Genomic DNA, 69,976 nt, shown 5'->3' with positions numbered 1-69,976 from the left:
ATACCGCCTCTCGGGCCCTCCGTCTGCACTTCTCGACCCTCAAGTGGCCTTCGTGTAGTTGGTCGCGAACCAGATTGCGCATGCTGTGCGGAATCACAATCCGGTCCAGCTTCAGAAGGACACCATCAATGACGGCCAGGTCGCCTCGGACATTGTAGAACTGCGGGCACTGCCCTTGGAGCCACCCTCCCGTCATGTGGCGCATCACACACTGTAGAAGGGGTTGGCCGCAGTTTCTCGGCGCATACGGGCCAGACTGGAGTCGTCAGCCGGCAGATTTGCCGATGTGAAAGCCACCTGCGCCTCGACCTGACATACGAACCCCTCCACATCTGGTGGCATGCTCACTGCTCTGGATAGGGCATCCACAACGATGGGTTCCTTCCCTGGAGTGTAGACCAGTTGGAAGTCGTACCTACTGAGTTTAAGTCAGATGCGCTGGAGGCGAGGGGTCATCTCGTTCAGGTCCTTGTTTATTATGCTGACCAGGGGGCGGTGGTCAGTTTCGACAGTGAACCGGGGAAGACCATAAACATAATCATGGAACTTGTCTAAACTGGTTAGCAAGCACAGGCACTCCTTTTCGATCTGCGCGTAGCGCTGCTCTCTGGGGGTCATGGCTCGCGATGCATAGGCAACTGGGGCCCATGATGCCGCGTCATCCCGTTGCAGGAGCACTGCTCCAATGCCGGATTGACTGGCATCAGTTGAGATTTTGGTGGCACGAGACGTGTCAAAAAACGCCAATACTGGTGAGTTTGCGTTTGAGCTCCTCCCATTCCAGCTGGTGTGTGTGTTGCCACTGGAACTCTGTGGACTTTTTGCCGAGGTGGCGCAGAGTCGTCGTGTGGGAGGCAAGGTTGGGAATTAACTTCCCCAGGACGTTGACCATGCCAAGGAAGCGTAGCACTGCTTTCTTGTCGGCCGGCTGCGGCATGGCTGTGATGGCGCTCACCTTGTCTGCATCCGGATGGACCCCTGACCGGGAGATATGGTCCCCCAGGAACTTCAACTCGGTCTGGCCAAAGGAACACTTGGCCCGGTTGAGGCGCAGGCCGTTTTCCCGTTTGCGGGCAAAAACGCGTTGGAGACGATGTATGTGCTCCTGTGGTGTGGTGGACCAGATGATGACGTCGTCCACATATACGCGCACCCCTTCGATGCCTTCCATCATCTGCTCCATGATCCTATGAAAGACCTCGGATGCCGAGATGATGCCAAATGGCATCCGGTTGTAGCAGAACCTGCCAAAAGGAGTGTTGAAGGTGCATAGCTTTCGGCTGGAGGGATCGAGTTGGATCTGCCAAAACCCCTTAGAAGCATCCAGTTTTGTAAATATTTTTGCCTGGGCCATTTCACTGGTGATCTCCTCCTGTTTGGGTATGGGACAGTGTTCCCTCATGATATTATTATTGAGGTCTTTGGGGTCAATACAGATACGGAGCTCACCGGAGGGCCTCTTGACACACACCATGGAGCTGACCCACGGGTTGGGCTCCGTGACCCTGGACAGGACCCCTTGGTCCTGGAGGTCCTGGAGCTGCTGCTTGAGGCGGTCTTTAAGTGGCGTAGGAACCCTGCGAGGTGCGCGAATGACCGGGATGGCGTCCGGTTTGAGGCGAATGTGGTAGGTGTATGGCAGTGTTCCCATGCCCTCGAATGCCTCCTGGTTGTGGGCGAGGAGCGATTGGAGCTGTGCGTTGAACTCTGCATCCGGGAAGTCAGATGTGCCGTCTGGAGAGAGAGAGTGGACTCGTTGCATGAGGTGGAGAGCCTTGCATGCCTGTGCGCACAGCAGGGAGTCCTTCGATGAGCCGACTATCTCGAACGAGAGTGTGGCCGTGTGTGTGTTGTGTGTCACCTGGAGCTGGCAGGATCCCATAGCCGGGATAACGTTCCCGTTGTAGTCGACCATTCTGCACCGGGACGGCTGGATTGGTAGTCTGACCTTCATGGTGTAGAAGGCTGACCATGCTATGAGGTTGGAGGAGGCGCCAGTGTCCAGGCGGAAAGTGATCGGCGATCGGTTGACTGTCAGGGTGGCACTCCATTCATCGCCCAGATTGATTGTGTTGACCCGGTTCCCATCAATGACCACAACCCGGAAGGCGTCTTGGTCATCGGTGTCATTGGTTTGGATGTCGTAATGTGGAGGCTGAATGGTCCGCACGTTCCTGCGAGATTGTCGGAGATGCGGAGATCAACAGGTTGAGCCGCTCGACAGTAAGCAGCGTAGTGGGCCACCTTGCTACAGCGTAGGCATTGTCGGGTTTTTGCGGGACATTGCCCTTTTAAATGTGCAGCTCCACAGTTGCCGCACGTCGTGACGTCATGGCGTTCGTTACGCCACTGCGCATGCGCAGTTTGGTCTTGCGTCGAGCACGCCTGCGCATCACGTCCCTCAGTGTTGCCGTAGGTTTTGGCGCGCACAAGCGCGAGAGGCCTCGAAAAGCGCGCGAAACGGCCGCCCTCGTCCAGGCCGCGGGCCGGGAAAAACTCGATCGCCTGAACCCGTTCGGCCTTGTGGGTCGCCTGGCTCTCCGATCCGGTCGCGTAGGACCTCCTCCACGTCGATTCGGTCACCTGAAATTGGGCATAGCGGCTAGTCGCGTTCTCACGCAGGACACAGGCTTCAACTGCAGATGCTAAGGTCAGGCTTTTTATTTTTAGAAGCTGCTGGCTTAGGCTGCCGGAGGCAACCCCAAAAATGATCTGGTCCCGGATCATGGACTCTGAGGTGGTGTCGTAACCGCAGGACTGCGCGAGTATGCGGAGATGCGTCAGGAAGGACTGAAAGAGCTCACCCTTACCTTGCAGGCGCTGCTGGAGGAAATACCTCTCAAAGCTATCATTGACCTCAACGTTGAAGTGTTGGTCGAGCTTGAGGAGGACCGTGTCATACTTAGATTTGTCCTCGCCTTCCGTGAACACCAGGGAGTTGTATACATGGATGGCGTGCTGACCTGCGGTGGTGAGGAGGATGGCAATCTTCCTTTTGTCCGAGGCGCCCTGTTTTTCGTTGACTTCCATAAAGAGTTCGAAGCGCTGCTTGAAGAGCGTCCAATTTATGCCCAGGTTCCCAGCGACTTGCAATGGCTGCGGTGTGTTGACGGTGTCCATGACACAGGATGGCAGATTTGTGGGTAGGTTTCGATTCACTTCTGGTACCATGAAGTGTTGGGTGCTCTGAGATACAGACGAACCAACACGGTTGCGATTGGTACAACGCAATTTTATTCTGTTAAACTATTTATGCAACAAACTTTGGACTCAGCACGTGGTGACTGTGTGAGTGTCTGTGCCCTGTGCCGTCTCCTAATGGACTGCCCAGGAAGTGTCGTGTTTCTTGTTTTGTACTGTGTATGCTCTTGTCTGTGATTGTCTGTCGTGTTAATTGGTCCGTTGCTCTGTCTATCATTATGTATGTGTTTATGTGCTGTGATGTTCACTTGAATATCATGACATACAAGTCATAAACAACCCCCACAATAGCACAATTCAAGTTAAACAAGAAAAAAAGAGATAAAGAAATAACAGACACTCTTCAGTCCTTCCCATACAGACACAGAAAAAAAAATTGCACAAAGTTCCCCTGAAGCATCCATTTTAACCCATCCCTTTTAACTGTTTTCTTTATTAATTCCCCCCCAGCCAAACTCCAACTAAGCAAAGAGCCCAAACAGGAAACATTCAGGTAAACCACGCAAAGAGCACTCAAAAAACAACCACAACAAAAAAGATACATCCCAAAACGGGAGAGACACCACATATACTTAAAAGCTCTAACATGAGTCCAAACGTCCTCAGCTCAGGGCCAGCCCTTGCTTCTTAATGAGGTCCATCGCCTCTTCGGGTTCCTCGAAATAGTCGTGCTGACCCTGATATGTAACCACAGTCGCGCCGGAAAAAGCAGCCTGAATTTCACCTTGTTTTTATATAGTATTTCCTTCACCTGCCTGTAGCCTCCCCTCCTCCTGGCCACCTCAGCGCTCAAATCCTGGTACACACGGAGGGTGGATCTGTCCCAAATACAGCTTTGTGTGCTCTTTGCCCATTGCAGCACCCGTTCCTTGTCCAGGTACCTGTGAAAGCGTACCACCATCGCTCGTGGGGGACCCCCTTGTCGCGGCTGCCTCACCTGTACTCTGTGTGCCCCGTCCACCAGCGGCGGGCGCGGGAACACCTCGTTCCCCAGCAACTTCTGAAACAAACCCTCCACATATGCGGCAGCGTCTAGCCCCTCAGCCCCCTCCGGGAGGCCCACGATTCTCACGTTCTGCCGGCGAGATCTGTTGTCCAGGTCCTCTAGCCTTTCCAGAAGCACTTTTTGCTGGTCCCTCAGCCTCTGAATTTCCACATCCGCCACCGTTTGAAAGTCAGCCTGCTCCTCCACTGACTTCTCCAACTGCTGGAGCTTCTCAGCCTGATCATCCAGCCTTTTTCCCATCCGATCAATCGACTTCTGTAGCGGCTCCAAGTTGTCACGCTTCAAAGCCAAAAAGCCCTCCTGCATAGTCTGCAGCAGCTGCTCCATTGTGGGCTGGGCTGTCGGCTCCTTGCTCTGAACACCAGCCAGAATGCTGGTCTCTCTCACAGCCTCCACTGTGCTCTTACTCGACCACTTCTTCTGCTGTTTACGGTCCCTCCGTAAGTACTATTGCTTTCCAGTCCCGCGCTCAAAAGCGCAAAAAAGTCAGGGGAAAAGGTCCAAAAGTCCGACCGAAACGGGAGCCACCAAATGTGCGACCTACTCCCTCATAGCCGCTACCGGAAGTCCCCAATCTATTAAAAGTTGTGGGTCAGGTGAACTCCATGATACACTTTGGGGTTCTCTAATCCTGGCCCATAACACTATTCCTTTCCATAATGACTCTGAAACTTACAAAATTATGGTCACTATCTCCAAAATGCTCACCCACTGACACTTTGACCACCTTCCTGGCTTCATTAGGTCCAGCACTTTCTGGTCCCAAGTAGGACTATCTAACGTACCGCCATACAAAGCTCTCCTGGATGCACTTAAAAAATTCCACTCCATCTAATCCTTTCACACTAGGGCGATTCCAGTTAATATTGGCAAAGTTGAAATCCCCTACTACTATAACTATAACCCTTGAGGACGTTTGCTAATTAACAAGTGTGACTCTTGAATCTACAGCTTTCCCTTGTGGCAACACATTCGGAAGCCATGACTTCCTAGCAAGCACCAAAAGTGACTGAAGGTTTCACTCTAATCTGCAGCAGAGCACTGTAAAAAGTAACCAGAGACCAGTCGGTGTTGTTTCTCCACAGGAATACCGACTGTAACTCCTTAGGCTCTAAGAGTAAAAAGGGGCACAACATGAATGACTGCTTCCAGACGGTAATGACTGCGGAGCCTTGAGGCATTTAAGATCTGAGAACTACTGTCGTGTTGTTCACCCTGGGATAACACGGATTGCACACGATGCAATTAACTGATCAGGTATACACCAAACAAAGGCGTTGGTTCAATAAAAGATTTATTGAACTCTAGCAACAAAACACACAGCTGCCTGTGGGTTGACTCTCTATTACCCTAAGTAAACTAAAGCTAACTATCTAGACCAGGCTAGCTCTGATCCACGTGTTGGAGGTGTTGAATGATTTGTACACCCTGACTATCACTATAGCTATCACCAGTGGAAAGAGGCAGAGTGCTGATGCCTCGTGTGTTTTATAGGTTTAAGTCCCCCTCTGGTGTCCTATCTTGTGATTTGTCATGTTCTGTTATGTACATTGATTGGCTCACCTGGGTGTCTGTCACTGCCTGCTTTTACCTCATGATGTGCATGAGTGCATATTATGACATCCCCCCTTTTAAAAAAAAAATGTTGTCGGCTGCTTCGAGCAGAAACAACATATTTATAAGAGTAACTATATACAAAATCGGCGAGTGGATGTATATGTACATGTAAGGTGTCTAGCGTGCAGAAACATAACATCATATATACAGGGAATTATTTATAAGTCCAATCGTTGAGGCTGTCGACGGATTCTCGTGGACTGCCTGAGAGGTGGAGGCGGAGATGATGGTGTCTTGACCGGTTGGAATGCAGCCAGGCTAGTGGCCTCATGGAACGATCCATCCGCCATGCGAACCACGAACGACCTAGGAGCAGCCTGTCGAAACAAAACACCAGGAGCTGACCAGCCGCCACCAGGCAACTGAATGCGAACAGTGGCCTTCGGAGAGAGGAGCGGCAGATCTGTAGCGTGAGCATCATATGTGATCTTTTGCATGGTTCTGATCTGCTGCATCCTTTGCAGCACTGGAAGGTGATGCAGGTCAAGTACATGAATGGCCAGGACAGTCGTCCGCAAGTTACGATTCATTAGGAGCTGAGCCGGAGATAAGCCATTGGACAAAGGGGTTGCCCTGTATGCCAGAAGAGCGAGATTGAAGTCCGAAGCTGAGTCCGTAGACTTACAGAGCATTTGCTTCATGACGTGGACCCCTTTTTCGACCTTCCCATTAGATTGTGGGTACTGCGGGCTCGAGGTGATGTGCTGGAAGTGGTATTGCTTTGCAAAGTTGGACCATTCTTGACTGAAGAAACAGGGACCGTTGTCTCTCATGACCGTGAGCAGAATTCCATACCTCGCGAATGCCTCTTTGCAGGCCCGTATTACAGTCCGGGATGTTTGGTCCGATAGTTTCACTACCTCGGGGTAACTGGAGAAGTAATCAATTATCAGGACATAGTCACGCCCATTGACGTGAAAGAGGTCCACACCAACTTTAGACCACAAGCTCATGCTGGTGGAGCGTCTCTTTGGGCTGAGCAAGCGGGAACCGCTGGCATGTCACACAGTTGAGGACCATATTTTAGATGTCCTCATTGATGCCGGGCCAATAGACAGCTTGCCGGGCCCTGCGCTGACACTTCTCAATGCCGAGGTGTCCCTCGTGTATCTGCGTGAGCACCAAGCTCTGGAGGCTGCGCGGGATGACGATGCGATCCAATTTCAGAAGGATCCCCTCGACAACAGTTAGGTCATCCTTTACATTATAGTATTGGGGGCATTGCCCTTTCTGCCAGCCATTCGTGAGGTGATGTATGACCCGCTGTAGCAGAGGGTCCTTGACGGTCTCCTCCCGAATGATGCTGAGTCGGTCGTCAGATGACGGGAGGGTGCTGGCACACAGTTTCACCTGTGCCTCAATGTCGTGTATGAAGTCTACCTGCTCACATGGCGAGGTGATGGCACGGGAAAGGGCATTCGCGATGATTAGCTCCTTCCCAGGTGTGTAAACCAGTTTTAAATCATACCTGCGGAGCCGAAGGAGAATGCGCTGGAGCCTGGGTGTCATGTAATTTAAGTCCTTGTGTATAATGTGCACTAGGGGTCCGTGGTCCGTCTCCATGGTAATGGTCGGGAGACCATACACATAATCGTGGAATTTCACGATACCAGTGAGCAGGCCCAGGCATTCTTTCTCAATTTGAGCATAGCGTTGCTCAGTGGGCGTCATGGCCCTGGACGCGTAGGCCACTGGAGCCCAGGACGAGGTGTCGTCCTTCTGCAGGAGCACCACCCCAATGCCGTCCTGGCTGGCATCTGTGGAGATCTTGGTCTCCCTCGCTGGGTCAAAGAAGGCTAGAAGGCGGTGGTTAGCTTCGCTTTCAACTCAAGCCACTCTTCTTGATGTGCAGGCAGCCACTGGAAAGTGGTGGACTTTTTCACAAGGTGTCTGAGGGCCGTGGTGTGTGACGCGAGATTGGAATGAACTTCTCCAAAAAGTTCACCATCCCCAAGAAGCGGAGGACCGCCTTCTTGTCCTCTGAGTCTTCATCATGTTAATTGCCTGGACTTTGTCGGAGTCCGGTTGCACGCCCTGTTGTGAGATCTGATCGCCAAGAAATTTAATTGACGACCTGCCAAAGGAACATTTAGTTTTGTTGAGCTTCAGGCCGTTGGTATGTATGCGCCTGAAGACCTGCAGACGGGCAACATGTTCCTCCGGGGTCGTGGACCAGATGATGACATCGTCAACATAGACCCGTACACTGTCAATGCCCTCCAGCATTTGCTCCATTATTCGATGAAAGATTTGGAGGCCGACACAATGGCAAATGGCATTCGGTTGTAGCAATATCTCCTGAACGGAGTTAAATGTGCAGAGCTTCCAGCTGGACTCACCCAACTGTATCTGCCAGAAGCCCCTCGATGCGTCCAGCTTTGTAAAATATTTGGCATGCACCATTTCACTCGTCAGCTCCTCCCGCTTCGGGGTTGGATAGTGTTCCCTCATAATGTTGCGGTTCAGATCCTTGGGATCGATGCAAATGCGCAGTTCTCCCGAGGGCTTCTTGACGCAGGCCATCGAGCTGACCCAGTCAGTTGGTTCCATCGCCTTGAATATTATCCCTTGATCCTGGAGATCCTGCAGTTGCGCCTTCAGACGGTCTTTGAGGGGCGCCGGCACCCGGCGCGGAGCATGGATGACAGCCGTGGCATCAGGCCTGAGCAGAATTTTATAGCGGTAGGGCAGCGTGCCCATCCCTGTGAACACATCCGGGTACTGCAGTAGGAGCTCCTCAATGTCGGCTTGCAGAGTGTTGTCAGCTGAGGACATGGCATGTACACGCTGAACTAGCTGGAGGAGCTTGCATGCATGGGCACCAAGCACCAAAGCCTTGCCGTGCTGGACGATCTCAAACTGCAAAGTGGCCTGGACGGCCCTGTTGGATACTTGCAGGTGACAGGATCCTTGCACCGTGATGGTATTCCCATTGTAGTCGAGCAACTGGCAAGCCGGTGGAAGAATGCGAGCCTCCGGATGCGAGCCAGATCTGCTTTGGATATTAGGTTGGCTGAAGCACCGGTGTCCAGCTTGAACCGGATGCTACAATTGTTGACTTGTACTGTGGCACGCCACTCGTCCGCTCAATCCACTTTAAGGATGGGCGTGTGTGTTGGTGAAAGTGGGGAGGCATGGTTATGCATGGTGATGATGCCCATTCGATACGTGGACTCCGGGCAGTCGTCCTCTGGATCGGTGATGGGATCTGGTTCCAAGTCCAGCAGCCCTTGCTGCACACTTCGAATTTGTTTTCGTTGGACCTAGTACCGCTGGCCCCTATCGGAGATGCAGATCTGCACAGAGCAGCAAAATGGCCAAGCTTCTTGCAGTTGAGACATTGCCTGCCTCTCGCGGGGCATTGTCGCTTTAAATGGGCGGTGCCGCAGTTGGGGCACGTCATTACGTCGACGTCGTGACGTTCGGTGTTTTGTTGCGCCTGCGTGGTGCAGTCAGCCGCTGCTCGCACCTGTACAGTGAAGTCTTCGACCGCTTCGTTTTCCCGACCGTGGTGCGCAAACGTGGGAGCCCTGGAAAAGCGCGCGAAATGGCCGCCTTCATCGATGCTCAGGCCCCGCATTCAGGCGATGGCCTGTACACTCTCAGCCTCGTGGGAGGCGGTTGGTCCTGCTCTGCCGACTTCAGGCGGGAATAGTGACTTTTCGCCAGTTCGTGGACTTTGCACGTCTCGATGGCCACTGGCAAGGTCATATTTTTTATTTTTAGGAGCTGCTCCCGCAGGGCGTCGGAGTGGACGCCAAACACAATCTGATCCCTGATGAGGGAGTCAGCGGTGTCTCTGTAGTTGCAGGACTGCGTTAGAATGCGAAGCTGAGTAAGAAAAGACAGAAAAGGCTCGTCCTTACCCTGAAGGCGCAGCTGGAATACATAACGCTCGAAGCTTTCATTTGTCTCGACCTCGCAGTGACTGTCGAATTTTGCGAGGACAGAGCAGGGCGATCTTTCGCGCATCGGAGGCACTTTCGAGGCCCGAGGTCTCAAGATATAGGCTGAATTTTTGCTTGAAGGCCCGCCAGTTGGTGCCAAGGTTCCTGGAGATGCAGAACTGCGGAGGTGCCTGGATCTTTTCCATGCCACAGGAAGGCAGTTGCTGGTTTTCAGAGAATTTTCAAAGGTAAATTACTTAGAGGCAGTAGCCACTTCTGGTATCATGTCGTGTTGTTCACCCTGGGGTAACACGGATTGCACACGATGCAATTAACTGATCAGGTATACACCAAACGAAGGCGTTGGTTCAATAAAAGATTTATTGAACTCTAGCAACAAAACACACAGCTGCCTGTGGGTTGACTCTCTATTACCCTAAGTAAACTAAAGCTAACTATCTAGACCAGGCTAGCTCTGATCCACGTGTTGGAGGTGTTGAATGATTTGTACACCCTGACTATCACTATAGCTATCCCCAGTGGAAAGAGGCAGAGTGCTGATTCCTCATGTATTTTATAGGTGTAAGTCTCCCTCTGGTGTCCTGTCTTGTGATTGGTCGTGTTCTGTTCTGTACATTGATTGGATCACCTGGATGTCTGTCACTGCCTGCTTTTACCTCATGATGTGCATGGGTGCATATTATGACAACTACCATTATTGTGTCAACAAACCTAGGTCCTAGAGAAATAGTTGCAGCTGGAGCCCACCTTCCTGATACTGTTGTCTTTTAGGACAGCAGCTCTTGTTAAGACTCTGGTCTTCCCGTAAAGAGCAATGCCAATAGAATATGAGAAGCGAGACTAGAATTTTCAGGACCATCATCCAGAAATGCAGCCAGCAGTGACTTTCTGCCATGAGCCAGTTGCCAGGAGATGAGGACCACTTCAGTTCCATAACCCTCCTGCATTGTGTAAGGAGTCACCCATCTCCTGTGATCATAGGTGGGATCAGCTCAAGAATGGAAGTAGCACTAGAATAGATAATAGAAAGTAATGTGTCAGCACCCGGGGCGGTATGATGTTCAGAAAGGGTAAGGTGAGTGTCTTCACTGTATTAAAGCAGAATATGTAATAGCATAGCACATTGTTAATCATGGAGGTTATACATACAGGAAATGGTGCCCTTATTTGATGCTGGCTTCCTACTCAAGTGCAAATTTCCAGCACAGTCAGGTCAGCATGGACTGAGGCATTTTTGTGGAAATGAGTATGGGAATGAGGACATGACTCTTTACCTGAAACTGTGAGAGATGTAGGTCTGGCTGTATTGTTCAAGGTTATACAGTTACAGTGTAAAGGCTTTCACGAATAGCTGTCCTCTGAAGATCCTTGCAGTTTTAAGCAAGGACTCCTCGGAGTGGATTCATTGTAATGTTCTGTGCCCTGTAGTACTGGAGCTGGCACCTCTTCCTCAGCCATATCAAGCCACAAACCTACCGGACTAGTGTCATGGCCAGCGATGGCATTTCATATACATGACTTCAAACATGGACTTTGTTGCTATGCAAGTTCTGGAACTGTCTTTTATATTTTTAAAATAAGGTTGCTAAGCTGGCTGCCAAAGGGTCAAATGACTGTTGCAACTTCAACAGAGAATGTTTCAAACTTCCACAAAGTTCCAAATTGATTCATGGTGGGTGGAGGTCTCTCCTTTGAATGGATATGCCCAGACAGCAACCCTCTCTGGAATTCACAACTCAGAATTCAGAATCAAAGTATCTCCATGTTCTGTGGCCCAGAGTTTTGCCACAACATAGGGACAGAAATGCCCGAACATTGTAGGTCCCGGCTCAAACATGACTCTTCCCATTTTTACAGGGATAGGAACAGGGGTCATTTGTGTTTCATGCATGGGGCAGCACGGTGGCACAGTGGGAGGCACTGCAGTCTCACGGCGCCAAGGTCCCAGGTTCGATCCCGGCTCTGGGTCATTGTCCGTGTGGAGTTTGCACATTCTCCCCGTGTCTGCGTGGGTTTCGCCACCACAACCCAAAAGATGTGCAGGATAGGTGGATTGGACACGCTAAATTACCCCTTAATTGGAAAAAATGAATTGGGTACTATAATTTCTTTTTAAATAAAATTGTGTTTCATGCATGTGTGGTTTACAGAGACAGCTGGCCATTTAAATCATCAACTTCCAATACTCAACTTGGTATTTGATAGGCCAGGAGTGTGAAACCAAATGTGTGCAGAGTAGACCTGGTAAGAACAGATCTGAACTTTGTGGATTTGTTTGGAAAGCCAGAGTACCCAATTGGAGTGGTAAATTGTTAAACATCGACACAAATGTGAGTAAAAGGTGCATACAGCCTAACTGTTAAGCTCATTAACTGTCAACAGACCTGTCAAAAGCACCTGTCCAGAGGACTTGTCAAAAGCACCTGTTAAATTGAACTGTTAGGTTTCAAAGCATTTACAGTCTTGACCTTTAGATCTTAGAAAAAATGCCCTGAGTATGGAAGAAAGATCATTGCTTGCTGTTTCACTCTGTCTGTTGACATAAGCCTGAGGGTTTCCATTAGTGGATTGCTGCTGCATGACGTAATACACAACCATCCATGACCACAGTTGGGTACCTGCCATGTTACACTTTGATTGACAACTACAAGTGATTGTAGACTATTTGAAGTTGGATTATGAATTCCGATGCTTGGTGTAATAAGGGATTATGCACTTGAATGAAATATTTGTTGTTATGAGGTCTTATGTAGTTGAAAGAATGTAAATGTAGTAAATGGGTTTTTAGTTGTTTTCAATATAATGAAGTTTGCAATAAACACCTAGAACTTAGATTTTTATTTTATCAAATTTCTACTTGGGTCTTGAGGTCTGCCTCAGGTACATAATGGGTGAGTTGGAATGGTAGGTGTCAGGACAAAGACTAGCGAATGGGAGCATGGGTTTCCATGAGTTGGCAATAAGTTGGCCTGGGGCTATACAGGAGTATAGTTGGCATGGAGAGTATGAAGGGTGATGGAGGTGGGTACAGGGCAGAGGATGGCATGGATGGGGGTGGGGAGTGTGTGGGTTTAAAAAAATAAATTTAGAGTACCCAATTATATATTTTTCCCAATTAAGGGGTAATTTAGCGTGGCCAATTCACCTACCCTGCATATCTTTGGGTTGTGAGGGTGAGACCCTCGCAGACACGTAGAGAATGTACAAACTCCACACGGACAGTGACCCGGAGCCGGCATCGAACCCGGGTCCTCAGCGTCGTGAGGCAGCAGGGCTAACCACAGCATCACTGTGCCACCCTATGTGTGTGGGGGGTGGGGGAGGGGGGGCAGGGTTAAGGGGATGTGAGATGTGGGGGTTGGAGAGACATTTTATGTTTCTTTTTTCATTTTTGCACACAGTGCCACAGCCCTGAGGTGGACCTTCTGCCCAACCCGCTCTTGATTCTGGCATTTCTCTCACTACTTCGGGGGTGGCATGCCCTGGTTTCTAATTTACTCGGCAACCCTCAGACTGAAAAGTCAATGGTCAGGCGGACACTTTTAAAAATCAAGTTTGCAGAGTCCTGACTCTGCGCGCTTGAATCGTGGATGAAAACCCAGGCCTGTGTCTACAAGTTTGCAATTTGACGAAAAAGAGCTATTGAGACCATCAAAGCAAAGTCGCCACAGTCTCAGATGACCATTGGCAGCTTTGCCCTTTGAAGGAGGAGAGCTGACTAGTGGTGATTTAACCTGAGGATCACCTCAGGTGAAGGGCAAGGTTGAAAAGATGGTGCCTTCATGAATAACCTCAACCAGTAAGGGACCAATTATCCACGAGTTAAGTGTGGAAGACCATTATTTATCTCCTGTTTTGTAGTGATGGTTTTGAACATCCAAACCATTCTGGTGTCGGTCATGTGACCAAACTGGGTTTGATATAACAAATTCTATCTAAAGACCCAGAGACAATCCTAATATGTACAAAATAAAAATAGGATGCAGTAAAAGGATATACACATATGATTCCAAATAAAGATACTTCTAATACTACAACGCTATGTACCAGATCACTAGTCATACTGATTGTCGCCAGGAGGTGGCTGTGTTATCCTATGGCATAATTCAATGGAATAATTCAAGCTACATCATATTGCATTTTTCATTAAAGAAACACATATTGAATATTGCTCAGTTAAAGAGATTACACAGTGGTCTGCAATTAAGCATGATTTTCATACAATAAGTGAACTCAACAATGTATGGATGATGTAGGCAAAAACATGTCATTGGATCCTTTGGGAAGCAGCTCTATCAAATTCCATTTCAATATTCAGTTGTTTTGGAAAACCGAAAATTGCATTGACTTTTGTTGTGAACCGTAATTCATCGAGTGTTTCTTAGTCTAATGGGGCAAATAGGCTTTACATATCCAAAATCAAAATACTCCGGTTGCTGAAAATTCGAAATAAAAACAGAAGATGCTGCAAATACTCAGCAGAACCAACGATATCGGTGGAGAAAGATACACAGCCAAGCTTTCAGATTGGTGCTCTTTCATCAGAATTTTATATATTGTAAAATTGTAAACAGTTTCACTGGGTGGAGTCGCTTTATAAAATGTCCAGTGGCAAAATCGGTGGCATGAATTGTACTAAATTATTATGTAGATCCTTCTCTGTTCATGGAATTTTATGAACCCTGGACAAGTTAAGTAACTGCAATAAGGTAAACTAGAAGAAAAATTAAGAGGTTTGTGCTGAAACCCACAAATCCTTCCTTTAAAATATCCTTTACGGCTACCAGTCTAACCACCACCTTCAAACACTTCACCGACTACCAAACACAATCGTATCTGCTCCACCACGTGAGAGGAGTTAGCTTTGGCGTGTCAAACTTTGTTTAATTGATTATTTTATACCAGAATCTACTGTCAGTTCATTTGTTGTAATAAAAAACTGGTAGCCACAGAGGATTTCTGGTAACTCAGCTAAATGTTACCAAATGCTAAGAGTTATACAGGCAACAAGGCAAAGTTCAGAAAATAAAAAGTCTTCCTCCCACCATTGGAACGAAAAGTTTACTCATGCTGATTTTTCACAGTAACTTCATTGCAGTGTTAATGCAAGCCTACTTGTGATGTCATGTGAGTGCCCCTTTAAAAAAGGTTTGGTCTCTTATCATGTGACTTATAGCACAGCTTCTGTGATGTCATTTTGTGGGTGGAGCTGGGCTGTGGCTGTCAGGCGAGAGGGTTTTGTTTGCGTTTCAGTTTTCGTTTGGTTGCTTTGGACTGCAGAAGGAAGAAGAAGTATTTTCTACTCCTACCACTTTCGGTGGTAATAGGAGAATGGTAATTTTAAAGATAGAGTTGCTTTCCAGAAGGAGTTTGAAACTGCTGGTTGACACTGGATCAGAATCTCAGGGAAAGGATCAGTCATTCTCAAGTGGGAATACAGTGTGCTGGGCCACGCCTTTGAAAGGGGTTTTGGTTTGTTGGATTTTATTATTGAATTGGAACAGCTAAGGGGGAATTCATTAAGTGTTATATACATAGATTACTGTAGCTGTTGTGTTGTCTTTATGTTTGTAATTGATTAAAAAAATTCTTGCTCTGTTTATATATATATATATGTTAACTACATTGTTAGAATAAACCTTGTTTTGATTAAAGCGTCTAGAAAGTCTGATGAATCACACCTGAAGTGAAGGCTTTTGTGCTCATCCTAGCCAAATTCAACATAAAGGTTATAGGTCAGGTGAACTTCATAATACACTTTGGAGTTTCTAAGCCCTGGCCCACAACAAATTGGGGGCTCGTCAGATAAAAGTCTATCATGATTTGGTTGGCTTAGTGAACTTATTGACAGTGAGGGGTGAGCATCTTTGTGTTTGCTTTTCAGGTGTTGTATCCCAGCAGTTTAAATAGGGAGTGTGCTGTGGACAATGGCTCTTTCAGTGGCTCAGACATTTTTCGGGGTGGAGAGGGTCATGCGCGGAAGCTTACAAACGGTGAATAAAACAAGGCTTTTAGAATTAGCAAAAACATTGCAGTTAACATTGCCTGACAAAGTACGGAAAGAAGAGGTAATTGCGGTGGTAGCTGAGCATTTAAAATTGCCTGAGACACAGTCAGAATCATTGGAACTGGCAAGAATTCAATTACAGATGAAACAGCTTGAACATGAAAAAGAATTAAAGATGCTTCACCACCAGGCCCTGTATTTCGTCTTCATTATCCGCGGTCTTTGCCTTCACGACCCGAAGCTCCTGCTCCTGGGTCTTTTGTTCCTCCTTTAGCCCTTCAACCGCCTGTAATATTGGGGCCAGCAGCTCCTTCTTCATCTCCTTTTTAAGTTCTTCCACACAGCGCCGCAGGAACTCTTGTTGGTCAGGGCCCCATACTAGACGGCCACCTTCCGACGCCATCTTGCTTTGTGCTTGCTTTCCTTGCCGCTGCTCCAGAGGATCCTCCGCAATCCGGCCACATTCCGCTCCTTTTTCCATCTGTGTCCAGGGGGAATTCCCTTCTGGTTTACCGCACAGTGTTTTTAGCCGTTAAAATTGCCGTTAGGGCTCCTATTAAGAGCCCAAAAGTCCGTTCCACCGGGAGCTGTCGAAACGTGCGACTTAGCTGGTCATCGCCGCACCCGGAAGTCATCCTGTACTTGAACCATCTTGAAGTTGATGATTTATTTATTTTTCTTGGGGGGAGGTGTCATGCGAGAGTGCCTTTAAGAACTGGATGTTTAAGCAATGTACCTTTAAGAAAACAGTGATGCCATAGGGTGGGTGGAGCTCAGCTCAGTTCAGCCATTTTGCAGTTTGGTTTTGCAGTTTGAAAAGTGCCTGGCTGGTTTTGCTGAGAGCAGTTTAAAAGTGCCTGGCTGTTTTGCTGTGAGCTGATTAAAAGGAGAAAGCCAGTTTGAGACAGCAGTTTTAGAAGTTCTGGTTTGCTGTGAGTTGCTTGAAGGGAGAAAGCCAGTTGGAAAAAACAGTTGGTGTGTGTCTGTCTGTTTCCAGAGAGCTGCAGGAAGAAAGCAAAGTGCTGGAGCTGAAGTCAACCAAGCTAATATATCTCTGCCATTCTACAGAAACTATATATATCCTTTAACCTGATGTGATACTGTTTAAAGGTGTTAAGTTTGAAGGAACAGTTTCAGGAGTTATTTACTGTTGCAATATTTTCTGAGTTATCTTTGAAGTAAGGAGTGTTAAGAGATCCAATGTTTATTTAAGATGTTCAGTTGAGTTCATGGAATAAACAGTGTTTTGTGTTTAAAAACCCACGTGTCCATAATTGTAATCCCACACCTAGGGAACAAGCCGTGTGCTAGGAACTTACCGAATTTGATCTACTCCAGGCCTGAAATTTAATGCCTATAGAAGTCTGACAGGGTCAGTTAGCAGAGTATGTGTTTAGTAACGCTGACGGCATGGGTTCAATCTCCATGCTGGCTGAGATAGCACTTTAGGGCCTATATCTTCTATTTGCTCCATTATAATATCATGGAACCACGATTAGAACATGAGACCATAAGATCTAGGAGCATAATTAGGCCATTCAGCCCATCGAGTTTGCTCTGCCATTCGATCATGGCTGTTATGTTTCTCATCTCCATTCTCCTGCCTTCTCCCCGTAACCCCTCACACCCTTATAATTCAAGAAACTATCTATTTCTGCCTTAGCCACTCTTGGACAACTTCGGGTGCTACATGAAGGCAGAGAAAGCCTTTTGAAAAGAGTTGTTCTTCTTGATCTCAATTGTGTCTTTCTCCTCTATTTCTCAGGCTGTGAAACTTCTGGTATTGATGTTTCCATTTTTCATCAGCCCTTCTCCTGTGTTTCCCATGCCTGTCTTTCTGCCCTGCTGCCAGTCAATCTAACATTGAATGCTGCATATGTAACCCCACACACTCAAAGTTCCTCTCCCAAATGCTGTTATCCTTAGTGAAATATGCACAGGACTGACCCACTCAGATTCATCATTACAAGGTCATGCAAAGAGGCCAATTAGAGAGAATGGGAAGCACAGACCAAGAAAAAGCTATTTAATTTCTTCTGGAATTTATTCTGCAAGGTCACAGTACCCCGGGTAAGCGTAGAATTTTGTGGAGATGCCATACCTTTGCTCCAGCTTCATCATACTCCATCAACAAGTTTCAAGTACTCATTATCCACTGAAAATTCTGTTAAGTTTTGGGAATAAACTCTGTTCCAAGAGTAACCAACCTGTGTATCTTCCTAATTGTCTGCTTGTTTGAAAATGGATGTTTTTAGTCCATTAGAGGTAATTGCGACAACTGTGTAAAAACTACATTGGAATGTAAACTGCTATACTAACATAAAAAGGAATCCTTAGCATTCGGATTACCATTTCAAAATATCACCTGGCAGCAAGTGTGCAATAAAATTGAACTTTAAAATTACAAAGCACAAAAAATTAGCAAGACTTATCTACTCACTTGATAAGTGCAATATTTTGTCTGTTTTTTTTTGTCAGAAAATTATCTTTAACCAGTACAATCATTGAAAGATTCTTCACTCTAGACTGTAAAAATGTGTATATTCCAATTAGTTTATCATGATTCAAACTAAAATTAACTGGTACTTGAGTCCGCATGGTCATTGGAATTGGTGAATGTAATGATGTAACCGTAATATCAGCTGGTTTCTTGGTCTTCTAAAATGGGTGCACCGGCATCGTAAGTAAAGAACTAATTCTGAACAAAGTTGCAAGAATGGACAATAATATATAATTGAATTTTTATGAGGCACAATAAGAGTTGGACCTTCTCCCGACGAAAGATTAAAATTCTGCCTCATTTACACATTACTTAAGTAAGAACATGCAAAATATTCTAAATATCTAATGAACTCAGGCAAAACTGCCATTTTATTTCCCCTCGTAAGGTTTAACGCAGACAAAATCAATTTGGACAGCACGCCGAGAGAGAAAGAGAAATATCCAATTTGCATTTTAAAATTACTTAACATCATTAATAATCAAAAGTAGAATGGAAATATTACCCCTATGTCATTCTGCTGAGTGGCATTTTGTTTTATATTTATATATAATGTCAGAATGGACTTTTTTTTTTAGTACATTGGCTGTTTCTGCTCCTAACGTACAGGATCAGATCAGATGATTTTTTTTGGTAGGTCTTGAGTTTTAATACATTTGCTGTCCAGCTGTATAGAATCAAAGGGCAGGGTATCTTCATGGATCAGATTTGAAGCAGCAGATGACTATTTTTAAATGAAATTTGATATCAAAATGATTATCTATACTTCAGAGATTTTAATGGCATCCATCGATTTAAAGTGAAATTTATTTAAAATGACTAAAACAACCTATTTTTGATCATCGTTGTCGACTCCTCAGCTGGATTGCCTCATAAGCTCAGAGCATCAGATTCGATATGCCAACAGATCTTTTATCCTTGAACTGTTTTCATACTATTTATTTTGAAAAATAAATTTGCATAATATTCCAGAGCTCAAAGTCATATTATTTCAATAATTTTTAATTTTCAGGTTTGGATGTGTGAAGAATTTCATATAACGAAAATGTGATAAGTGGTTTTAAGTCAAAAAAGTTACTACATTTAGCTATGATGGAAAATTACAACTTTCAACCTGATTCCTTTTTTGACTTATGTCATTTAACTTGTATGCACGCTTTTGGAGACCGCAGGTAGTGAGCAGATATAGAACATCAGAAAAAAGGAAAGAAAATGTACTTTTTATTGTGGGCATCAAAACTGATGGACCTTTAGCACAGAAAGACACATGTTTGAGTGGCAAATATTGCTGGGACTCCAAAAAATCACTGGGGTGTGCAGATGGTAGCTTTTCTGTTTACCTGCAAGGGCCAGTACAGATTTAGACACCTGAGACATTTCAGGGAATTTGAAATAAAAGTGCTTTGATATGCTAGTATGGTCAAACCCATTTATATGCAAATCAGTTTAATGTAACATACATTTTATAGGTCATTCTGGTCATCCAGACTCATCACGGGATTAACAGCACTTTAGTAGACTAATACTTTAATTAGTTCAATGCTTTAAAAAAATAATATTATCTGTTCCATATTTCACTCCATGCCTCACCGCCTCTCCAGATATGTCACCCTGTAGTCCATCTATTTTATTTGAGCACTCTGGAGTTGGAGGAATTGCATGCGAAGTAGGGCATGTATGGTGCATTGGGATGTGTTGTGGAAACTATACTTGCCTCATTTCAACCGTCAGAGCCTTTGCACATGCACAGACTGGGAGCAGGCTACACTTGCGCGTTTGTGGATTACATTTTGGGCCCAGTGTGCCTATGCATGAAGGAAATAAACAGCATGAAAGCCCTTTGCAGCAGTAGTGTTCTGCACAGCATGGCTGAAGAGCTGAACTTGTGATGGGAGTTGGTGCTCGAGTGCAGACTCGGGAAGCTCGGGAAACGGAATCTCAGTAGACAAGATTGAAACCCCACTGGGTGGGCCATCGTTGATGCTGTCCAAGTTGGAACAATGTTTGGAGAGAATTCCAAAGTGAGATCTTTGAAGTGAAGATTGGAATTCTTCCAAAGAGAGATCAAGTATCAGAGAGATTAGTTCACTCATGGTGTTACTGATGACCGGGTGTGTTGAGAAAGCCATAGAATCTCTTTGGTTTGCTTTTGGCATTATTGTGCAGTGTGGTGTGTTGGACCCCAGTTTTCCTGTTAATTCAAATGTACTTTGTATTAACCCTAAATGTTAGAATATAAGATAGATATCGTAAGTTGTTTAATGTTTCTGACCCTCATCGTAAGATGTTATAACCCGCACGAGATCTACGGGATTGGAGCAATCAACCTCCCCGTGAACTCACCAAATATTAGCTCCCCACTTAAAGGGGTGGGGAAACCTAAAACATCCATAGTTGAGTCTTGTATAAAGTCTGTCAGGTACCGATTGTTCCGGCTGGGATCTGGTGTATGTTGTAAATACTAGTGTGTGTTAATAAACCAAGTTTTCTTAAAATTACTCGGTCCAGACTCGTTCATGGTCTCAAAACTGGTGATGATGGTACAACTGAATTGCTGTCAACATTGCTACACTGTCGGGTGAACCACCTCCCTTATTCTGCTTTCCCAAGGTTGGACTTTGTTTCTGAATATATGAGTGCAATTATGCGCACATCAAGAAAGAAGGTCTGGCAGTGGCCTGGCAGTGGTCTTCGCTGTGAAGAAATTCCATCAGTACATGTATGGCCGACATCACACGATCATCACGGACAACAGGCCACTGCTCAGTCTTTTTAAGGAAAACAAGGTGATTCATCCCATCGCGTCAGCTAGGATACAACATTGGGCCCTTTTGCTGGCCGCCTACAAGTGCTCAGCGAGGTATGGTACCGACAGTCTGGACCCGCATGGGATCTGTGTATATTGTAAATACTAGTGTGTGTTAATAAACCAAGTTTCCTTAAAGATAGTTGGTCCGGACTTATTTGTGGTCAACAAAATAAACTTTATTTTTGCTTGTTTAAAACCCGTAGAATCTTGTGACTTACTCTTCTGAGCAAGTGCCTTGAATTTCAAATCACGTCTAGATCAAACAAAACGTTATTGGACCCTAACTGGATCGCACCAACAACTCAGGGGCCTGATCTAGGATCATAACATATGGAAACAAGAGATGTTCATTACCAGCAACATAAATTTAACATATAGTATGAGAAGTCATTTTGTTTGGTAGCGAAAAGGGATGGAAACGTTTTTTCTGCCCCCAAATCAATCTCCACCTCCACCAGAACCCCGTTGTGCATTTTGATACTCAACATGGGTTGATGAATGGATAGTAATCTTACTAAGCTAGATTCTGAGGAGGGAGAATCATGGTGCCAGTCTGGTTTCCTGCATAAGAACACATTGTTACGTTCTGTGTTGTGACCGTGGTAAAGATATGCACAGCACACCTAGTTGTTTGACTAGTAGGATAGTTTAATAACAAAAGGAACACATGGAAAGACAACTAACAAATGATAATACAAATGGTAACGAATAAGTGAATTCGCCTGGAGCTTCGTCTAATACAACTGGCCTCTAGTACAACTTACTACCAACTGCCCGATTGGTGGAGTCACATGGAGGATCACCGTTCCCACCTGCTGGCCGGATGTCGTACATTCAACTATATACATTGCTATGCATATGCACATCACCAGACTTACTGAGTTCAATCTGGAGTTATATGCTACAGTTGTTGCTAGAATTAACCTAGACAGCTGGAAGTGAGAGGTTTCTGAGCCAAGTCAGTGGAGAGTTTCAGTGATAATTTTTGCAGCTTATAGCAATTTTTTTGCAGTGACTTTAGGCTTGTTTCTCACTGCTTCGCAACCACAAGATGTGCATTCCCAAATGGCCAAATGGATGATAGTCACTAACCTGGCTGATATTGTGCCTGAGACCCCACATAGAATGGAACCATAGAATTCCTACAGCACAGAAGGAGGTCATTCAGCCCGTCAAGTCTGCATCGGCCCTCTGATAGAGCATCCTATCTAGGCCCACTCCCCTCCCTCCTATTCCCGTAACCCCATCAAACCGACACATCCTAGGTCACAGGGCAATTTAGCATGGCCAATCCACCTAATCTGCACATCTTCAGACTGCAGGAGGATGCTAGAGCACCCGGAGGAAACCCACGCTGACATGGGGAGAACATGCAAACTCCACACAGATAGTCAACCAAGGCCGGAAATGAACATGGGCCCCTGCCACTGTGAGGCAGCAGTGCCACTGCCCCACCCTAGCCCCATGCCTGTTTCTCGTCCGTATTTCAAGTTGAATGTGGCCCCTCCATGGTTTGCATGTCGTGGGCATTGCATGTCATTTTATCCTGCAGTAATATTGAGTAAACTAGTTAGCAATTGAGGTGTGCCAGCCGGTATAAGAGAGCTGAATAAGGGATGGCGCTGCTCTGGTAAAGTGAAGTAAGGAGTTTTATGGTGTGCATGGGAAATTGCTGTTCGGGTAACTAAGAAACCATATTGTAAGATTGAATTAATGTCCTCTCCTAACCAAATTATTTGGGAAGGTTGGTTGTGCAGCTGCTACTTTTAGCGGCTGAAGAATATGCTGGTGCCCAATGAAGGGAAAGTACCCGGTGTGCAACCTTGCCCTGGTCAGGTCACTGAGTGATACACAGCACTTGTCTCCAATCTTGGAGGTGCTATTGCCAGCGTGAATGACCTGTTGGTAGGTTTTCTGTCTCACATAGCCAATGCTCTGGCTTCCATTCTGTCCAATTTCAATAAAAGAGTGTGTGCAGATTGGACCTCAAAATTATTATTCTCTGCATCTGAGCTGTGCCCTTGTCTGGTTATCTCTGCCAGCATGTCCTGTAATCCGAAAAGTAACAAAATCATTCATGAGATACCCAGTCAAGTCAGCTGACAGTTGACTGACTGAAACCCAGCACTGCTACTCCCCTAAGTGTTACCCCCCAGCCTGTTTCCTCAGTCATCAGAATTGACCTTTTCAAGGCTGCATGCCAGAAGATTGCCCTTCTCTACATGGGGTTTCTGTCAATCTCTAATCCAGTGCAAAAGAAAATGAGGTTTGTAAGTGCGTTTCCAGATGCAACTCATTTTCCACTGGTGTAAAAACAGTGAAATTGTCTGGGTGGAATTTCCAGCATCTAATGCTTGCCCTGAGGAGAAGCGGCCAATGAGACTAGAACCGTTAAAAGAGGTTAGCGAGGGAACAGTAAAGGAAACATGTTCTCAAGCCCTGTCGAAAATGCCAATTGTGATGTTGGGCTTGAAAGTAGCCAATGAAACATCTCATCGTGGACAAACTCATTGTGGTGGTCTGAGATATACACTCTGGAGGCATATGATGGAAACATAAAGGGGATTATTAAGAAAGACATAGGCAAGCACAATATTGGCACAGGGTAACTATACACAGGTGCTCACTCCTCAGCTCCGGGGTTTACTCTGCCCAGCCCTTCTGCTCCCCAGTCCTGCACTGGCACGCTATTGGCCAAGGTTCACGTGTTCTTGTGCGATTGGCTCAGACCCTGTCACATGGTCCTGCGAGCCCGCCCCCTCTTAAAGGAGTCACATCTCCCCGCCTTAAATCCTTTACTTAACAACAAGATAACTATTTACAATATGATGCACATTTGGGATAGAAACATAAGGGAACTATTAAAGAGTCGATCAGTCTGGTGACCTTCTGATCATACTGGACTCCTCAAAACGACAGCCGGTCTGTCATCTCCTGGAACAATTGAGACTTCTGAAGCAGGTAGCAGAGTCCAAGTTTCAGCACCAACAACTGGACCAGCAAGTTTACCACTCGATGCAGGCACCACACACAAGGCAGCCTTCTGAATCCCTGTTTCCTCCTGTATGGGGACAACCCCAGGCACCCCACCGACGACATTGGGATTCAGCCTCTCTGGAAAAGGGGTTGCCGATCTCTGACTGCTTAAGTGGTCCACATGTTTTTAAAGTGTCCGACCAGACACTTTAACAACATAGAAACAGGCCTTGAACAGGCCACGACCATCCCAGATAAGCATGGTAGCCCCGAAGCGGAACTCCAGACCAAGACTGGGTCCCCTACTCAGAATAACTTGTCTCCTTTCTGAGCCGGGTGCTGGTCCTTCTGGGTGGCCTGTCCTGCTTCCACGATCCCAGACAAATTTGGAAACACTAAGTCAAGGCGTGTCTGAGGATGCCGACCCATCAAGAGCTCAGTGGGTATCACTCCAATTGTAGAATGAGGGGGGGTGGTGTCATACAGTAAAAAAATTGGAAAAGCAGAGGTGTGGCGGCCAATCTGATTGCCTTTGCGTTGAGTTTTTAAAAGTCCTGACTGCTCTCTCAGCCAACCCATTAGATGAAGAGTGGTGTCGAGTGGCCCTTATGTGCTGCATCCCATTAGGCCTGACAAAGCTTGGAATTCGACCCCTGGAATCAGAGTGCAATTATCTGAGATGGTGGACTATGAGTTGCAAACATGTGATGTAGGGCATTGACTGTCGCTGATGAGGTTGTGGCACCAACAACCACTTGGTCAGGGTGTCGACCAGGATTAAAAGCATTTGGTCTAGGAAAGGTCCAGCATGCACCTTGGTCCAGGGGCAACTTGGCCATTCCCAGGTGTGGATGTTGGCCAAATTGGGTAATGCCTTCTGTGACTGGCATGGTGCGATGTGCTGCACCAAGTCCTTGATAGCCTTATTGATGTGAGACCACCATATGGAGCTATGGGCCAGCATCTTCATCTTAATTTGCCCCGGGTGGGCACAGTGTAACTCCTGGAAGAGGAAGCTGGATGCCGAACCAGCACCAGTCATCTCCACAAAATCACCCTGTCTTCAGAAGTGAGTTCATTACGATGGGTCGCATATTCTCAGCTTTGTTGTGATGCCAACCAGATGAAATTGTTGTGATCAGATGAAATTGGCAGTGTGTCCAAAAGGTTCAAGGTGAGAACAATTCCTTGAGGGGCCGATGGAGATGGAGAACCCTTCTGGAGAGGATGTCTGCTCAAAGCCTCTTGTGTTGCCGATCTGGGCGCATGACCTGTGCGTAAATGTGTAGTGATAGATTGCAAGCAGCAAGGCCCAGTACTGTAATCATGCTACGTGTACCAGAGGGATTGGCTCGTCTTCTCTCACAAACCCTATAAGAAGCTTGAGGTCTATTATTATAGTAAACTCGTGGCCGTAGACATATTGCTGGGGTTTCTTCATACTGTAAATTACCGGCAAGTCTTTCTTCTCTATCCGTGCGTAATTTCGTTCCACCTCAGGTAGGGTCTTCAAAGCAAAGGCCACGGGGAACTCGGAACTGTTGTAAATTTTGTACGACAACACCGCCCCAATTCCACATGCTTAAGTGTTGCACATCAATATGATAGGTTTCTCTGGCTCAAAATGGGCCTAAACGTCTGAACTCGCTTCACCCCACTTCAAAAAACATCTCCTGCAACTCCCTCCACTGCTACCATTGGCTCCATTGCATAAATATTTCAGGAAAAACCAAAGTAGTGACCAGGTTAGGGATGAATCTCCCATAATAGTTGATCATACCGAGAAATGACTGTAACTCAGAGACGTTTTTTGCAGTAGGAACTTTCCATATGGCCTTGACCTTATCCTCGAGGGGGATAACCCAGTTACATCCACTTGGAAGCCTACATAGGTTACCTCTGTGGCCAGGAAGGTACATTTTTCTTTCTTAAGGTGGACCCCCCGCATCACAAGAGTGCTTTCACACTTCATCCAGACTTGACATGTGTACCTCCAGGGTGGTTCCTGTAACCAGCAGGTCATCGAGGTAAACCATTGCCTTCAGGATCCCCTGGGGGTGGTTTTCCATTGTGCCCTGGAAGATGGCACAAGCTACTGCTACCCCGAAGGGCAATCTCATGTATTGGTACAACCCTTTGTGGGCGTTTACCGTGGTATATTTCTGTGACTACTCATCTGACTCTAACTGGAGGTAGACGCGGCTAGGTTCCAGCTTCGAATGGGTCCGGTCTCCTGACAGCCTGGCACAGAGGACCTTGATCGCGGGGATGAGGTACCTACTCACCTGCGTAACCTGGTTTATTGTTATTTTGTAGTCCCCACAAATTCAATGGATCGGTCTGGTTTGAGGACAGGGACAATGGGAGTAGCCCACTCTGAGAATTGGACTGGTCTTATGACGTCCAACTCCTTGAGATGCTTGAAATCAGTCTCCACCTCATGGTGCAGGATATACGGAAGTGACCTGGCTCTAAAGAATCTGGGCATTGCATCAGGGTTTACATAAAATTTTGTTTTCACACCTTTGATACCAGCTCATTGTGGAAGATGCCATTGTAATGGTGCAGGCCACCTTTAAGTACACCGTGGGAAATTTGAAAGATTTCCAGCCAGTTCAGCCTGATGTGTTTCAACCTGTCCCTTCCTAGGAGGCTGTGCCTGTCCACTTTGACAACAGCGAATGGAAGACTCGGTTCTTACCTTTTGTAAGCCACAAATGTTTCTGCAGTACTGAGGATCTTAAGGATCATCCACATAAATGTTGATAGCTTTGCCTTGGTGTTGCTTAGCTGCAGGACCGGGTTCCCGCCCAGATATAGTTAAAGTTTGCTCACCCGGTGCCTATCTCATTACATAGATTACATAGAACATACAGTGCAGAAGGAGGCCATTCGGCCCATCGAGTCTGCACCGACCCACATTAATCCCTCACTTCCACCTTATCCCCGCAACCCAATAACCCCTCCCAACCCTTATGGACACTACGGGTAATTTAGCATGGCCAATCCACCTAACCTGCACGTCTTTGGGCTGTGGGAGGAAACCGGAGCACCCGGAGGAAACCCACGCACACACGGGGAGAACGTGCAAACTCCGCACAGACAGTGACCCAGCGGGGAATCGAACCTGGGACCCTGGCGCTGTGAAGCCACAGTGCTAATCACTTGTGCTACCGTGCTGCCCGATCGTTAAGTGTTTAGAACATAAGAACTAGGAGCAAGAGGAGTCCCTCGAATTTGATCAACCATTCAATACGATCATTGCTGATCTGATCTCAGCCTCAACTCTACTTTGCTGCCCATTCTCCATACCTCTTCAACCCATTACTAACTAAAGTCTGTCTAACTCCTCCTTAAATTTACTCAATGCCCCGGCATCCATTGCATTCTGGGCTAGTGAATTCCGCAGATTCACGACCCTTTGAGAGAAGTAATTTCTCCTCATCTCTCTTTTAAATCTGTTACCCCTTATCCTAAAACTATGACCTCTCGATCTAGATTGCCCCACAAGAGGAAACATCTGCTCTACGTCTACTTTGTCAGGACCTTTTATCATCATATAAAACTTAATTAGATCACCTCTCATTCTTCTAAACTCGAGAACGTAAGGGTCTAACCTGTCATAAGACAAACCCCTCATCTCTGGAATCAATCCAGTGAACCTCCTCTGAACTGCCTCCAATGCAATTACATCCCTCCTCAAATAAGGGGACCAAAACTGTATATATTGTCCCCAAATGTAGCCTCACCATTGCCTTGTACAATTGCAGCAACACTTCCCTACTTTTATTCCTTTAGCAATGAAGGCCAAAATTCCATTTGCATTCATTAGTTTTTTTTAAAAAGTCTTTTTATTGGCACTTCTCATATTTATAAACAGTTGTGTATATACACATCACATTTTTCTCGCCCGCGCTAGTTTCTTTTATTATACAGAGGTTTAGTTTGTCCTTCGTTTAACTGACCCTACGTGCCTTTCATTGCCCTCTGGATCGGTCTATGGTTCCTCCCCCCCCCCCCCCCCCCCAACTTCTTTTACTTTTCGGACAGAGTGGAATCATCTCTCGTGGTTTCCCCGCCTTCTTTCCGCCTCCTCCCCCCACCCACCCGGGTTGCGCAGTCTTTTGGTAACTTATCTATCTTGGTGTTTTTTTTTTTTTTAAATTCTTATTAGGTTACTCCTCATTGTTGGCCTCGAACAGGTTTTGGAACAGACCGACAAACTGCCCCCAAGTATCCAGGAAGCCTTCCTCTGACCCTCGGGTGGCGTACTTAATCTTCTCCAGGTGGAGAAATTCCGAGAGGTCAGCGAGCCAGTCTGCAGCTGTGGGTGGTGCTGCCGATCGCCATCCGAGCAGGATTCTCCGGCGTGCGATTAGGGAAGCGAAAGCGAGGGCGTTGGCCCCCTTCCCCATGTGTAACTCTGGCTGCTCCGATACCCCGAAGATTGCCACTATTGGGCATGGCTTCACCCTCAACCCCACAACCTTGGACATTGCCTCGGAGAAGGCTGTCCAGAACCCAGCAAGCTTGGGGCAAGCCCAAAACATGTGGGTGTGGTTGGCCTGGCCCCTTTGGCACCGCGCACATTTGTCCTCCACCTCCGGGAAGAACCTGATCATTCGGGTTCTGGTCAGGTGCGCTCTGTGCACCACTTTGAGCTGCATTAGGCCTTGCGCAGGAGGAGGTGAAGTTCAACCTGCTCAGTGCTTCGCTCCAGAGTCCCCATCCTACCTCTGTCCCCAGTTCGTCCTCCCACTTTTGTCTGATCTCGTCCAGTGGAGTCCGGGCTCTGTCCAGTAGCTGTCCGTATATTTTCCCACATAGCCCCCCCTTCTCATTGCTTGTGCCTATCAGGTCCTCTAGTAGTGTGGTTTCTGGGGCACCGTCTTCCCTTCCCACGTGCTCGATTCCGTCTGCCGGGCCCACTTTAGGATTTTTTCCCTGTCTTGGAACCTGTGCAGCTTCACGATAATCGCTCTGGGCTGCTCCCCGGCTTTGGAACTGGGTCGGTGCGACCTGTGCGCCCTGTCGATTTCTGGGGGGTTTGGAAACTTCTCCCTTCCCACTAGCTTGCCCAGCATTTGGGTGACATAGCCTGTTGGGTCTCTGCCCTCCATCCCCTCTGGCAGACCCACTATTTTAACTTCTGCCGTCTGGACCTATTTTCCTGGTCCTCCACTTTCCCTCTTAGGCTGCCCTGGGTCGTTACCAGCCTTTTCACCTCGGTTTCCTGAGTTACCATCCTGTCGCTCTGGTCCGAGGCGGCCCTCTCCAACTCCTGAATAGTTTTGTCCTGCACCTCCACCTTCCTTTCCAGGCCGTTGATGGTTCGCTGCATTTTTTCTGTTGTCTCCGCCAGCATCTCCTTCATCATTGTGTGGAGCTCCGTCCTGAGTGTCTCCTTCATGGCGTTTATCTCTGTTTTTATCTCCTCCTTTATGGTGTTTATTTCCGTTTTCAGCACGCTTCTCCATTCCTCCCCCTGTGCCGGGGTGGGGGATGGTCGCCGCGTCCTGTTCCTGCTCCGCTCGCCAGCTTTTCCACTTCCTGATTCGCCTGAACCTCCGCCTCGCCCCGTGGGGTCGTCTGCCTGCGCGGCCGCAGCTCCTGCTTTTTTCCTTCGCCTTCGCTGGTGTTTCTTCTTACATCTCGCCGTCCCCCCAGTTTATTATTTGCAGGCATATTTCTGTCTGTGCCTTTCTCTTTTTTTCCTGGGTTTTAGTGCGAAAAATAAATTCTTTTTTTATTGTTTTTTTGTTCCCCCAAAGAAAAAAAAACCCCAAGAGTTTAAAGGGTTTGAAAACGATTTTTTTTTTATAAAAAGGGATTTTTGGGGGGGGAAAGTTTTTTTTTCCCTTTAAAAAAGTTTTTCTTTTTAAAAAAAAATTTGCAGGAGAGGAACAAGGAAGGTTGAATTTTAAAATTCTTATTCTGTTCTTGTGTTATCCTCTCCGTGCTCCGACTTTCAGGCCGTTTCTGTGCGATCCCCACTCTTCTGCCACGTGCAGCTCACCGGGACCAGTCTCTCCTTTGTTTTTTCTCTCCCTCGCCACCTCTGTGGAATGGAGCTTTGGCACCAGGGCAGGGCCGAATTCGCGGGACCCAAATAATTTTTTTTGGTGACAATTCCCTGGAAAACCCCCTCAAAAAAGCCGCAATTTTGTGGTTGTGCGGGAGCGTCTTTGCTGCGGTTTGCTCTGTTCGCGATTGCCACCGGAAGTCCATTTGCCTTCATTAGTACCTACTGTACCTGCATTCTAGTTTTCTGCGATTCATGCACGATGACACGCAGATCCCTCTGCACCGAAGCACTTTGAAGTTTCTCTCCATTTAGATATAAGTTGCCTTTCCTTTTTCTGACCAAAATGGATAACCTCACGCTTATCCACATTAAATTCCATCTGCCAAATAATCGTCTGCTCACCTAACCTATCTATATCCATTTGTAAATTTCTTATTTCCTCTTTGCCATTTACTATCCCACCTATTTTAGTGTAATTTGCAAATTTGGCTATAGTACTTCCTATCCCTGCATCCAAGTCATCAGTATATATTGTAAATAGTTGGGGCCTGAAGATCGAACCCTATGGCACTCCAAGTCTTGTGAACCAGACTCTGCCCTCTTTTGGTGAGCCAGTCTTCTATCCAAACTAATAAATTACCCCTAATCCCATGTGATCTTACCTTGTATATTAACCTTTTGTGCAGCATCTTATCAAATGTCTTCTGGAAATCCAGATATACTAAATCTCCAGGATTCCCATTACCCACTTGGCTTGTTACATCTTCGAAGATCTCTAGCAAATTAGTCAAATACAATTCACCCTTCATAAAACCATGCTGACTCTGATGGATTGCGTTTTGTCTTTCCAACTGTCCTGTTATTACTTCCTTAATAATGAATTCTAAAAATTTCCCAACGATTTCCCAGTGAAGCAGTTGAGGCTCCTTCTTTAAACGTTTTTAAGAAAAAGATAGATGCCTTTCGAAAGAATAAAGGGATTCGGGGATATGGTGTACGGGCCAGAGAGTGGAGCTGAGTCCACAAAGATCAGCCATGACCTCATTAAACGGCGGAGCAGGCTCGAGGGGCCAGATGGCCTACTCCTGATCCTAGTTCTTATGTTCTTATGATAGTTTCTTACTTTCTGCCTCCCTCCCTTTTTTAATAAGGGCGTTACATTAACATTTTTCCAATCCACTGGAAGCTTTCCCGCATCCTGGGAATTTTGGAATGTTAGAACCAATGGATCCATTATCTCCACTGCAACTTCCTTTAAGATCCTAGGATGTAGGCCCTGGGGTTTTGTCTGCCTTTAACCCCAATACTTTGTTTAGTATTTTTACCCTACTGATGATGATTGTTCTAAGTTCTTCACTTTCTAATACCTCTGCATTACCAGTTACTATTGGGATGAGACTAGTATTCTCCACTGTGAAAACTGAGGCAAAATGTTGATTTAGCGTCTCTGCCATTTCTATGTTCCCCACTATTAACTCCCCAGTCTGATCCTCCAGGGGACCAACATTCACTTTAGCTACTCTGTTCCTTGTTATATACTTACAGACGATTTTGCTATCCTTTTTTATATTTTGCGCTAGTTTTCTTTCATAATTTTATCTTTTTATTACTCTTTTTATAACGCTTTGTTGCTCTTTAAAAGTTTACCAATCTTCCAGCCTTTCACTGGCCTTTGCAATATGGTATGCATTTGTCTTTGTGTTTATTGTGTTTATGTTCTTTCAATTTTCATCCTCTCTGGAATATATTTTAGTTTGGAGGAATTAAATATCTCTTTAAACAACTGTCACTTCTCATCAATTGTCCTACCTAGTATTCCTGCCCGATCCACTGGGGCTAAATCTGACCTGAAGCCTACGCAATTTCCTTCGTTTAATGCTAGCATGGGACTCCAGTTTCTTGCCCTCAAACTGAATTTCAAATTCTGTCACGTTATGATCATTCTTCCCCAGAAGATCTTTAACTACGAGGTCATTAATCAAACCCTCCTCATGTCACAATACCAAATGCAGAATAGCCTGCACCCTCATTGGTTCCATAACATATAGCTCCAAGAAACAATCTCTAATACATTCAGTGAACTTTCCCTCAAAGTTACCCTTGCCAATTTGATTAATCCAGTCTATATGCATATTAAATTCACCCATGATTCACCCGTAGCTTTCTTACAAGCCTCCAATATTTCTTGGTTTATACTGTTCCCTCCTGCAAAACTATTCTTTGAGGACCTAGTTCCTCAAACAACAAACACTTGCAACAGGTGTGTTCACTCAGAACCACAGTGGGGCCCACCAGCTCCTGCATCGTACAGGTACAACACTTTGTCTGGCCCTACATCTCGGTTTTATTTAATTCAGTTTAAATTAGTTTTTAAAACATTCCCAACCAATTTTTAGCTTTTGTAATCGGTAATATATTTCTCCTTTTTACCTTTAATCTGAAAGCAAATTAGAATAGGTCACGCAAATTGTCAGTTACTTACCGGCCAATGAACTTACCATTTTCCTGAGACGCCGCTCCTGGATTTTTTTCAAACTCAGCCTGCGGACCGTCCAGAGGAGTCCCTCATGGGCCCAGCTGTCTCCGATCCTCCCTCTTTCACCTAACTCTCTGTTTCAGCAAACACCAGCTATATTCTGATGCAACAGGACAGCATTCATTTGCTATTCACGTTCAAGACAATCTCAATAAGATCTGTCATTTTCACTTGGGACGATGTTTAATTGATGTACGATGAGCGCCTCCATAGAGCTCCTCTCCACTTGGTACATTTGCTGATACTGCGGCTATTCGTTTTTCTGAATTTCAAATTCTGGCATGCTATGATCATTCTTCCATTTTTTTCTTTTCCATCACTGCGTTCTTTTTAGCCCAAGATCGTGTTTGAATGTGGCCCAGCTGACTGCATTTAAATCATGCAAACTCCCGACAAGGGCAATTTTCCTGGGGATGGCCCTTACGCAATGATCGTAGTCCTCTTCAATTTGGAGGTGACGACCTACCCGGTCCCCCATTCTGATTCTGCCATGCGTGGTGATCCTGCTGCTTGTCGCATGGCTATACCACCCCAAACTAAATTCACTTCCCCTTCAGCCACATCCTGGTGTTTGATGATGTCTTTTTCCATCATCTGGGTGATCTCAATAGCCTTCTCCAGTGTTATCATGGTCTTGGTCAAAAGCGTCTTTTGTAAACTGAGATCCTGGAATCCGCACCCCAACCAGTCGTGAAGCATGTCGTTAAGCACAGTTCCGAACTTGCAGTGCTCAGTGAGCAATCTGTCAAAATCTGCCGATGGAGGCTGAGATGGGCTCCTCAGGGACCCGGACCACAGTTAAATTTGTAATGCTGAAGAATGATTGAGGGCCATGGGTTAAAATGCCCCTTCACCTGTTTGACCAACTGGTCGATGGAGTCGGGTGCCTCAGGGGACATCAGATTCCGAATCAAGTTGTAGGTTTTAGGCCCACAGACTGTCAGAAGGATCATTTTCTGTTTATCTTCACCAGTGATCTCATTTTCAATGAAGAAGTAATGGAGTCAAAGAACAAAGAAAATTACAGCACAGGAACAGGCCCTTCGGCCCTCCAAACCCGTGCCGACCATGCTGCCCGACGAAACTACAATCTTCTACACTTCCTGGGTCCGTATCCCTCTATTCCCATCCTATTCATGTATTTGTCAAGATGCCCCTTAAATGTCACTATTGTCCCTGCTTCCATCACCTCCTCCGGCAGCGAGTTCCAGGCACCCACTACCCTCTGTGTAAAAAACTTGCCTTGTACATCTCCTCCAAACCTTGCCCCTTGCACCTTAAACCTATGCCCCCTAGTAATTGACCACTCTACCCTGGGAAAAAGTCTCTGACTATCCACTCTGTCTATGCCCTTCATAATTTTGTAGACCTCTATCAGGTCGCCCCTGATAGTCATTCTATGTGCTGACTCCAACCCTCAGCCCCCCGGTCAAACAGCTCCAATTTACCTATAATTGGCATTCTGGCTCACTTTTTTTGATGAATTGCTGGCTCCTGACTTTTCAATGAAGTTTTCCGGGACTTCTCCCTTCTTGGGGAGCCTTTTCTTCCCAGCTCTGGGGTTTACTTTGCCCGGCCGCTACGCTCCCCGGCCCCATGCTGGCACATTATTGCCGGGGTTCACGCACTCGCATGCGATTGGCTCAGACCCCGTCATATTGGCCCACGAGCCCGCCTCCTTAAATTGGCCAAGCTACCACATTCATAGGCTGGATTGTCATGGAATCGGGAGGATCTGGAGATCTCTAGAGGTGGTGAGGGCAAACCACATGTCCCCATTTCCGGCTGATAACATTTTTTGCCAGTAGGGAAAAGGGGCGCAGTGCAAAATGCACAGGCATGAAACATGAACCTGCTGGGCCATTTGAAAATCATTCTGAGTTAAAAATGATATGATTTCCACCACTCCAGGGGGCCTTAACTCACAGTGAGTGAGTCACAATTTATAGTGGAGGCAGTAACAACTCTGAAGGGATCATGAAAGGTGTGCATCCTTTGTGTAGAGATCTGCAATGTAACTTTTTAAACATTGCAGCTTTCCTTCTGAGATACAGGTTGGTGCCCCCCACAAAGGGTGGCGGGTGAGGGTTGGGAGGGGGGCTTGAGGAGGGGGCTGGGGTGGATGGAAGGTGATGCGTGTGGTTGTGAAAAATGGAAAGATCCTGTGGCCCCCTCCGGATTATTCCTTGCTTTGGCAGGTAAGTGGGAGATAGGACAGAGTGCCCGGCCTGCTGGCTGAATACTGTGTGAAAGAAGGAAGCTGAAAAAATTGGCTTGGCGCCTTCCCACATATGGGCGATAGAGGAGGTGCAGCTGCAGCATCGTGAGGCCAGAGCCAGGGGTATCCAGCTAGGAGATGGCAGTGCCACTACAGACAGCACTACGAAGGGGGAGGAGAAAACATTACCTCCAGCGAAGTGTGTACCATCTCCAAAAAAGTTTTCTCAGCATGGCCAAGAGGCAGTGCAAGGATCCGGATTTCAAGAGAAATGGTTAGAGACATCTGTGCCATGGTGCAGAAAGATCTTGTGCCACAGTGAACCGATTCCCATGCACCTATTACACTGCCTGATTACTGCCGTTCTCAATACCGATGTGGCCGGTTCCTTTCAATAGTCTACTGTAGGCTTGTGCGGCATCTCTCAATCAGCCAGACAGCAGTGCATTACCACTGCCATTGATGCATTCTTTGCTTGGGTGGGAGAACACATCAACTGCCCCACAGACATGGTGTCACAGACGTGGAGGGCAATGTGCTTCGCCTCCATCGACAGCTTTCCACAAGTTCAAGGAGTGGTAGACTCTACCAAGGTCATCAATGCAGTGGCGGGAGACATTCATGAAGAGAAAACCATCCTATTCCATCAAGGTGCAGGCCGTGTGTGATCACAATAAGGCCTCCCTGTACGTCTATGCATGTTTCCCCGGCAACTGGCATGACTCATTTATTCTGAGATAGTCACACCTGCCACAACTTTCCCAGCCCTGACCCCAGGTCCATGGTTAGCTTCTGGGGGGGGGGGCAAGGCTACCCATTAAGGAGATGGTTGCTTCCTCCCTTGGATCTCTAGGATACTGGGCCCAAACATTACTCCAGCCACTTGCAGACAAGGACTGTCATCGAGCAGGCTATTGACTCAAGGGACCAGAGGCCAGCAAAAGAGCTATATCATCACAGGAGGAGAAGGAGGAGAACAAGGAGGGTGAAGAGGAGGGCGACGAGGGCAAGGTGGACCCTATTGTGGCCATCTAAAATGGCCGCCTGCAAAAGGTAATGGGAATTGTGGTCAAGCTGGGACACAGACAGTGCACAGCCCTTGTGCAAAGGAAAAACCAGACCAAACTGAAACCTGTACCCGTTAAAGGTCAATCACCGATTTCCGCAGGACAATAGACTCAAATCAAGGAATAGCAACAGTAGCAGACTCCCTGGCGCCTCTCCCCTTATTTGCAAAGGCATACATACTTGTAACAATAACGACTAGGACCTGCCCAGCCATCAAGATACCCGCCCCTAATTGGCCGGTATCGATCAGAGTGATTGAGACTCTATCGATCCATTGGACCCTGAGTTAACCCCGTCCAAAAGGGCATGAAAGAGAAGGATTAGAAGCTCTGCGCATTTGGGATCTGCCTGTTTTGGGATCAGCCTGTGCCCACACCAACTGCAACATAACGACCAGCCACGTTCAAGGCCCGTGATCGCTACCTGAGAGAGAGAGACGAGCCGCAGCCGAGACAAACCTGATGATTTCCAGTCGACACACGTGGGGACTCAGATAAAGGCCTTATCTACCCGCACAGAGCCGGTCATCCAGTAGTTAAGTAAAGGTCATCTTAGTTGATAGGTGTAGTTTAATAGCTGTGTGTATCATTTCACATAGAAATAAATCTTGTGTTTTATAATAAACTGTCTTTTGAACTAACATACTGGTTGTGTGGTCATTTGGTCAATACAAGAAACATACTCGCAGCTTGTGGTCTGATAATAAAAGTGGCAACACTATCAACTCCAATAGAGCTGCCAACAAGGAGGTGGGTAACAATGGAAGACATTCTAAAAAGCAGGCCTGGGTACCCATGCTCAATCTGTACAAGATGCCATTGTTGCCAGGGAATTATTACTCCGGAGTTAGTACATCTATGCAGCCTTGAGGATCCCATTTCATATCCAGCAGCAAGTCCCTGGTGAGCCTTGCCACCAAGTGCCCATTAATATTAGGGGCACATACCTTACAGGAGATGCCCATCCACAATGAGGGAGAATGTCCAGAGCAATCGTTGACATTCAAGTTAATCAGCATAGCTGAACTCCACCCCATTTTCACCCGCGTGATCACTGTTGTCCACAGCACCATATCCATTGCAGAAAATATAGAGTGTACTTACAAGGTGCATGAAAGTAACAATTAACATTGTGAGAGTAAACAATACCACTGTGAACCCTTTAGTGATTAAGGTACAGCAGCATAAGCGAACACTCCTACATTGTGCTCCTGGTGTTGTCTCGGAGGATATGGAGTAAGGCTGCTCAACTCTTCAGTTATATTGAGGAGTGTGGCAGCCTACCTTGTCATGCATAGACCTACCTGAGACTGTGGGCTCTGCATTTCTGCATGGGCAGCCATTGTTTCTGGGATATGTATCACAGACAAGGTCTCTCGCACAAGGGCTGTGGAAGCAATGGAAGACGAGTTGTCCTCCTCTGTGTCATTCTGACATGACGATGAAGAAAGCACACAGACAAGTAAGGTTTCTCACTTCATGCAGAGCAACAAATAACCTGTGTCCACCTGCATGCAGGGACTTCATTATCTGGTTGAGCGCAGATAGATGTTGCTGGGGTACAGCATAAAGAGTGGCTGGTCTGGTATTTATTGTTTTCATGCCAACATAGCATGGTGGATTCCTGAGCGCAAGTGCCCATGCTGGTCTGTTTCCTCTGAGTCACACTTGCCCGTGATGACAGCGTGCCACTGTGAGAGTAATGGACAAGGCACCTTTGGATGTCCACAGTCTGATAGGGTGAATAGTGAAAGAGCAAAGGTTCTGCATGTGGCATCTAAAGATCAGCCCTTTGGCATGATTGAAATCGCACTCAATGCAGAGTGCCAAGATCTCCTGAAGCTGCCAAGGTGGTGCCATCTGCATGGCTGAGTCTCGTGAAGCTTTGCCAGCAATAAGTTACTGCTATTTAGTCCTTCGTTAAACAAGGTCAATAGGCAGCATTAAAATCTAAAGTTTCTTCAGGAAGGTTTGTAATGGGCCATCTCTTCAAGTGTAACTAACCAACTGATCAATAAGTACACGTCTTACTCACCTGACTGCTGACAGATGCCTCTCCCCAAGAACCTGCAACAATCAATTTTCTTCCCTCACAGTAAGAGCAACATCCAGGGTGGCATTTTATACAATAATAATAATAATTGCTTATTGTCACAAGTAGGCTTCAATGAAGTTACTGTGAAAAGCCCCGAGTCGCCACATTCCGGCGCCTGTTCGGGGAGGCCGGTACGGGAATTGAACCCACGCTGCTGGCCTTGTTCTGCATTACAAGCCAGCTGTTTAGCCCACTGTGCTTATATCAGGTGTAATTTGCTCTCCTTGCCATTTGGGTCCACCTCTGCCTCTGATCTGGTTTCGGAGACAGCAGGCCGAACTCAATCCCACCACACTGCCCCGCCCCCAACTCCCCCCCCCCCATCACCTCCCTCCCCCCAACAACGCCCCCCTCCCCTCATTCCAGAGCCAAAATTGCGCTTAACGGAACACGGGTCTGCCAAGTTGGGAAATTTCCCCATGAAGCTACCCTCATCAAAAGCGAGACATCCAGCTCTCATAATCCATAATTCAAAATATAGGCTGGGATCTTCGGTGGCAGGAATCATCCCGAGCGGGACTGGAAAATGTACCAAAAGCTAGTTGACTTTGGGCGAGAATTTCTGGTCCCAGCACCAATTAGTAAGCATTTGGGCTGTGCAGTAGGATCCAGCACTTTTTTTGTTCTCTCAAAATACTTTCGAAGGCCTGAAGTTGGGATTGTTTAGGATTATTTCACTAACGTCTAGACCATATGCCTATTATTTCTCTGGTGCAGATCACACTTCAGGTTTTGAAAATGTAAAACGTGATAATAGCAGTGTACAGCTTCTGCTAAGTTACCTCCAACATATTATTTTCAGTAGATCTGCTTGGCCAAAGCCTTTCTAGATTCTTAAAGTTAATAAAACTCCATGTGGTTGCACCACATAATGAGATGTTGTGTTTCCCACGACTCCCCTGTTGTGCAGTGTGAAAGTATTCCATAACTAATGAAGGAATCTTTTCCCTCTACATTTAGCATTAAGCGGACGACTTACTACGACATACCTAATTATATTACCCATTCTGGCATGAATGCCATATAGAAGTATTGCAAAGGAAATAACAATGGTTCCCCATTTCTCTTCATAAGAGAAGCCTGCATGAAGCTCCTGGCTTTTGCTTGTTAGTGTGCATTATGAGACATTGATTGCAGCATATTTCATTAGGCGTCCAACTGTTGGGCACTCTTATTCCAGTTCTTTGTGACTATGAGGCCAGAGTGCAAAGCTCTTCTTAAATTAGCCTTAATTGGTACAATTGATAACCTCACTCAGAGTCTGCCGGGGCTGGCGGGTGTGGGAAATGCCATATTTGTGTCGTGGAGAGTACTCTTTTGAGGTTTGTACTAAGTAGAGGGAGCCTTGTTCTGCATCTAAAAGTGCTATACCTGAGCTAGCAATGGTTGGCGTTTCTGAAATGGGAAATTGTTTGATTTCCCAGTACCTTGCATGCAACATTCACAGGTTAAATAAAAAATATATTATAGAGAATCAATGAGGTGATGCTTGAACTATGGCAGTTTATATGGTCCTGATGGGAATGTTGTATTCTAATTTAAACAGAGGTAGGCTTGGTATATCTGTCTTCATAAGGGTTTTGCATATAGTGCACAAAATAATGCTTATTACATTGATTCATTCGGAAGGCAGTTAGCTTTGCTGAAGCGGAGGATCAAATGCATCTCCGAAAATTGCTTTGCGTGTGCAAAATTTGCAGGTAAAGAAAATGATAACCACTTGGTTAAAATATTGCTGGAAGCAGGACAATTAGGCAAAATTACCAGTGATTAAAATAGACATGATTAATTGGATATATAGCCCTTCTGTCAATCGTGAAAGGGAAAAGACTTATCTCTTAATCAGCCTTTCAACTTGTAATGAATGCTTTGAGCACCTAAAAAAAGTCAATACCTATAATCTGAACCAGATTCTTAGAGATTTCCCTGTGGTAAATATAGTGGGGTGGAATTTGAGATAAGGAACACTTGAAAGGAGACTGTTCACGAGCTCTGTGAAATCATGATTCTGTTCGATACCCAAACAGCCCTCCTTACTGTTTCCCATAATGTGAGGGGGAGTGTGTTTAAATTCAAATTCAAAACAGTGAATATTCTTGTGAACTTTTTTCTTAATGCTCATGCTGGCTTGTCTGGTATTTCACGAGAAGTTTTCTATCACCTAGGCATTTGAAGGAGTTCAGGAAGGCAAAAATTGATAAAATTGATGGAATATAATTCAACACATCAAAGGGATATATCCTGCATCTTCAGTGTTTAAAAGAAGGGTAAACATACCGTTTCTTTACTCAATTTAAAGAAATATTCACTATGTTTTTATAAAGGTGAAAAAAAAACCTTTATGTTGAAGCATGCAGGTTGAGAATTAGTGAAACAGAATTGTGCTTATTAATATGAATTCTTGACCTATTTGTGTTTTTAGTGCAAACATGAGAATGTATTCTGTGCCTTGTGTTTTAAGTTTTTATTTTTGAAAGAGGGAGAATAATCCTGATTTTAATTGTGTGACTTCTAATTTCTAACATTTTCAGTAATGATGTGATTTAATTCAATATTCTAATGAGTGAATCAGTATTAATGGTGTTAAATTGCTACAGGCTGTACTTCTAATTAACAGAGCAGCTGTGTTAAACTGCATCAGAGGTCAGAATGTGTCCACTGGAGAGTGATGATTTCCATACAGATTGCCACAGAAAAATAAGAACAAGCTGGTTTCTCTTCCACAACACGCTCTGTGTCTCAATGCCCATAATCTCTCACCACCTACCCCCGCCCATAATCTCTATCTTCCATCTCCCTGCCCATAATCTCTCTCTTCCCCCCCCCCCCGCCCCCCCCCCGCCCCCCCCGCCCATAATCTCTGAAAAATTTTTTTTTAAGAGTACCCAATTATTTTTTTTCAATTAAGGGGCAATTTAGTGTGGTCAATCCACCTACCCTGCACATCTTTGGGTTGTGGGGGTGAAACCCACGCAAACACGGGGATAATGTGCAAACGCCCGGGGCCGGGATCGAACCCGGGTCTTCAGCGCTGTGAGGCAGCAGTGCTAATCACTTCGTCACCATGCTGCCCTTTGGTCACCATTTCTGTTGTGGATGCTCAGGATGGCATCAGATACTCCGCAGTCCCCCAGACAAATATTTTCTCTCTTTTGAATCTTCACAGCACAGTGAAAAGCCATGTAAACAAGTCAATACCTGTGATCTGAATCTCATTGTTCAACAATGATTTGACATTTCCGGTAAGAACAGAAGCTGAGCAACATTACATTGTCACCTGTGGATTGTCCAGATTGTTCTATTCATGACATAAATAATGCAAGTTGCTAGTGTGATTTGCACATGCTGTTATTTCTATTGAATTATTTGGTCTCCCACAAAACATCTAAGTGATTGCCTTATTTCTGGAAAGTAAAATGTTGAATACTGTAAGAATACCTGATCTGAAATGAAAACAGGAAAAGCTCAAAATACTTAGAAGGTCTGTCAGCAACTGTGGAGAGAGAAACAGAGTTTTGAGTCAATGATCTTTCATTCAAACTGGAAGTGCTTTAAGGTGTAGTTTTTAAGCAAGGCAGGGAAAGGAGGGAGCAGAGGAAAGAACAGAATGGAAGGCTTTTTATAGGGTGAAAGGCCAGGAGAGGCTGAACGGGAAAAAGTATGGGGCGCAGCAAAAGGAAATGTTAATGGGACAAGCGAAGAAAGAAAAAGATCTAGAGGACATGTAAGTGGGAAGACAGAATCACCAAAGCAAGGGAGCAAGTATTATGAACCGAAATTGTTGAATTCAATGTTGATTCTGCAAGTTTCTAAAGTACCGAGTGAGTACTTGAATTTCATTGGAATAGTATAATAGGCCTGTTACGACCGCCTGGGCTCATGCGCAGTCAGTTCTGGCCCCAATTGACCCGAGTTGGAAGACAATTTAAATTAATAAATATTTCTTAGAAAAACATCCAAAGATTTTGGCCCTTAACTGCCCAATAACTACAGTCACCAGGTTTGTAAATTTAAACAAAATTAATTTTATTAATAATGATAACTATAATTAAATATAATTTAAAGAGCCAAAGCAACAATTTAACTATTATCTAATTCCTAATCTCCCCACTTAAACTCATCCCACCCTCTATGCACACAGTTTTGACAGACTAACATAGAGAATAGAAAAGGGGTGTAAAAATAATAATTAAAGTAAAAAGATAAAAGAGTTTTTGTCACAGATGGTTATTTCTAGCGCACCTTTCTTCAGTTTCGGCTTTTATTTCAAGGTTTTCTGTTTCCAGTTTGTAATGGAAGATTCATTCAAGTCTCTGCAGTTTCAGAAATACAGCAGCTTTTCAGGAGAAGAATATGAGGGGAGAAGAAAGTGCATGTACTTTCATCTGAGCATCCAGGATTCAAAGTAGCTTTCCCTGGCTCTCTGAAAATCATCCCACTCATCAGAAGCCAATCACCACCAGTTACTGGGCAGAATTCAGCCTTTTTTCTCCAATAAACATTTTATTGAGGTATTTTCGGTATAGTGACAACAACAAAATAAACAATATACATGAAACCATAATTAACCCCCAACTGCCCAAACCTCCACGGATCCACTCCCCCCTCTCCCCCCCATCAGTACCATGAACCGTCTTAGTTCCTTTGCCATTGCTGGCACCCTGCCCGTTTTCGAGCTTGACCGGTCCAAGCCAGGGTCCATAACTTTGTTGAAGCCCCCAGTCCCCTCCCATGACCAACCTGTGCGAGTCCAGGCCCGGTATCTTCCCCAGCATCCTCTTTATAAACTCCACATCATCCCAATTTGGCGCATATACATTTACTAATACCACCTGCTCCCCCTCTAGCTTCCCATTGACCATAATGTACCGACCTCCCACGTCCAAGACTATACTACCCGCCTCAGACACCACCCGCTTATTGATCCGGATCGCGACCCCTCTAGTCTTTGAATCTGATCCCGAGTGAAAGACCTGACTGACCCAGCCTTTCCTCAGTCTAACCTGGTCCGTTACTCTAAGGTGCATCTTCTGCAACATTACCACGTCTGCCTTCAATCCCCTAAGATGCGCGAACACACGTGCCCTTTTGACCGGCCCATTTAACCCTCGAACATTCCAGGTGATCAGCCTAGTTGGGGTGCTCATTGCCCCCCACCCCCCTCCGCCGATCAGCCATCCCCTTTTTTAGGCCTGCCTCCAGCCCGTGCTCTGCGCCTCCACTGGTCCATCCCCAGGTAGCCCCCTCCCCCTACCTCCTCTCTGTCCCTCAGCTCAAGTCCCTCCCTCGTCAGCAGAACATTCGCCCCCCTTTCCTCCCCTAGTAACAACACCCTGTAACCCAATCCCTTTACTAAACAAAACATATACACCCCACTGTGCTTCCGTGAGCTAGCTCTCCCAGCTAGCTTGATGGCCCCCATCCCCGGCGCCAGATAGTCTCCCACCTATTGTTTCCTCCACACCCTCCCCACCCGCTCATACAAACAAACTCCCCACACAATTGCCCAACAGAAAATACACAAAGATCAAAAACAAGCACACCTCCATCTCCCAACAGTGCAAATGAAAACCTTAACTCACTCAGCTCTACCGCTGTTTCCAAATCAATGCAAACGGCATCACAAACATCTTCCATGAAACGCAAAATGAGAAACTTTTTTTCAAAGAAAGAGAAACAGAAAGACCCCCCCCCCAAAAAAACATGAACGTTGCAGCCAAGTTCAAAAGTTCTCAGTCCTTCGCCAGCTCTTTCTTTTTTGCAAAGTCCAATGCGTCCTCAGGTGACTCGAAATAGAAGTGCTGATCCTCATGCGTGACCCAGAGACGGGCTGGGTATAACAGTCCAAACCTTTTTCTTAAAAAGGATCGACCTGATCTGATTGAAGCCTGCTCTCCTCCTGGTCACCTCTACACTCAGGTCCTGGTAAACCCACAGGATGCAATTATCCCACCTACAGCTCCGTGTCTGCTTGGTCCACTGTAGAATGCGCTCCTTGTCCGAGAACCTGTGGAATCTCACCACCATTGCCCTCGGGGAGTCTCCCATTCGCGGTTTCCTCGCGAGTGCTCTGTGAGCCCTATCCACCTCCAAGGGTCGGGAGAATGCCCCGTCCCCCAGCAGCTTCACAAACATGTCTGCAATGTATGCCCCAGCTTCCATTCCTTCGGACCTCTCAGGGAGCCCGACGATTCTTAAGTTCTGCCGGCGGGACCTATTCTCTAGGTCCTCCACCTTCTCCAGGAGCTTCTTCTGCTGGTCCCTCAGCATCCCCACCTCCAGCTCCACCACAGTCTGATGTTCCTCCTGCTCAGTCAGCACCTTCTCCACCTTCTGGATCGCCCGATCTTGGGCGTCCAATCTATGCTCCAACCAGTCAATCGACTCTTTTATGGGGTCCAAGCAGTCCCGTTTCTGCGTAGCAAAGCCTTCCTGAATGACTTGCTGGGTGGACAAGCCTGAGGTCCGAACCTCCGCCATGCTGTCTTCGGTTGCAGCTACAGCCCAAGCCTTCTCTGTCTTTTTATTTCTGTCCTTACGAACACTTCTAGTCCTTCTCTCCATGCACCAAAGTGGGAATTCAGTAAACAATTGCCACTAACATCCGTTTTACAATTCAAATCCGGTAGAAAAAACGGGGGGAAAGGTCCAAAAGTCCGACCAGAGCGGGAGCCACCAAATGTGCGACTTACTCCTTCATAGCCGCCACCGGAAGTCCAGAATTCAGCCTTTTGGCCAATTGATTGCCCACTAGCCCACCAATCGAACCGTGTTCCACCGATCTCTCAGATGCCGAAAAGTCTGAGGTTTGCTGTCCGAAGGCTCTCAGTATTCTCTTTTATTGCTTTTGAATTCCTTTCTTTCCCTGCTCAGCTTAAAGATATTTAACCATTTTGCATCCATGGGTCAAAATTGCGAGAGCACTCACCCAGGGGGGTTGTAACATAATTTGGGGGCTTGGTCTCGCGATGTTTGGAACAGTAGACAGTGACGTTTGAGTTACAGTATTAATTAAAAAGAGGCACCAGGATTGTAGTAATATACCAGGATGGCTCCGATGGCTGCTCAGGATTTTATTCAGGTGGATGACTTGCCTTTGGTTTATTTAAAAGGGCTTCAAAAAGACAAACTAATTGAATTGTCAAGTGAATTAAAAATAGAGGTGATGGCTAAAGCTAGGAAGAAAGATATAATTGTAGCGATTGATCAGCATTTACATTTGAAAGAAATGCCAGAAACACAGCCTGGGTCATGGCAAGAATCAGTAGAATTAGCTAAAATCCAGTTACACATGAAAAGTTAGAGTGCAGCAAAAAGAAAAAGAAATGGGGTTTCTTCCCTTTTGTCTAAGGGGAAGATCACCCGTTTTCATCAACTGATCTAGTCAAACCCATAACAATGTTAAGGGACACATGTGCGATGCAAAATCTCCTACTGGAGAGGGATTTGGTTTTCGCTCTAGAGAGTTCACTGAAAGCTCAGGTATTAGTGAATGGGATAAGTTGAGATTATATACCAGTTGTATTATACAAAGTAAAGTTGGAGTGTGATTCATTGTCGGGTCCACTAGTTGTTGGAGTGGTTAAGAAGTTACCAGGGACGGAGTAGACTTACATTTGGGGAATGTTTTGGCAGGAGTGAAGGTTGTGGATTTACCCATGATTACGGAGAGTCTGAGGGAGGATAAGGAGCCAGAACAGTTACAAGAACAATTTCCAGATATTTTTCTATCGTGTGTGGTGACCAGGGCAATGGCTAAACAAATTTTACCACCAGAGATTAAAGTCGCGACAGAAGCAGATGGTAGAGTGCTGAACCTTGAGAACGAGGATAATTCCAAGGAAGTGCTTGGTAGGACTTCATTAATTGAGGCCCAGGAGGCAAATCCAGATAGATAGATAGATATTAGGACAGTCTGTTTTCACAGAAGTTAAGCTGAGAGTGTTCCAGTGTGCTGTTACATGAAGAACCGACTTCTGATGTGGAAGTGGAATTATCTTCACAGGGCTAGAGCTAAGAAATGGATGGTTGTTCATCAGATAGTGGTACTGCCCAAATATTGTAAGGAAGTACTGCGGATAACACATGAGATATCACTGGCAGGACATGTAGGAATTCGGAAAACTCAGGCATCAGTCAACATGCATTTTTCTTGGCCAGGACTGCATAAGGTGTAGTGTAATTCTGTAGAAACTGTCATACCTCTCAGGTAACAGGTACCACAGCATGTGACTAAACCAGCTGCTTTAATACCCATACCAGTGTTTGAAGAGCCATTTAGTTGGGTATTAGTAGATTGGGTAGGACCATTGCCTAAAACTAAAGCAGGGCATCAGTACATTCTTGCGGTCATGGATATGACTGCTCGGTTTCAGGGAGCTAGATCTTTGTGGACAATTATAACTAAGGTAGTTGTGGAAAAGTTGATGCAATTTTTCACATGCTATGGCCTACCCTTAGAAGTACCATCTGACCAGGGTCCTAGCCTCATGCCCAAAATTTTCCAGGACAAAATTTGTAGTTTAGGTATGAAACAATTAAAATCAACCACCTATCATCCATAAACTCAGCGAGCTTTGGCGAGATAGCATCAGACTCTCAAAACCAACGATTAGGACCTATTGCCATGAATATCCAAGAGATTGGGACAAGGAATTGGATTTTTTACTATTTGCCGCCAGAGATTCTCCGAAAGAATTTACTGGGTTTAGCCCATTTGAGTTTATGGCCATGAAATACGGGGTCATTAAAATTGATGAAAGAGAAGTTTCTAAAACAGGACAAATCCTCAATGCTGGATTGCATGTCCATGTTTCTGGAATAACTCACAGGATCTTGTCAAGTAGCCCGAGAGCTTTTCAAGGTTTCAAGGGCAAGAATGAAAATGTGGGCAGATAAACATCCCAGGTCCAGAACATTCCAGGCTGGAGATGATGTATTAGTATTGTTGCCATTGCAGAGGGTGAACCTCAGAAAGCAAAGTCCAGTGGCCCCTATAAGGTAGTTAGGAGAGTGAGTAAGGTGACTTACCTGATAGATACTCCAGATCGTAGGAAGAAGGACCGATTATGCCATGTAAATATATTAAAGAAATACCATTGTAGGGAAGAGGATAGGAAGAGACAAGTGTGTCAGGTGGTGGTAGTGGAAGAAGACAGTGATGGGAAGAGTGAGATTGGAGAAGAGGTCAACAGTTCACAGAATGACCCCTCCCCCACTGGTACAACTAACAAATATAGACATCCTAGGAAAATTAAAGGCCAACTTTGCCCATTTAGAAGAACAGTGGAAAGATCTAATAAAAATACTGAAAAAATAGACAGATTTGCAGGGACACATCAGGATGCACTACATTAACTAATCATGATGTAGGAAACTCCAAACCAATAAAGCAACATCCATATACGCTGAACCCACAAAAACTGGCTCAGTTAAAAGCAGCGATCCGATACATATTGGAGAATCACTTAATTCAGTCGAGTAGGAGTAGCTAGAGTTCGGTGGCAGTGTTACATAAAAAAAAATTACACTGCAGAAGGAGGCCATTCGGCTCATCGAGTCTGCACCGGCTCTTGGAAAGAGCACCCTACCCAAGGTCAACACCTCCACCCTATCCCCACAACCCAGCAACCCCACCCAACACTAAGGGCAATTTTCGACACTAAGAGCAATTTATCATGGCCAATCCGCCTAACCTGCACATCTTTGGACTGTGGGAGGAAACCGGAGCACCCGGAAGAAACCCACGCACACACGGGGAGGATGTGCCGACTCCGCACAGACAGTGACCCAAGCCGGAATCGAACCTGGGACCCTGAAGCTGTGAAGCAATTGTGCTATCCACAATGCTACCGTTACTGCCTAATCCGGATGGAACAACCCGGTTCTGCATAGATTACCGGAAGGTAAATGCCATCACAAAAACAGATTCATAACCGATTCCAAGGTTAGAGGATTGCATTGATAGAATAGGCAGTGCTTCATTCTTGTCGAAGATCGATCTATTAAAGGGATATTGGCAGGATCCGTTAACACCCAGGGCTAAGAGGGGCAGCACGGTGCTGCAGTGGTTAGCATTGCTGCCTCACGGCGCCGAGGTCCCAGGTTCGATCCCGGCTCTGGGTCACTGTCCGTGTGGAGTTTGCACATTCTCCCCATGTTTGCGTGGGTTTCGCCCCCACAACCCAAAGATGTGCAGGGTAGGTGGATTGGCCATGCTAAATTGCCCCTTAATTGGAAAAAATGAATTGGGTACTCTAAATTTAAAAAAAAAACCACCCAGGCTAAGGAAATATCTGCCTTTGGAGCACCCTGAGGATTGTATCAATGTAAGGTGATACCACTGGGACTCAAAAAACACACCAGCTACATTCCAACGGCTTATGTACTAAGTAGTGACTGGAATGCCTAACTGTTTGGTCTACTTGGACAATGTAGTAATGTATAGTGACATGTGGATAGAGCTTATTGAGTAATTGGGGGAATTATTCAAAGAACTGGAGTTGGCCAAGCTATCAATCAATTTGGCCGAAAGCGAGTTTGCCAAGTCAAATTTACCTATCTAGGGCATGTTGTTGGACAGGGACGAGTTGTGCCCAGAAGAGCAACGCAAGGGCATTATTAGATTTCCCCATCCCCAAAACCAAACCGGAGATTATGTACGGATTGTACAGGAAATTCGGACCTAGCCTCAGTACCAAAGCGGTACCTTTAATCAACGTGCTGGGCACAGATGGAAAATGGTGTGGTCCGCCGACTGCCAAGCAGCATTTGAGAAGTTGAGGGCCATTTTAATAAGCGAACTGTTGCTGGCCACCCTGGATTTTTCCAGACCCTTTAAAAAATTTTTGTTTGTGAAATCTTTTTATTGGCATTTCTCATATTTATAAACAGTTGGAGATATACATCACACTTTTCTTGCCCGCACTAATTTACTATATTATACAGAAAGGTTTATTTTGTCCTTCGTTTAACTGACCAGGTGTACATTTCGCCGCCTTCTGGATCGGTCTATAGTTTTTACAGGAAAAGGGGTAGGGCTCCCTCCTCTTCTCTTGTGGTTTCCCCACCTTCCTTCGGTCTCTTCTCCCCCCCCCCCCCCCCACAGTTTCTACTTCGTCGTCAGAACCTTTAAAATGGCCATGGATGCCAGCGATCTGGGTGTGGGGGCAGTGCTGCAACAAGATGATAATGCAGGAATGGCAAGGCCAGTGGGATATTTTTCATAAAAACTATGTCCATTGCAAAGAAAACATTCTACCATTGAAAGGGAAGCCTTAGCATTGATACTAGCCCTTCAGCACTTTGAGGTATATGTCCGGCATGACAAAAACAAAGTTTAGCTTATATGGACCACTTGCGTTTATAGAAAGGTTTAAAACCCGGAACGCAAGATTATTCTGTTGGGGTTTATTATTAGAACAGTTCAATGTTTAAAATTGTAAACATCCCCAGAAGGGATAATGCGATAGTGGATGTTTTATAAGGGTAAGGGCTGACTAGTCTTCAATGTAGGAACTGGGAAGGGAACGTATATAATGAGGATGGATGAATGGTTGTATGTTTGTGATTTAAGTCTTCCATACCTCATAATGAAACGCCCGTGCCCTGACATTTCATTCCTTTTAGGGTGGGAGGTATGTAAGGTGCTCTTCCTGTTGATGACCTTATTTCCCATTTCTTTTCCTTTGCTGTTATTATTTTTTATCCATGGATGTTTAATGGACACAGACCCTGAGGTCGAGCAGAGGAATGAGGAACTCAAAAGTTGCAAAGTAATACACTGCGCTAGCTTTTGAACAGCAGAACTCAGATTTTGCTTTTAATTTTTCCAATTAAGGGGCAATTTAGAGTGGACAATCCACTTACCCTGCACATCTTTGGGTTGTGGGGGTGAGACCCATACAGATATGGGGAGAATGTGTAAACTCCACATGGACAGTGGCCTGGGGCCAGGATTGAACCTCGGCACCATGAGGCAGCAGTGCTAACCAGTGCGCCACCCTGTCTCCCTGACCTCAAATATTTTGGCACCCTAGACATCAGAGGGTTTTGGTTTGATTGGTTGTCTTGTGGACAATGATTTGACAAAAGGCCGTATTCTGTCCGGCGACAGGCAGTGATTGCGCCCTACCCGAGTGGGATGGTTTTCGGAGAACCAAGGAAATGACAGTTGGATCCTGGATGCTCAGAGAAGAAGCTGGCCAGTTAAAGAAGGGAGGTTAGGAAGTAGATAACAGTTAACCAGTTGTATCTGCTGCATATTTAATTATAGTTATTATTATTAATACAAATTTCACACCTCTTCGAAGATAGGGTGGATGATGAATGTGGAGGTGACCAGATCACCACTGAGGAAGATGACCAGGATACCAATCCACATAACTATTCTAGTGAGGATACCATTAACATAGAGCAACCTGGTGCAGGAACTGACTCGCCTGAAGACAAAGCTGGTGCAGAAATTAACCTGGCTTAGAAAAACCTGACCTCAACTGAAGAAGCAGTAGCTGCTGAAGTATCACTGACTGTCCCTGCAGATATTTCATAGAGTTCCTACAGTGCAGAAAGAGGCCATTTGGCCCATCAAGTCTACACCCACCCTCTGAAAGAGCACTTAATCCAGGTCCACTCCCTCGCCATATCCCGTAACCCCACCTAACCTGCACATCCCTGGACACTAATGTGCAATTTAGCATGGCCAATCCACCTAACCTGCACATCTTTGGACTGTGGGAGGAAACTGGAGCACCCGGAGGAAACCCACGCACACACGGGGAGGACGTGCAAACTCCACTCAGTCACCCAAGGCCAAAATCTAACCTGGGTCCCTGGTGCTGTGAGGCAGCAGTGCTAACCACTGTGCCACTGCACCACCCATGATGTACCAGGAAGAGAAGCAATAGAACATCTAATCCGATACAACAGCACCTAACAACAGAAACTGAGGTGAAATCCAGCTATACTCCACATGTTGATGTGATTGTTAAAGCTCCTGAGATGTCAAGGCCTAGTGAAGGGAAGAAATGTGCAGGTGTGAATACAGAATGTGCACATATTACACAAACCTCGAGTGTACAGCAGAAGAACCATGAACCTCGCTTGAGAATTCTTTATCCGTCTGATTCATTCACGAATATGACATTGGCATGGCACAGCACCTCTTCCCAGTGGCAGGAGTCATTATCTGTTGCTTAAGTGCACTCACTTTTGCTAGACACTGGACTGACCCACTGACCACATGTCTATTCTCCCACAGGTCCTCCAGCGACGGTGCTGGCCCATCCTGGGTGGCCCCTTTCCATTCTTCCATGAGACCACCTCAGAGGAGAGCTCTGAGGATGCCACCGTAATAGTTGCATCACAGGTGTCATCCCCACCCTCCGCCAGTGCAGTTACACGCACCTCGATGGGACATGTTGGTGGTCAAGCTTCTGCGGTACAATCTGGTGAGCACCACACTGCTGATGATGTACATTTGGTGGAGGCAGAAACCCCCAGGTGAGACAGCAGTCAGAGGGCTGCTGAATCTTAGGCCTGATGCTGAGCCTGTGGAAGAGGTAATCCCGGAGCTGATGGAGACACTAAATGTGGTCGGGACTTTCAGAGGGAGCTATCAGCATCACTCCAGCAGACCCATAGTCGCTTGGAGGACTTCCAGAGGCTACAGACGCAGGAGATGTTGCCGGCAATGCGTGGCATCAAGGCCAGTACTGCTAGGGTAGTGACCGCAGTGGAGAGTGCATAACGTCGGCACCATAAGTGAAGGTATCCAATGCATCACACAGTGGGTGACGGCCTTGGCTGAGGGTCTCGGCAGAATGTCGGACTCGGCGGGGGATGTGACCCAGTATCAGGCTGACCTTGATGAGGTTCTGCGGGACATGTCCCACTCTCAGATGGGAATGGCCGTGGTGCTGCGGAGCTTGTCCCAGTCGCAGGTGGACATTGCTGAGGCGCTGCAGAGCATGGCCCAATCACCCGAGGAGCATCACCGAGGGCGTCGACACGATAGTGCGGACCATGGGGAACCGTCAGGGCTGGCGGAGCCAGCCGGGGCTCGAACCAAGGTGCTCAGATGTTGGCTGTTGCACGTGCGGTGCTGCCTCCCGCAATGTTCAAGCATAATGTCCAGGCATCAAGGTGTGATTGGAATGCTAGGCAACGACTTCCAAATGCTACATGAGAATCCACTTGGGTTGTGTGAAGTGGTCACTTAACAACGATTGCAAATTCCCTATTAGCAATATCCTTCAGCCGCATGGCCAGAGGCCTTGGCAGTCGATGGGGGTTATGGGTGGTCAGTGGGGCAGACAGGTAAGGATGGGAGATGCCCCCAGAATGGGACACATGGTCCAGGGGTTGGCATGCTAGTGACACGTGCAATTGCCCCCCCACCCCCTCCACCTTCCCATGGCAACCTGTCCCTGCAGAGGGTCCCCATCCCCAGCCGAGGGTCCCCCACCTCCCGCCGAGCACTGGGGTGGCACGACCAGCACCCCCGGTCTCTTTGCCTGTGAGCAATGCAGTTACTCACCTCCTCGGCTCACAGAAGTCCTTCCGCCAGGTTCACGTTTTTCAAAAGGAGTACTAATCGGTGCCAGGGTCAGCACTTGCTGGTGAGGCCGTTGAATGACGGGAGGATATGGGGTTGCTCTAGTTGATTCTATAGAAATAGGGTTTAAGTGGTGATAATTGGTTTCTCACCACGCTATGACGAGATCCTGATTTCAAACTGTTTGGCGCCTGGCGCGATTCTCATTTTCTCCTTTCCCGCTATTCACCGGCCTCGTTTTGCTCGAGCAAGAGCGCAACGAGGCCGGAGAATCACGCCCATGGGGACCATCAATCCTACACGTCCTTCAAGAGAGACGAGAACATGGTTGGCATGGTTAGCGTTTAGTGCCACCGCCCTGAGGGTCTCTGTTGGTTTTGGTGTGGGGGTGGGGGGGGGGGGGGGGGTTGGGCGAGGTTGATGTTGTGGGATAGCGTGTGAATGTTTAATGGGTAGCATTAAAGACTTGGGGAGATGTAGTATACTAATAGTTAATATACATTATCTTTTTAAAAAAAAAATGTTTATTAAAGTTTTTTAACACAATTTTTCTCCCTTACAAACAATAACCCCCCCCCCCCCCCGTAACAAAAAGAAAACGAGAAATCGCGCAGAGCAAGATATATACATGGCAAAATGATATATTTACACAGCTTTGTACACTGGCCCTCACCCGTACGTGCCAGTTTTCCCAACCCTTGATGTTATCTCTTGCTCATCCACCCTCCCATGCAGTCCCCCCTTTCCCCCCCCCCTCCCAGGACGTCCTACTCAACCTCGCCCCCGTCAAGTGCGCTCTGTGGACCACCTTAAATTGTATCAGGCTGAGCCTGGCACACGAGGAGGAGGAATTAACCCTACCTAGGGCATCAGCCCACAGACCTTCCTCGATCTCCTCCCCCAGCTCCTCCTCCCATTTACCCTTCAACTCTTCTATCAGCGCTTCCCCCTCTTCTTTCAACTCCTGGTGTATTTCCGACACCTTGCCCTCCCCGACCCATACACCCGAGATCACCCTATCCTGAACTTCTTGTGCCAGGAGCAACGGGAGCTAATATACATTATCAATCATGAAAGATTGACCTGCTCCTTTATTCCTGAAAATATTAACTTCCTTACCTAACTTGTACACATGAGTAAACCTTACATTCACAAATAAAATCTAAAACAGATCTGAACCCTGCTTATCAACCAACCTCTGGTCAGGTTGTCCGCACTTCTGCGTTTCTTCAGATGTACCCATGGTTTTTTTTAGCCCCTTTAAGAAACTCCACTGGTTTAGCCATTTTAAGGCATCTGTCTTCTCATTACTTTTCTTAAGGTACCAACACTGCGATTTTGTGTGTCCAACTTTATTACAATGAAAACATTAAGTTTTCTTTTCTCCCCTATCACTCTCATAAGTTTCTTTTTTAACCTGAGGCAACATCTCTGTAATATCTCCAACTATATCTTCTTTGCCTTGACCACCTGTGGATTTTTCATACCCCAGGTTCTATCCTTCGGGATTGAAAGTGATGTCAAAAACCAAACCTTGATTTATGAATTAATTCAAAACAATCTGCCATTTCTGCTGCCTGCCCGTAGCCTTAAACCTTTGCTCTGCCACATGAGTACTCACCACTGCAGGAAGTGAATCTTTAATTTCCTCCAGAATAATAATTTTGCTAAAGCTTCATACGTTCGGTCTATTTTTAATCCTCTTATCCAACTATTAAAATTATTTGGTTTGATTCTTTCAAATTCTTTATAAGTCCGACCTGGTCCTTTCCAGGTTTATAAGCTTCTGTCTGTAGGCCTCTGGCACTTGTTCATACGCACTAAAAATGGCTTTCCTCACCTCATTATAATCCCTAGATACTTCCTCTCGCAATGACTCAAACACTTCACTAGCTCCACCTATTAATTTTGATTGAACTAACATTACTCACATGGTTTTTGGCCAATTTAATTATTCAGCCATTTTCTCGAAAGAGTTTAAAAATGCTTACACAACTTTCTTGTTAAACCTTGGCAGTGCTTGGACACATTTGAACATATACCTACTAGGATTGGGACTGGACAGGATTTATTCCTCCCTCTATAAAAGCAAACTACTGCGGATGCTGGAATCTGAGACCAAAGTGAAAATGCTGGAAAATCTCAGCAGGTCTGGCAGCATCTGTAGGGAGAGAAAAGAGCTGACGTTTCGAGTCCAGATGACCCTTTGTCAAAGCTAAAAGACAGAGAGAGTGGGAGATATTTATACTGTGGAGTGAGAATGAAAGATGAGTCATAGCCACAGAAACTCAGGGAAACGGGGTGGGAATAGACACAGAAACCAAGGGGAAAGAGTGCTAATAATGGCAGTCCCCAGAGAGAACAAAAGGTGTGAAAGGCCAAACAGCAGTGAAACTAGCATCAGACGGTGAACTGTGACAGATGTAGATGTGGGGGGAGGGACTGTGTCCAGCGCCGTCAGTCGGTGGGGGAGGGGGAGGGAGGAGGGGGGAGGGGGGTGTCGTGCTACTGGCCGGGGGGGCTTTGGCGAGGGCTGTGTGGACTTATGGTGGGTGATCCGAGAGTGGTGAGGGGGGCCTGTAACCTTTGTCCAGGGTGGACACTATCTGGCAGGATGATCCGCTCGCGGCCGACGCCATGTTGTACAGTGCGAATGCATGCGCGCCCATGGACACGGCCATTCTCCGGCCGTTTTTGGTGCGGGAGCTGGGGGTTTTGCCCGACGCCGCTGCTAGCTCCTCATCGGTCCCGGAATCGGTGAGGGTCCGGTGCCGATTTTGGCGTCGAAAAACCCACGCCGGCGTCGGCACTTATCCGCAAATTCGGACAATCCAGCTCATTGTCTTTAGGTTCAATAATCCCAAGCCAAACAAAGAATTATAAGATGATTGATGCAGGTAGGGCAGTGAATGTTGTCTATATGGACTTCAGTAAGGCCTTTGACAAGGTCCCTCATGGTAGACTAGTACAAAAGGTGAAGTCACACGGGATCGGGGTGAGCTGGCAAGGTGGATACAGAACTGGCTAGGCCATAGAAGGCAGAGAGTAGCAATGGAGGGATGTTTTTCAAATTGGAGGGCTGTGACCAGTGGTGTTCCACAGGGATCAGTGCTGGGACCTTTGCTCTTTGTAGTATATATAAATGATTTGGAGGAAAATGTAACTGGTCTGATTAGTAAGTTTGCAGACGACACAAAGGTTGGTGGAATTGCGGATAGCGATGAGGACTGTCGGAGGATACAGCAGGATTTAGATTGTTTGGAGACTTGGGCGGAGAGATGGCAGATGGAGTTTAATCCGGACAAATGTGAGGTAATGCATTTTGGAAGGTCTAATGCAGGTAGGGAATATACAGTGAATGGTAGAACCCTCAAGAGTATTGAAAGTCAAAGAGATCTAGGGGTACAGGTCCACAGGTCATTGAAAGGGGCAACACAGGTGGAGAAGGTAGTCAAGAAGGCATACGACATGCTTGCCTTCATTGGCCGGGGCATTGAGTATAAGAATTGGCAAGTCATGTTGCAGCTGTATAGAACCTTAGTTAGGCCACACTTGGAGTATAGTGTTCAATTCTGGTCGCCACACTACCAGAAGGATGTGGAGGCTTTAGAGAGGGTGCAGAAGAGATTTACCAGAATGTTGCCTGGTATGGAGGGCATTAGCTATGAGGAGCGGTTGAATAAACTCGGTTTGTTCTCACTGGAACGAAGGAGGTTGAGGGGAGACCTGATAGAGGTATACAAAATTATGAGGGGCATAGACTGAGTGGATAGTCAGAGGCTTTTCCCCAGGGTAGAGGGGTCAATTACTAGGGGGCATAGGTTTAAGGTGAGAGGGGCAAGGTTTAGAGTAGATGTACGAGGCAAGTTTTTTACGCAGAGGGTAGTGGGTGCCTGGAACTCGCTACCGGAGGAGGTGGTGGAAGCAGGGACGATAGTGACATTTAAGGGGCATCTTGACAAATACATGAATAGGATGGGAATAGAGGGATACGGACCCAGGAAGTGTAGAAGATTGAGTTTAGTTGGGCAGCATGGTCGGCACGGGCTTGGAGGGCCGAAGGGCCTGTTCCTGTGCTGTACATTTCTTTGTTCTTTGTTCTTTGTACATTTTAAATCCTGCCAAAAATCCCCCTAATTGCTATGTGACGAATGTGAGAAATTTTCATATTTTAAAGTTTGTGTTTTTGCTGTGATTACAAAGGGAGAGAATCACTGAATTTTGCAGGGGTGGCCTGTAACCTTTTGTAACAAGACACAAGTATGGGGTGTACTTTTGGATTGTAGGCGGCATAGTTAATGGGAAGGGCGAAGTTTGACAGTTGCTTCTGGAACACCAAGCTGGACCAGACAGGATTCAGTTTGGTCCTAAAGAAATATCTCTCTCCCGATGACTGTCCCAAGATAGTACGAAGTCTTACAACACCAGGTTAAAGTCCAACAGGTTTGTTTCGATGTCACTAGCTTTCGGAGCGCTGCTCCTTCCTCACCTGAGGAAGGAGCAGCGCTCCGAAAGCTAGTGACATCGAAACAAACCTGTTGGACTTTAACCTGGTGTTGTAAGACTTCGTACTGTGCTCACCCCAGTCCAACGCCGGCATCTCCACATCATGTCCCAAGATAGGCAAGTAAAATCTGATTGTTATTCACGAGTGGTATTCAAGAGATGTTGTAACTGTTGTAACTGTTAAATGTAAGCTAATTGTTGCTAATGTGTTTTATTCTGTGTTTAAATTCAAGTTTGCTTCACCATAAAGCTGTCTACTGGTCAGTGTTGTTACTCCTGTGGCGCAGTGGCATTTCCTCACAGTTTTACCAAATACAAATTATGGATTCTAGTCTGGGATCTTAACAAAAGATTGGGGCCGGATTCTTGGTTTCTTAGAGTGTTGACGCCGACGCAGAATTTGTGGACTTTCACGACAGCAAAACTGGCGCTGAACCTGGATCGATTCAGCAACTGTGGAGGGGCTGGGACCGGCACCACATGGAACACAATCGATTCCAATGAAAAACGGTGCAGGATTCGCCGGGTCCGTGATTGACTGACAAGCTGCAGACGCATAAACACATTACAATCCCCACAGACACTCAGTCCAGGCAACAAGATGGCACTGGTTGTGCTGGAGCGCGCCCTTACAGCTAATGGGTCAGGTGGGGCCAGAGGGCACATAGTGGGGTGGACTGGGGCGACACCTATATGATCCGTGACCTTAAGTATGCAGTGGACTGTCAGCGGCGTGAGCTGCCTCTCTGGCTGCGGCAATAGTGTTCCATGCCCGTCTACCCTGACCCCACAGCCCATCTCCTGGCCTCTCCCTGCTACTTCCCCCTGGCAGAAGCCCCTCGGCCAGTGGCACAACTGTCAGCAAACTATGGCGATGTTGGTCCCTTTCTGTAACCCCTCTCTCTCCCTCAGCAGCCACGATGCCGGTTTCATAATTTTTAAAAGCACTAATGAACCGCGCTGTCGGGAACTCGGAGCATCACAGAGGCCCCGGAGAATACTGGTCAGGCCTGCTAATCGTAAGCAAATCGTGTCTACTGTCCGTGCGTTCCAGACCGCATTGACAGCGCTGTCGAGGTGACGGAGACTAGCAATTTAGCGTCAAATCGGAGCACCGCGATTTTAGCGGTCGGAACCTCTTCTCCGTCCAATCGTGTTTCACGATTTCAGTGTCAGCTAACAGAGAATCCCGCCCTAGGGGCTCTGGTCTGGACCCTGACAATTATCATCCCTGTACATAGTTGCATACAGTTAATAAATGTTTGAAGTTCCTGGAGGGCTTGCTTCCAGCAGTCTATGTTAAACACACCCTGAGACCATTTGTGATGATGCGTCAATTTTTTCCCATCTCAACACCTATTTTTTCCTGCCTTGTCCAATCTCTTTTCACCTACATTCTTAGCCATCTCTTCCATTTCCTGGCCCTAACCATTTCCTTTTCACCATGGATATCCAACTTGTCTACACTTCCAACCCCCATCAGAATGGTTTGAGGGTTCTCTGCTTCTTCCTTTAATAGAGGCCCAATCAGGCCCATTCACCAATATACCCCTCTACCTGGAGGAACCTGTTCTCACATTGAGCATCTCCTTTGACTCCATTCGATTCCTCCAAATAAGAGGCATTGTTATTGGAGTGTATCTCAATTCCAGATGCGCCTGACTTTTGTGGGATATGGGGAAAATTATTTCTTCCTTTCCAATCTGGTTCCTTCCCTCAGCCCTTTTCCCAGTCCATTGTTGACTGCATTGGTGTCATTCCCTCCTCGTGCCCTGGATTGGAAAATGTTATTAACTCTGCTCCAATTTCCATCCTCCTTCATCTTCAACTCTTCCCTTCCTTGACTTCTTCTCAGTCAATCCACTGAAATGGACAACAGACCAATATTCACTATCAGCCCACTGACTCTAACAGCTACCTCAATTACACTTCCTCACACTCTGCTTCCAGGAAGGACTGTATTCTATTCTCGCAGTTGCTCTGTCTCCATCGCGTCTGTTTCGACAATGCAAAACCAGTATTTTTGATATGTCTTCCTTTTTCTTCAACTGACGGTTTAACTATGTCCATCCCATTACCCAACATTTGGTCTCGCCCCTTCCCTTCGCTCCCAAAACCATGTTAGACTTTCCCTTGTCACCAACTTCCGAATTCAATTGATCATCCTCTGCTATTCCCATCTCCCACCGTGCGATGCCTCCACAAAACACATCTTCCCCACCCTTCTCTTCCGCCTTCAACATTCTGATGGGACCATTCCCATCGTGACACCCCTTCTGTACTCAATTACCTCAAACATCACTACCTTTTCCCAAGGCACCTTCCATGCAAGCATAGGAGATGTAAAACCTGCCCATTTTATATCCTCTCTTCTCACCATCTAAGACCCCAAGCACTCGAAGTGAAACACTGATATACACACACTTTAATTAATTCAGTACATTGTATTCATGGCTCATCATATTGTCTCCTCCGCATTGGGATATCAAATGTAGATTGGGTAACCGCTTTGTGGGCCACTCCATTTAGCCCTCAAGCATGGCCCCAAGCTTCTGGTAATTTGTCATTTTAATTCTCTGCCGTACTCCAACTCTGACCTTTCCGTCGTTGGCCTCCTGCACTGTTCCAGTGAATTTCAGAGATGCTTGAAGAGCAGCCCCTCATCTTTTGATTAAGCCCTTTACAATCTTTTGCACTCAACACTGAGTTCAACAATTTCATATCATAACCTTTGCCCTTCACTAATTTTTGGTAGTTTTTCTTGTGTTTTTTTAAATTGTCTTTGGACAGCAGCAGTTAGTCATGTTTCTGCTCTTTAAATCCAAACCTCCTCTGGACCCATCTTTTGGTTATTTACTTGTCCCACGACAATCTCCTATTGCCTTGCACCTCATCTCTTTTGTCATTTAATCTATCCTGTCTTCCATCCTATCGACGGTCTCCCCTTTTCTTCTTTCCCTGCGTTGCTTAAACTCTTGAACCATCTCTAATTTTCTCCGGGGACAGAATTTTATGCAATGCCCCACCCTACCTCAGAACCTCACAAAATGGCACAGCCAGGATTCCCTCTCGGATCCCACTCATCCCAACACAGACATGATTTTACAATGGGGAGGACAGGGCCTTGGATGGGAAGCCCACCATGTCCCAATTAAGGCCTTTTCCCGCTTAACCTCAACCTCTAGGCTGGCAGGTTCCCAATGACTGAGGGTGGGCAACAGAGAAAGTTCTCTTTGATCTCGACCGGGTATGCCCCTTCAGACTTAGGATGTCCTCCTCTCATGGACTGGAGACCTCCTGCAAATCAGTGCGTGAAATAGCAGCAGGCCTGCCAGAGTCCCTGCAAACCCTCCGGATGATGATCACCAAGCTCTTGCCATCCTGAAAATTAAGGCCCGGTTCTGACAATCATTGACCTGAAACATTTGCCTTAGTTTTACTCAACCCTGGGTGGCTGGAAGGGATTTGTTGGGGCCGGTAAAATAGCAGGAGCTCTATCAGGGTAGCTTCCCAAGTCACTGGTGCTGCCGCAGATGTTTCCCAGCAGGAAGCAGGATTCTGATTGGCTGCCCACTGCAGAGAGGGTGGGAGCCAATTCAACCATCCAGAATTTAAAATAACGCTTAGTACTCCCATGTCTCCTCTCTGCCTCAGCAGCGCCCCTCGACTCCTGCAGGTGGCTCTGATGATGCTTCAGAGCTATCCGCTCTCTGATTGGATGGTAGGCTCGGAGAGGACCAATCAGGAGGTTGCCTCTTTAAAATTGCTCAGCTGGTCCCGCTGCTGGCAAGTGCGTGTTCGTGATCCACATTTGGTTAGGGCGAATGGGATCCTGAAGCCAGTGAGAAATTTCTGACCATTCACTCTATTTCTACCTTCACAGATGTAGTATGACCTGCTGAGTAATTCCAGCATTTTCAGATTTCCAATATCCGAAGTAATTTGCTTTTGGTCATCTGTCGTAATATTTCCTAATGTGGCGTAGTTTCAAATTTTGTTTGATGTACATCCTATGAAGCACCTCAGTATGTTTTACCATAGCAAAGAGGCTCTATAAATGCAAGCTGTTGTTCCTGCAATCCCAGCAAAACTGGTCACCCCACAGATTTCCTACCCTGCCAATCAGCGAGCTGCTATGATTAGTGCTGTCACTTCACCAATTTCATGTTTAAAATTTTTTATTTTTTTTGATAACCTTAGAGTACCCAATTCTTTTTTTCTAATTAATGGGTAATTTAGCGTGACCAATCCACCTACCCTGCACATCTTTAGGTTATGGGGGTGAGACCCACGCAGAGATGGGGAGAATGTTCAAACTCCACACGGGCAGTGACCCGGGGCCAGGATCGAACCCGGGTCCTTGGTGTGGTGAGGCAGCAGTGTTAACCACTGCACCACCGTGCTGCCACACCAATTTAATGTTAAGAACATGTAAGTTAATCAGGTCTTCTTATTAGTGTATGGTGTGGGATGCCTGTCCATTTATAATGGTTTCTATATAGGGTATGAGGAATTTTTTGTTTAAATTTCCACTGCCTATCACTCAACATCGTTGAGGACTAGATTGGTAACTATGTATACTTAATTGCATTGTGTGCATATTGTTCTGCAGCTGTAGTACATTTAACATCCGTGGTCTCTTCTATGGCTCCACATGTTCACAATTAAGTGGTTGGGGGATTTTATCTAACTGTATTTGATAAGGTTCCCCATGGTAGGCTTCTACAGAAAGTAAGGGGGCATGGGATAGTGGGAAATTTGGCCAGTTGGATAACAAACTGGCTAACCGATAGAAGTCAGAGCGTGGTGGTGGATGGCAAATATTCAGCCTGGATCCCAGTTACCAGTGGCGTACCGCAGGGATCAGTTCTGGGTCCTCTGCTGTTTGTGATTTTCATTAATGACTTGGATGAGGGAGTTGAGGGGTGGGTCAGTAAATTTGCAGATGATACGAAGATTGGTGGAGTTTTGGATAGTAAGGAGGGCTGTTGTCGGCTGCAAAGACATAGATAGGATGCAGAGCTGGGCTGAGAAGTGGCAGATGGAGTTTAACCCTGAAAAGTGTGAGGTTGTCCATTTTGGAAGGACAAATATGAATGCGGAATACAGGGTTAACGGTAGAGTTCTTGGCAATGTGGAGGAGCAGAGAGATCTTGGGGTCTATGTTCATACATCTTTGAAAGTTGCCACTCAAGTGGATAGAGCTGTGAAGAAGGCCTATGGTGTGCTCGCGTTCATTAACAGAGGGATTGAATTTAAGAGCCGTGAGGTGATGATGCAGCTGTACAAAACTTTGGTAAGGCCACATTTGGAGTACTGTGTACAGTTCTGGTCACCTCATCTTAGGAAGGATGTGGAAGCTTTGGAAAAGGTGCAAAGAAGATTTACCAGGATGTTACCTGGAATGGAGAGTAGGTCTTACGAGGAAAGGTTGAGGGTGCTAGGCCTTTTCTCATTAGAACGGAGAAGGATGAGGGGCAACTTGATAGAGGTTTATAAGATGATCAGGGGAATAGATAGAGTAGACAGTCAGAGACTTTTTCCCCAGGTGGAACAAACCATTACAAGGGAACATAAATTTAAGGTGAAAGGTGGAAGATATAGGAGGGATATCAGAGGTAGGTTCTTTACCCAGAGAGTAGTGGGGGCATGGAATGGACTGCCTGTGTAAGTAGTTGAGTCGGAAACATTAGGGACCTTCAAGCAGCTATTGGATAGGTACATGGATTACGGTAAAATAATATAGTATAGATTTAATTGTTCTTAAGGGCAGCACGGTAGCATTGTGGATAGCACAATCGCTTCACAGCTCCAGGGTCCCAGGTTCGATTCCGGCTTGGGTCACTGTTTGTGCGGAGTCTGCACGTCCTCCCCGTGTCTGCGTGGGTTTCCTCTGGGTGCTCCGGTTTCCTCCCACAGTCCAAAGATGTGCAGGGTAGGTGGATTGGCCATGATAAATTGCCCTTAGTGTCCAAAATTGCCCTTGGTGTTGGGTGGAGGTGTTGAGTTTGGGTAGGGTGCTCTTTCCAAGAGCCGGTGCAGACTCAGGGGGCCGAATGGCCTCCTTCTGCACTGTAAATTCAATGATAATCTATGATTAATCTAGGACAACGGTTCGGCCCAACATCGTGGGCCGAAGGGCCTGTTCTGTGCTGTATTTTCTATGTTCTATGTATGCCCATATATAATGATTAATCTAGGACAATGGTTCGGCACAACATCGTGGGCCAAAGGGCCTGTTCTGTGCTGTATTTTCTATGTTCTATGTTCTATGTATGCCCATATATCGATTACGGCAGCAGTATAACTTGGTACTTTCATTTTAGCTTAATAACTTTCTTTTACTTTCTCTGTAGCTTCAAGACACATGATTCACCTCCTACTAGTTCCTGCTATGCCTGCCAGATCAAACGCAGCTTAGATGTATTTCAGACTCGCAGGCGTTATGCCTTCTGTATCAATGCCCGAAGAGCATCATCTTCAAAACCCACCGCCCTTAACTTCTCACTTGTTGCATAATTGTTCAATCACCAGAGCTGGATGGCCTTCTTCAGATACAAACTGCGATTAAATTGACCTGTTATAAACTTATCCATGGAATTGAATGCCTAATAGCAGCGAGCTGCAATTGCTTTTTCTGGTCTGCATTGCTTTTATTGAATGCAAGACGCAGGACAAGACAAGGCACAGATTCAGTTGTCTCAGCAGTGCTTTATTTCAGAGGAATGAAAACCAAAAGCAAACCTTTCTGACTGCTCAGCCTGTCTTTGGGGCCACTTTAAACACTTAACCATTCAGGTGGAAGGAAATTGACTGGCTTGTCAGCTGCAATGTGGATGACTGATTAAATGTACGGGACAGGTACCAGCAATTTTACTATGAAAATAAATGAGGTCAGGCCAGATTACCACTTCAAAGTAGTGCCAGAGGACGTAAATGAGTGAAGAATCATTTATACCACAATCACGGAAAGCTTTACTCAAAGTGATTTACTTGTTGGATTAATCTAGCAAACCAGGTAATTGAGGCAAAAACATTTGGGTTCTACAAAATGCAATGAGATGTCCTGATTGGAGAAGTAGAGGGTTGAGGTTTGGAGGGAGAAATGTCCTTTTTTCAGCTGATTCCATATTTTCTTAACCTGGCAGCAGACTTTTGAAAATGTGCACCTTGCTTCTTTGCATCCTGATACCATTTCTCCTCATTTTATGCTGCACTCCCACCCCAATGTGGGTCAATTTCAAGAAATGTCAACACTTAATAAACCTGCCTCTAATGTATACATTGCTTATGTTCTGGAATCCAAATAGTGCCACCATTTGTGATGTTCTTTGCTTTCTAAATGTGGATGGCTTTGAAGTGTAGTGTCCCACAAAGAACATCAAGGTAAGTTTTGAACACAGCTAATTCATTAACACTACAACTAAATAGATTCAACTTGCTTGCTAAAATATAAAAGATAACAGATCTATGATTCTAATTACAGAGCTCCTGATAACATGACTAACCTCTACCTCGCTGAACAACCTTCTCCCCCAATCAAGAGTATCATGTGATCCACGTGTATGCATTTGATCGCCATCTAGTGGTTGGATACAGTTACAGTAAATTGTTGACCCTTCATTATTCTTTTAAAAAAAAAATTTTTTATAAAAGGTTTTCATAAAATATCAATGACAAAATGAGAAAGAAAAAACAACCCAACAAGGTTAAGTACAAAACACAATTTAAAAAAGCAACCCCCCAAACCCCTCCCCCCTGTACATAAATAATAAATTAACATTAACACCCCGACTTAACACAACAGGTGTATATACCCCCTCAGACCCTCCAGTGTAAATAACATAAACAAAAATAAAGTAAACCCTCCCTCCCCGAGCTGCTGCTGCCATTGACAAATGTCTATCATTCTGCCAGAAAGTCTAAGAACGGTTGGCACCGCCTAAAGAACCCTTGTACCGACCCTCTCAAGGAACCCGTCATTATTCTTACAATATACATATTGTCACACCATTGGCTAAATAAAATGTATTGTAACACACAAAACTGATTTGAATACAAGAAAGATCAGTCCAAATGCTGTTAAACAATCCCATCCTGAGTAAGGGCAGGCTGCAATTTGTAACCATAGAATTACCACAGAATTTAGAAGGAGGCCATTCAGCCCATCGAGTCTGCACCGACCCTTGGAAAGAGCACCCTACTTAAGCCCCATGCCTCTACCCTATCCCCCTTTATCCCCGTAACCACACCTAACCTTTTTGCCAAAGGGCAATTTAGAATGGCCAATCCACCTAACCTGCACATCTTTGGACTGTGGGAGGAAACCGGAGCACCCGGAGCAAACCCACGCAGACACGGGGAGAACGTGTAAACTCCACACAGACAGTGACCCAAGCCGGGAATCGAACCTGGGACCCTGGAGCTGTGAAGCAACTGTGCTAACCACTATGCTACCATGCTGCCCTGTAACAAGCAACTTTGATGTCAACAATATGGCTGCTGTCCAGTTATGAGGGATTTGCTGGTCCTTTAGTATCACAGCCCCAGTGCTTTTCCCAAATTAGCATGAATCTGACAAGACACATGGGTTGAATCTTATCGGTGTCCATTAGGGACACTTTGCACAACAGAATATATTAGCGCTGGGGTGTAAAAATAGGCACTGCTTCTCCAAGGAGCACTTATGGTCATGTAATCATGTGGAATGACATTGATGTGAAAGCTGTACCTGGAAAACTGATGAGGATGATCCATTCCTGCTGATGAAGAACAATATATAAACACAAGGAAGGAGGGGTGGGGTGGGGGGTGGAATAAAAGGTGTATAAAGAAAAACAGCATTTTGGCATAGTTGTTAATAGGATTTGTAAAACAAGCATTTCAAATCAGACTGGATTTTCGTAGTTTCCTTCCTTGGCCCTTATAGGTACATGCACTTCCTTTTGAGTGAGGATGGGGGTCGCTCTGAAGCAATAGCAGGGGCTGCACATATCTACAAAGCTTCAGACTGAATTTTCCTCACATTAACACAAACTGAATGAAAGACTTGACACATCTTGCACTTGAGTGACACCCACCAGACTTGCTGAAGACACATTTAAGGAAGAGTTGATCTCTATTCTTTTAAACCAGCAAAAATACATTCTGTTAACATATATCTAAATTCACAAGAAGTCAGAATTTCAAACCTTGCTGCGTCACCTGTGAGAAAAGCTCCCACTTAATTTTCAAGGTTTTCTTTTGAGCTCTACTTCACTCCAAAGTTATTAAAATGATACAGACCTCCAGGTCACTTTTTACACAGCGGTGCAGCTCTGCTGTTGGCAGAAGCAGCTAGCAGCATTGCTGGATTTAATGGAATTTAATCCTTAGAGATAGAGGCTAGAGCACTATTTAATGTACCTGCCTTGTTATTTTTGACATTGGGACTGCTAAATTTGAACTCCATTGTCAAACTCTGAATTTGATGGCGTCGTTATCAGCTTTTTAGAGATCATGGCTGCCGTGTTCTGTATTAGGACAAGTATGAGGGAAACTGAGAAAGCAAATGACAACGAAGTTGCTGGAATACTTCAGTTTGTGCTGGATAATTGAAGATGGTGTGTTGAATCTGATCGTCTTAATTACTGACACTAGGTAATTTGTGATAGAGGTCTATAACAATCTAGGAGATGTGGTGCGCAGTGGCATACTGAGGGAAGCCTGATTCGAGTCAGCTCGTGGAATTTGTTAGTAATTGGGCATGATTGAAGAGAATGAAGAAGAATGGAAGTCAGAAAAGCCAGCCAACAACTCAACAATTGATTTCTATTTCGAAAAAACGGAAAGCAATTATTTGCACAAGTCTCGAGGAGCGGAGTGCTGAACGGAGCCCAATATATGTTTGCCCAGCTCCAAGTCTGAGCTGAAACGCGAGTATCAAATTACTTTTGAAATTTCTCTAAAGCTGTATAACACACATCAGTTGTAAAAATTTACATCAAGAAAATGAAGTTGGATGGTTAGTTGGAAGGTCATAATTTTTATCTGCAACAGTTTTTTTATTTTTATTTTTTCTCATTGCTTGGGGTTTTACATTGTGGAATGTGTAGCAATCGATCAGTGTTGATCTCAAGCTAAGCTACTGGCCCCACATCTTCCCTACAACAAAGACAATGCACTTTCACCTCTGACCTCTGTAATTTCACCCGCCTCTGCTCCTATCTGAGCCCATCTTCTGTTGAAACTTTCATTCTTTTCTAGGGGCACGGGGAGTTCAAACCCAGTAAAATAAAGAACTTAGATTTATTTATAATGACGTTAGTTACATTAGGTTCCTTCTCTTGTCAGTGCCTTACTGGCCGACGTTTTATGGAAAGGTTAATAGAGTTCCCCCGTCCCTCAACAGGGGAGCTCGTACTCCGCCAGGGTCACTGGGAAGAGAATCATTCCCACCCCGTAAGTTCCGTGCAGGATGTGGTGAACCACGTTATTGTATTATATGCATGGTGTTATACTGTACATGCCTGGGCTTGTCCAGGCTGGCTCCGCCTGTGGCCCCTCCCCTCAGGCTTCTGTATAAAAGTGGTAAGTCTCCGCCTCCGGACCCAGATCGGGTCAAGAGGCAGGAGGTTTGCTGTTTAGTGTATTAAAGCCTCAGTTACGTTTATTACTCGTCGTCAATTACTGATGGTGTATCAATTTAATACACTAAACTTCTAAAGATGGACTCTTCTCTCAAGATGGACTCCTCACTCAAGCCTGATCGCTTGCAATTGGACCGACAAACAGCCGACGCTACAGAGACCTTTGAACACTGGCTAAGCTGCTTCTAGACGGACCTCGCATCCTTCAACGAAGACTTCACAGACCTCCAGAAGAAGCAGGTCCTCCACGCATGGGTGAGCCCAAGAGTCTTTAACCTCATCAAGGGACGCCCCCTCGTACGGGGAGGCTATAACGCTGCTAAAAGGACATTACGTGAAATCCGTTAACCAGGTATATGCTAGGCACCTCCTCGCCACGAGACGCCAACGCCCTGGGGAATCAGTCGCGGAATTCCTGCGTGCCTTGCGCATCCTCTGCCATAACTGTGTCTGCCGGGCAATATCGGCTACCCAGCACGCGGAGCTGCTGATCAGGGATGCCTACGTCGCGGGCATGCACTCGAACTATATCCGCCAGCGATTATTAGAAGGGGGGACACTCGGCCTCCCAGAGACAGTGCAACTCTCCACCTCACTGGAGGTGGCCTCCCAGAACATGGGGGCCTACACCTCCGACCGCGCGGCAACCTCGTGGGCGCAGCCATCAACCGACCCGGGTGCGACGCAAGCCTGCGCCGCGCAGCGGCCCGCCAACTCTGGAGGCCAGAAGTGCTACTTCTGTGGCCAGAGTAATCACCCCCGACAATGCTGCCCGGCACGGAACACAACCTGTAACGGCTGTGGGAAGAAGGGCCACTTCGCAAAAGCCTGCCAGGCCTGACCCCCCCCCCCTAAATCTTCTAAGCCCAGCAGCGCTGCCTGCTGCCTGTCGGGGCCACTCCCAGCTGCCGCGCCACCTGCCATGTGCGACCCGTGGGTGCCGCTATCTTTAATTTTGGCCGACACGTGCGGCCCATGGGGGCAGCCATCTTGGACACCATCTTACACCTCACCCGCCATGTGCGACCCACTGGGGCCGCCATCTTGGATGCCATCTTGCACCTCCCCCGCCACGTGTGACTCATGGGGGCCGCCATCTTGGGACCACTCTGCAGCTTCCCGGGAGCCCTGCTCACCCGACCATACGCTGGCAGCCGCTACCACCGACCGGCCTACCAATCGCCTTCCAACTCGCGCCTCCGTCACACTCGACCAGTCCCGGCTGCACCACCTCGCGAAGTCCACGATGGCCGTCCAGATCAACGGCCACGAGACGGCTTGCCTCTTCGACTCCGGGAGCACAGACAGCTTCATTCACCCAGACACGGTAAGGCGCTGCTCCCTCCCCGTCCTACCTGTGACCCAGAAAATCTCCCTGGCTTCCGGATCCCACGCAGTGGAAATCCAGGGGTACTGTGTCGCGACCCTCACTGTGCAAGGTGTAGAGTACACCAACTTTAGGCTGTACGTCCTCCCCTATCTCTGCGCTGCCCTATTACTGGGGCTCGACTTCCAGTGCCATCTCCAGAACCTTACCTTAATGTTCAACGGACCCCTGCCTCCCCTCACCGTCTGTAGCCTCGCGATCCTCAAGGTCGCCCCACCCTCCCTCTTTGCAAACCTCGCCCTGGATTGTAAGCCCGTCACTACCAGGAGCAGATGCTACAGTGCCCAGGACAGGGCCTTCATCAGGTCGGAGGTCCAGCGACTCCTGCGAGAAGGGATCATTGAGGCTAGTAATAGCCCCTGGAGATCCCAAGTGGTGGTCGTCAAGACTGGGGAGAAGCACCAGATGGTCATCGACTATAGTCAGACCATTAACCGGAACACGCAGCTCAATGCGTACCCCCTCCCTCGCATATCTGACATGGTCAATCAGATTGCGCAGTTGCGCAGTGTCAAGTCTTCTCTACAGTCAACTTAAAGTCTGCATACCACCAGCTCCCTATCCGACCGGAGAACCACCAATACACTGCATTTGAGGCAGATGGCTGCCTCTATCACTTTCTCAGGGTTCCCTTCGGCGTCACCAATGGGGTCTCGGTCTTCCAAAGGGAAATGGACCGAATGGTTGACAAGTACGGGCTGCGGGCCACGTTCCCGTACCTAGACAACGTCACCAGCTGCGGCTGTGACCAGCAGGACCACGATGAGAACCTCTGGCGCTTCCTCCACACCGCAAAACCCCTGAATCTAACTTACAATAGAGAGAAATGCGTCTTTCGCACAACCCGACTGGCCATCCTCGGCTACATCATGGAACATGGAGTCCTAGGGCCCGACCCCGACCCCATGCGTCCCCTCCTGGAACTCCCCCTCCCCC

General features: G+C 46.4%; 1 long non-coding RNA gene across 1 annotated transcript; it reads left to right on the top strand.

Annotated features, from left to right (window-relative positions):
* The first annotated feature begins 10,499 nt into the window (after positions 1-10,499).
* On the top strand, positions 10,500-64,290 carry LOC140393528 (uncharacterized). The gene is made up of 3 exons (XR_011935649.1): positions 10,500-10,807; positions 40,131-40,232; positions 63,382-64,290. It is a non-coding gene; the product is annotated as an uncharacterized lncRNA (long non-coding RNA).
* Positions 64,291-69,976: the final 5,686 nt, after the last annotated feature.

Source organism: Scyliorhinus torazame, chromosome 17, assembly GCF_047496885.1.
Source record: "Scyliorhinus torazame isolate Kashiwa2021f chromosome 17, sScyTor2.1, whole genome shotgun sequence".
NCBI lineage: Eukaryota > Metazoa > Chordata > Chondrichthyes > Carcharhiniformes > Scyliorhinidae > Scyliorhinus > Scyliorhinus torazame.
This window is presented reverse-complemented; position numbering and strand designations above follow the sequence as displayed.